At 47.4% G+C, this 69,786-nt stretch overlaps 4 protein-coding genes and 1 non-coding gene across 5 annotated transcripts; 3 read left to right on the forward strand and 2 right to left on the reverse strand.

The window, feature by feature from the left end:
- The first annotated feature begins 1,110 nt into the window (after positions 1 to 1,110).
- On the forward strand, positions 1,111 to 7,785 carry DUSP26 (dual specificity phosphatase 26). The gene is made up of 4 exons (XM_065399524.1): positions 1,111 to 1,155; positions 3,745 to 3,995; positions 5,886 to 6,100; positions 7,586 to 7,785. Exons 1-4 carry the CDS (start codon positions 1,111 to 1,113, stop codon positions 7,783 to 7,785), a joined length of 711 nt encoding a protein of 236 aa, XP_065255596.1.
- Positions 7,786 to 27,783: 19,998 nt separating this feature from the next.
- Positions 27,784 to 37,607, forward strand: RNF122 (ring finger protein 122). Its single transcript, XM_065398345.1, has 6 exons — positions 27,784 to 27,844; positions 28,168 to 28,324; positions 34,525 to 34,570; positions 35,662 to 35,703; positions 36,281 to 36,363; positions 37,493 to 37,607. The coding sequence occupies exons 1-6, from the start codon at positions 27,784 to 27,786 to the stop codon at positions 37,605 to 37,607; spliced, it is 504 nt and encodes a 167-aa protein (XP_065254417.1).
- Positions 37,608 to 42,421: 4,814 nt separating this feature from the next.
- LOC135875358 (small nucleolar RNA U13) lies at positions 42,422 to 42,520 on the reverse strand. The gene has a single exon (XR_010561231.1). It is a non-coding gene; the product is annotated as a small nucleolar RNA U13 (small nucleolar RNA).
- A 1,060-nt stretch (positions 42,521 to 43,580) lies between these two features.
- On the forward strand, positions 43,581 to 49,702 carry TTI2 (TELO2 interacting protein 2). Its single transcript, XM_065399052.1, has 7 exons — positions 43,581 to 44,257; positions 45,199 to 45,385; positions 46,577 to 46,669; positions 47,441 to 47,628; positions 47,709 to 47,852; positions 48,947 to 49,109; positions 49,622 to 49,702. Exons 1-7 carry the CDS (start codon positions 43,581 to 43,583, stop codon positions 49,700 to 49,702), a joined length of 1,533 nt encoding a protein of 510 aa, XP_065255124.1.
- A 177-nt stretch (positions 49,703 to 49,879) lies between these two features.
- MAK16 (MAK16 homolog) lies at positions 49,880 to 58,649 on the reverse strand. Its single transcript, XM_065399053.1, has 10 exons — positions 58,543 to 58,649; positions 57,014 to 57,063; positions 56,247 to 56,356; positions 54,867 to 54,931; positions 53,252 to 53,403; positions 52,830 to 52,884; positions 52,659 to 52,733; positions 51,351 to 51,467; positions 50,586 to 50,642; positions 49,880 to 50,092 (listed from the first exon to the last, which is right to left on the reverse strand). Exons 1-10 carry the CDS (start codon positions 58,555 to 58,557, stop codon positions 49,883 to 49,885), a joined length of 906 nt encoding a protein of 301 aa, XP_065255125.1. The 5' UTR covers positions 58,558 to 58,649; the 3' UTR covers positions 49,880 to 49,882.
- Positions 58,650 to 69,786: the final 11,137 nt, after the last annotated feature.

Here is a 69,786-nt window from a genome sequence, read left to right on the forward strand (position 1 = left end):
CCCCTGCTAGCTTTAATCTAGCTAATGCAGCTAAAACTAGCAGTGAAGACGCAGCAGCACAGGTGCAGTATTGCCAATTCCAGAGATCAAAATTCAGGAGTCGGGGCCACCAAAATCATGAGATTGGCCCAAAAATCATGACATTTTTAAAAAAGATGTTTTTTTAAATCAGTCTCTTGATATTTGAATTCCCCCTGTCCATCATCAGGCATGTGCATGTGACCATTAGTGTCACCCACTCTCCCCCGTATACTGGATAAGGTGATTTTGGCCCCTGCTGCAGGAACTCTTACCCCCACATCTGCTTATCTCCTGCCCAGCAATTAATCCTGTCCCCCAGTCCCCCATCAGTTCTGTCCCCACCCAACCCCACTCAATTCAGCCCCAAGCCCCCATCATCTCCACCCCATCATCTCCACCCCCCTGCCCTATCGACCCCCACTGCCTTCAGTTCACCCTCCCAGCACCACCCCATCTGCTCAGAATCCACCATCAATACAGGCCCCCTACTCCATCAGCCCACCCACCCTCCTCACTTCAGCCCCCCTGCAGCCCCCAGCCTCATCTCTGCTCCTTAGGGTTCTTCACCCTCCCTAGGCCTGGGGGGCTGCAGTGGGGTTCCCTCTCCCACTTACCAGACCAGCAGGGGAGCAGCCGCCTGGGGCTGACAGCTGGAGTCCTGGCTGCGCCTGGGGCTGCTGGCAGAATTTCTAAATAAAATTAAGCCTCACTTTTAGAACTGTCAAACGTGGGGATTTTTTCCCCCCAGTGATTCAATTACTTATTTGAGATTTGGCCCTGCCCCCCTTCTTTATGTCTCAGATGAAGTTTCTCTTCCCTGCTGGGTGTAACCGTGCTGTCTCTTCCCTCTACTTGATAGCTTGATGGCTTTGTTTATCTGATATGTAAATGAATTCTCATTGTCTTTCAAAGTACTTTGGAAGTAACTGCCCAGTGGAGAAAACACATTCCTTTGTTTAAGGTGGGGGTAACTCCTGTTGGACTGGAAACCCCATTTTAAGAATGTGGCGGGGCTGGAAAAAAAAAATTCTGACATCTGAGAGTTTTATCACCAGATCACGAGCTCATGAGGCTTCACTCTACTCAGAAATGGCGACTCTCCCAATCGATTCACGAGAGTTGGCACTTTTGCAGGTATACAAACCCACCCAGAACTCTGGATATCTACTTGCATGTGCAGCCTGCACCAGGGTCTGTGTTGACGAGTCTTCGCTGCTATTTTTAGCCGTGCTAGCTAGATTAAAGCTAGTGCAGGTATGTCTACCTGAACTCCAATTACACCTCCAATTACAGTAGGCATACCCTTAGCCAGCCATGGATCTGCTTGTAGCCTTATATTAAGGGGCACGGTATGGGCCAGGCTTGGATGGGCCCAGGCTGAAGGGCCTGCTGCAACATGAGCGGGCAGACACCCCACGGCATTGTGCTGATGATGATCCCAGCTGTGGTGTGCTGCCCACGGGCTTACCAGGTATTTATTCCTAGAGCCAGCAGGTCAAACATTCAGCAGAGTGCAGGAGACATAGGGCCAACTCTGGACCATGGTATACGCTGCTGCAGCTCCTGTTACTATCTGTGGCAGCTGCACCCAGTCATACCAGGGCTGACGGGGAACCCCTGGCTCCAGAATAGTCTATTCCATGCCCTGCACAACCATGTTCAAGGCAGCATCCAAAATACCCTGCAGGGAATAAACTGTTGGGAGACATCAGTAGGGAGGGAAGTACTTAGCAGGTCTCTCTAGATTCCTTCCGAATTCTGCAGTGCCCTCATGATGTTTGCAACCTCTGTGCACAGTCAGGTAAGTGTCTAGGGGTTTTCTTCCTTCCGCACCACCGGCTGCTGGCCCTTGCTGAGGGCAGGATGCCAGACCGACTGAACTGATGGTCTAAGCCAGCAAGGCAAATCTGAGGTCACTCCATTTCCCCTTTTAGTCTCTGAAAACAATTGGCCAGTGCAGAGCCACTGATGGGAACAGAGCTGAGATGTGACACTTTGGACGGGTTCCCAAATGTTTGGAGGCAGCTCCAGGCAACAGCTGAGGCAACACATCAACAGCAGCAGCAGCATTCAGCTCGCTGCACTGAGGAGGAAGGCAGCAAAGAAGAAAAAATGTTCCCAGGGCTGAGGCTTTGTTACTGAGGCCGGGTACATCCTCATATGGGTGGGACTGTCCCGGGAGGCTTGTTGTAGGTGTGAGAAAGGAGGCAGCATGGTCTCGTGGCTAGACCACAGGACTGGGAGTCAGGCCTTTTGGGTTCTATTGCTTAGCAATAAAAGTCTCATGCCCTACGATTAACGCCTCCCACCCCAAACCCAGAGCAGCCTCCAAGCTTTTCAAATGCAGCGGGGGGGTTGCTGTACCAAGAGAGGTTAAGACAGCCTCTCCCTCCTGTTGGTGTCACTAGGCCTGAGTGAACCAAAGTTCTTCCATGTTTAACTCTGATCGACCTCAAAAGCTAGATGCATGGAACGTGTAAACAGGCAGTTATCAGTTACAACCCCCTTCATACTGGTACCAAGCGGTAATAATGAGGCCTGTATGTTTCTGACTGGAGAGGAGATAATAAATCAAGGGGAAACAGGACCAGATAACGGTTTAGAGGAGTGTTACTAACAAGTTAGACTTATAGCTGCCAGAATGGTTTAATTGCTTGAATGTATAAACATGGCTTTTGTAGAAGAAGGGAGAGGGAATGGGGGACGGAGGGGGGGAGAGAAGGGAGGGGGGAAAGTGGGGGGGCTTAGTTGTAAAATGTATAAAGAGAGAAAAACTGTTTGTCTCAGTGTGCTTGATCTGAGACTTGTCTGTCTCCTTGCACCACTTTGAGATCTCAAATAAACTTTGTTTGCTTCTCCACCCTGGTGTGTTTATTGGCGCGAAGCACACCGGGCAACGAACCCCACTGTTGCTGTCCTCGGGCCCTCTGTGCCGGCAACACTCCCATTAGACTATTTTTATTGGTACACGACAGGACGATGCCCAGTGAGACCCCATGTAATACCATATGAAATCCTCCGCCTGCTTCTCCTCCCAGCCCCAGAGCCTGGCACCAGGCCCAGTATCTTCACTGCCTGCCAGCTCCTCCAATCCTAGGTTGGCACAGTCTGCTCTTGAGTTGGCATTGTGACTCTGGCAACCAATGCCCTCTAGCCAGTTCAGAGGGAAGGCAGCAGCTGAGCTACTCCGTCATCCCATAAATAGAAAGCCCTGGGTACTCTGGTCCTGCCAGTGTGGCACTGATCCAGCAGAGAAGAGCTGGAACGTTGCCCCTTTGCCATGAAAGGGAGTGCACAAGTGGGCTGAAGGCTTTGGTGACCCCACTTCCTCCTTTGCTGGGTTCACAGTGCTCTGGCCCCATTAAACTCTCCCCAAATGCGCCACCTTCCAGGAGGGAAGCCGATGATGTACTGCCCCCTCCTGACATTGGGAACCCCTGGGCAGAGAAGGCTGTACACCTGCAGCTAGTTGTTCACATAGTCAGGTTGCTGGGAGGATCGGCAGGGCTGCTTTGAGGTATTCTGATGCACGACCAACTCACCACAGTTCCAGTGGACCCAGCTTGCCCTGGGTCTCCCGCTCAGGAAGAAGCAGCTGGATTTGTGTGTGTGTGTGTGTGTCAGGGAGGCGGGGAGTCTTTGAGCTGATCGCTTGTCACTTGGGGAAGGGCTTGGCAATACTCCCATGCCGGGGTCACCTAATGGCATCTCCACTACTTACAGGACGGGACCGTGGGTGACGGCAGCAGCAGCGTTGTTGCCCACAGGGATGCATCGTGGGTCTCTGGAGCTCCAATGGCTTTTATGTCCAGGTTCTCCAGAAGCAGCTCCAGGTCACCCAGCCGGGGGTCTCAGGAAGACGCCAGCAACCACCCCATCCTCAGTGTCTTTGAGCTGGAGAGGCTGCTGTACACGGGGAAGACGGCCTGTAACCATGCAGATGAGGTCTGGCCAGGACTCTACTTGGGAGACCAGTAAGTACGGGCCCAGGGGATGGGAGCACAGGCCCCCAGGTCATGAGGGGAAGTGGGAATTGGTGGGGATGGGAAGGAAGAGGGAAAGGGACTCAGTAGCATAGTTGTGGAAGGGGGCACGGACTGGGGAGGAGACGACTGCAGCGCCACTTTGTGTGTGTGTGTGTGTGTGTGTGTGTGTGTGTGTGTGTGTGTGTGTGTGTGTGTGTGTGTCCTTTCCATTTGGTTAGTGGCACTCAAAAATGGCCCCTGAGGGTAAAGGTATCCATATGAAAAGACCCACCACATATAAACCAGACACAGCAAGCACCCTAGTTTACAGCAAGGGAGATTTAGGTCGTATATTAGGGAAACCTTTCTCTAAGGTAAAACACTGGGTGATTTAATTATAACCAGTTTAAATTATTAACTCATCAGGATGCTTTTACTATGTAAATAACCAATTTCCGTTGATAAAATAATAATAATACTTGGTCAGAATATCCAAGAAAAGAGATATATAGTAAATGAAACAATGAATTCACACGACTGTGGCTCTTCTGGGTAATGTTGATCGCTAATTTGGCTCCTGAATCACTGAGGTCTGAGTATCACTGCTCTAAGGACAGTTAAGCTCTGGAACAGGTTATCTAGGGAGGTGGTGGAATCCCTGTCACTGGAGGTTTTTAAGAACAGGTTAGACAAACAGCTGTCAGCGATAGTCTGGGTTTACTTGGTCCTGCCTCAGCATGGGGGGGCTGGACTAGATGCCCTGGTCTACACTTGGGGGAGATCGACCTAAAATACATAAATTCAGCTACGAGAATATGTATTTAGGTCGACTTACCACTGTGTCTTCATGGCGCTGAGTCGACTGCTGCCACTCCCCCGTCGACTCCGCCTGTGCCTCTCACGGCGGTGGAGTACCGGAGTCGATGGGAGAGCACTCGGGGATCGAAATCGACCCCTGATAAATCGATCGTTAGCCGCCAATCCGGTGGGTAGTGTAGACCTGCCCGATGATTTCTTGAGGTCCCTCCCAGCCTGACATTTCTATGATTCTGTGCTCAAGAGGTCTGGGAAACCAGGGGTACACGATTAAGGGGCACTAGCAGAGCTGTAAAGGGGTAAGGGGAACCCAGACTGGTATAGCAGGGGGGCTGTGGATCAGGATTGAGGCCCAGGATTGGCAGGAGCTGCGTGGGGAGCCCCAGGCTAGAATCACTTGGGGGTGAGAGAGCGAGACAAATGTGTTTCAGAGTGGTAGCCGTGTTAGTCTGTATCAGCAAAAACAACGAGGAGTCCTTGTGGCATCTTAGAAACTAACACATTTATTTGGGCATAAGCTTTCGTGGGCTAAAACCCACTTCATCAGATGCATGGAGTGGAAAATACAGTAGCAGGTATAAATACACAGCACATGAAAAGATGGGAGTTGCCTTGCCAAGTGGGAGGTCAGTCTAACAAGACAATTCAATTAACAGTAGGATACCAAGGGAGGAAAAATCACTTTTGTAGTGGTAATGAGAGTGGCCCATTTCAAACAGTTGACAAGAAGGTGTGAATAACAGTAGGGGGAAATTAGTATGGGGGAAATTAGGTTTAGGTTTTGTAATGACCCAACCACTCCCAGTCCAGAGAAATGTGTGTTGCTAGCTGGGGAATGACAGATTTTTTTATTTTTTTATTTTTTAGTGTACCCACCAGATGACTCCCCTTCCTCCCTACACCTTCTTCTGGCCTGTTCCCTCCAAGCCAAAAATCCATGCTGGCCTGGTCCAAGTAGCTCTCCCCTCCCTAGTACCAGTTCTAGCAGATAATACTTGCACAGTCCACTGTCAAGAAGCACCCCCCGCTCAGCTGCTGCCACATAAGCTCCCCCATTTTAACCCTTTGCTCCCTTCTCCGCAGAGATATAGCAGCCAATCGGCGTGAGCTGGCCCGCCTGCGCATCACCCACATCCTCAATGCCTCGCACAGCAAGTGGAGAGGGGGTGCTGAGTACTATGAGGGCACCGGCATCCGCTACCTTGGCATCGAGGCCCACGACTCGCCCAGCTTCGACATGAGTCCCTACTTCCACCCCTCAGCTGACTTCATCCACCAGGCGCTGAGCGAGGGAGGAGGTGAGGGGCAGAGGAGGGGTTGGAGAAGAGGGAGCAGGGGTTGGGACGAGGAGCTTGGCTGGGCAAGAGGAGAGGCCGTGTCCAACACCCTCATCTCTAGTCGCCTTCTTTCCTTATAAACACGCCACCCAGGTTTCTGTGCTGGAAGCAGTGGAGATACCATTAGCAAGACATGGGGATCCTCACTCCCACCTCCATAGCCCTCCCCCATGTGATTGGCTCAGAGAAACCTCCCAAATCCAGCCACTTCTTGAGTCTGCAAAACTGCCACCATAACACCAAGGTCACCATGTTGGACCAGCACAATGGTCCTTCTAGCTCAGTATCTGGCCTCCTGCTGCACCAGAACAGAGCTACCTCCATCTACACTGGGATCCGCTAGACTAGAGCAATGGTTCAGCTAGCCCAGTATCCCAGCAGCCACCATTCTGGAAGAGAGCCAGGCCCCAATTGTGGGCCATGGCCTGGCTCTTTCATGCCATCCTGCTGGAACAAATAGGCCAGATCTGAGGTGGATCCCTTCCTCTCACAACACTGGGAGTTCCTATGGTGCTAGAGGGTGTAAGCAACCCCTGGCATAAGGGTATGCCAGGGGTGCGGGGTGGATCTAGAGCAGGATGGGGTGGATCTGGAGTCCCCAGACGAGACCAGGATTCAGGAAGTGCATAGGGGGTACAAGCATCTTTGGCCTCCCACACTCAGGAGGCGCAGCTCAGAGTCTGGCTCATAGGGACCGTGGAGTAGGGCAGGTTGAAAATGTTGCTCTCAAAACTGTTGTTCAAAGGAAGATTGAGTTTTTGACTAAACAACATTTTTCACTAAAACTAAAGTATCTGCTTTCCATGCAACGCTTAGTTTTTTCACTGAAAAAAAAAACAAACCAAAAAGTTTTTGATTTTCAACCAAAAACGGAACTATTTAGCCATACACTGGAATACTTTGATTGGAAATGCTGCAGCAGAGCCTCGTAGGAGTTGTAGTTCAGTGGCCTCATGTTCCCATTCTCCTTGTTGAAGCTGGGCTTCATAGCCAGACATCATCTCCCATGATTCACTATGGCTGTGGACTCCCATGATGCATCACCTCCCCTCCCCGAAATGAGAGACTGTGGTGCTGTTATGCTTATAACAAGCACTACAGTGCATCCTGGCAGATGTCATCTGGCCGGTCCACCCAGCTTAGAGAGGAAAATGAAGGCACGAACCATTCAAACTACAGCTCCCACGAGGCACCACAGCAGCATTTCTTAATCAAGATAATTCAGATTTTGATTTTTCAATGAAAAGTCAACTTTTTCCAAGGGAACCCTCCTCCCCTGCCATTGTGTGACCATCTGCCCCATCTAGCCCTGTATCCTAACTCCTGCGCTGGAGTGACCATCTCACCCACACTGTTATAGGACTGTTTCCTGGATTTCCCTAACCCCGGGCAGTGGGGCCTTGGGGCTGTAGCCCCTCTGTGACGCAGCTCCCCTTCTCTCCGCAGGAAGGATCCTCGTCCACTGTGCTGTCGGGGTGAGCCGCTCGGCCACCTTGGTCCTCGCCTACCTCATGATCCGCCACCGTATGACCCTGGTGGAAGCCATAAAGACTGTCAAGGACCACCGCGGCATCATCCCCAACCGGGGCTTCCTGCACCAGCTGGTCTCCCTGGATAACTCCCTGAGGCTGAAGCGGCGAGCATGAGCGGGCAGAGGAGGGGGCGCTGTTCAGCATCCGGTGCTCAGCCCAACCCTACTGCCAACTGAGCAGCAGACACAGGGCTTTCATCATGGGGCAGGCGCTTGCCAGGTGCAGCTGGACTCCCTCGGCCCATGTCCACCCTGTCCAGTGGGGTCCTCAAGGAGTGGAAGCTATTCAGAGGGGCCTCCAACCTGCAGCCCTGTGGTCTATGGAGGCCTAACATGCAACCTCCTTCCAGGCTGCAAGACTTAGAGGTGCACCCTGGCTTTGGGAAGCCCACGTGGGTTGGTTCTGCCAGCGGGCACACCCAGGCAGCAAGCCAGCCCTGCCTGTCGTTGCTGTGAGATCCAATCTGTGTGCATTTATTGGTGGCAATGAGAATTAGGCATGGCCCATGGTGTCGTAGACTAGGGGTGCCCTCAATGTAAAACATTTACCTGTCAGAATAAAGTTACTGCAGAGGAAAAACATATGGCCCCCTTTGTGTGCTTTGGAGCATCTTTGCCCAGACCCCAAAGGAGATTGAGAGATAGGTTCTAGACCATGTGTATTCAGGGATCACATCCCACCAAAGAGCTGAAATGCTGCTGCCTCTTCACTAGTAGCTCCATATGCAATATACTGATATATTGACTGCGGGGCAGTCAAAGGTCCAATCGGCCAGTGCTTAGAGATCTGAAAAAAGTGTGTGTTTGTGTGTGTGTGTGTGTGTGTGTAAGTAAGACAGTGCTTAAAGTGCAGCCCTCAGCAACCCTGCTCAGATTAGGGTGGTTTTTTTTGGGGGGGGGGCAGGTCTACGACCCTTCTTGTGACCATTCCCGCTTTAAGCACTGCAATCAGCTCTTCATGATCCTCTCCCAGCCCCTTGGCTGAGGTCAGGTTTGTGAGAAGGAAGCATCTGCCAAAAGGCGTCTACCTGACAGGACGGGGTGGGCTGGGGGAGGGAGTGTTGTCTCCCTCCTTATCTCTGCAGTGAGGGATATAAGAATTGTGCTAAGAGGCCCCTCCAGCCCTTCTCCTCACCGGGACATGGGGACCCCCCCACAGAGCTACTGGAGGGAACGAGCCAGCAAAGGACTAAGAAACCGAGACCCTAGGGGTGGGCCTGGAACCAAATGCTTGGGAGAGGTGGGATCCTGATCCAACGGCAATAGCCAGAGTACCCAGCACCTCCCAGGGACAGGCTCCATCTTTGAAGCTTGGGTTCATTTCTAGAATAGTGTTTATACGTGGGCTTTGGAGGGAGGGGAGTTGGGTGCGATAAGCTTTGAGGAGCGTCCGCCCCATTTTTGGCGAGGGGCAGGTGGCCATATCTTAAAAAGTCCACTGACATCAGGGCAGTCACTAACTAATTTGCAGAGCAGCCGACTCTGGGCAAAGACTGAGTGGGCCACAGAGCCTGAGCTCCCCTCTGCCACAGGCAGCTCAAAACCAGCCCAGCCTCTGCCATATTCCATATATGCCAGATACTCTGCAGCGTGGGGCACAGGTCAGTTGCTGGAGGATTCTCTGCACCTTGAAGTCTTTAAAGTTTTTTAAACCATGATTTGAGGACTTCAATAGCTCAGACATAGGTTTGTTGCGGGAGTGGGTGAGTGAGATTCTGTGGACTGCCTTGTGCAGGAGGTCAGACTAGACGATCATAATGGTCCCTTCTGATCTTAAAGTCTATGAGTCTATGACTCTATATTCCCAGCTGCATTCATTGCCACCCTGCTAAAAAGTTTCCCTGCATAAATAACAAGACTCAGGGAGCCATACTACCAATGACCACAAGGGAGCAGCACAAGATCGAAGAGCCATCCTCCCTCACCAGCATTTCAGGTGGCTTCCCCATATTACTAACTTGAAGCTCCAGACCCCCATGCTGCAAAGGAACCTCTCCCCATCCCTCCCACTTTTAGGATGTCAGGGTGAGGAGTGGTCCCAAGCAAAGGTGGCTGTAAAGTCCTCTCCTGAGGAGCTCCAAATTCCCCCTCCAGATTCTATGCCCCACCCAGAGGTATTCTCCACCCTGTCCCCGTGGGCTGGGTTGGGATGGTGCCAGCAAAGCTGGTACCTTGGCCTAGGAGTACCTGCATGAGGTTACAGCACAGCACACTGGCCAGGCGCATTATCAGGGGGGTTCTCCTTTTGCAGAAGCACCAGATATCGTCTAGTTCTGGAGACTGGGCTGGAGGGGACCGGCGGCCTGATCTGCCTTGCCAAATCCTAGCTCAGTGTGAATGGATGGGCGGCCAAGTAGGGGGCTGTCCGTAAAGTATGTAATGCATTAGGGGGGCGAGTGGGCCCTAATTTGGCATGTTTGTTTCAGTGTTACAAAATGTTACAAGGATAACATTTGGGTCTCGATAATCACCCAAAAAGGGGTCATGTAATGGATGGACCGGTCCTATGGAGGCAGAAAGCAAAAGAGAAAGTCTTTCCCAACTGAAGGGAGAAGGCAGGTAACAAACCCGTGAGATAAAAGGCCTGAGGCCCACAATCTGCAGTGGAGCTGCTGGAGAGAATCAGCCCCAGGCTATAATACAATACAATGGATTAGAGTCATGAATTGTATCAACCACCAGATGGTGATGTTGCTCTCTGCCAAAAGAAGCCAGGCCACAGAAACCAGGACCTGCAAAAGTTAGCTTCCTTGATAACTATGCAGAGACAAAAGTCTCCTTTTAACCCCCAGGAGCGGGCTGTACCCCTAAACACGCTGAAGGCCCACGCGGCAGCAACAGCAGCTCTGAGAGCATCAGGAGTCCTGGAAGGTCAAGGGGAGGTGTTTCTGGGCTGCTCTCCAAAGCACCTAAATTGGGTATGCCAGGCACATCCCAGGCAAGAATGTCAGTACTGGTTCTGCAGCAGTCATCCTGTCTGGCTGCTGGTACTATGCGAGGGCAGCTCATAAATGCACTAAGGAATCTCCTGCTTGGTTTGACCTGAGCCCAGCAGCCAAGACAGACTATTACCGGTACATAAAGGTCTCACAGAGTCCTCACCCTTCATAGCTCAGGGCATGTCTACACAGCATTCTGGGGGCAAGCCTCCAGGCTGGGTTGACAGACTCAGAGGTTGGCATAGTCAGATCTTGAATTGGCAGCCTCGGGCTAGCGGGACTGGCACGAGCACTCTAAAATAGCTGTGTAGACAGAGCTTTGACGTTGTGATGGGGCTGGAGCTCATGCTTCGAAGAGCACCCGCCTCCCTAGGCTTCAGAGCCCAGGGTGCAACTTCAAAGCGCTGTCTGTACAGCGATTTCTGTCAACCCAGCCTGGGAGACTCACTCCAAAATGCCGTTTAGATGTACCCTTGGGGACTGGAAAGAGACTAAGTGAAAAGCAGTTCCTTCTTACCCCTCATCTCTGATCCCTGTAGGTCTCTAGTTCACACTTGCTGACCTCTCTGGCTCAGCCTTTGAACTATACTTATACTGAAGCCTTTAGAACTATGGGCCTCTGTCCTAGCTCCTTGGAGAGCGGCCTTCTAAGTTCATCTAAGCAACTCAGCCTGGTCCCATCTGCAGCTGTGTTCCACTTTGGTCCAACGGTCACAAGAGGGCATGCAAGAACTAATTTCCAACGAGCCAGACAGGATTCAGAGTCAAGCTGTGCACAGTTGTTCTTACCCAAGTGCACTTGATCTGGAATTGTGGAAGCGGCCACTGTTGTCAGAAGCTTTACTGGGGTGCAGGGCCTGTTCCTTCATGTCTGGGGTGAGCTCCCTTCTCCCCATGGCTGCCGAAGGGAGAGGGGGTGGTTTCAACCTATAACCAGAAATGAGGTCAAGCTGCAAGGTTTGGGTCCAGATTCCCAGCCCCATTCAAGCTCCCAAGCCAGGTAACATGTGACCATTCTAACCACTTTTTGGCAGGTTGATCAAAGCTGAAACTCAAAACAACCCCCATAGGTCAGGCAAGTCATGTGCTGGGAACCAGTCGGTTTGCATAGCTCCCAGTCAAAGCTGTCTGGGGGCTGGGATAGCCTTGCTACCTACACACATACAAGTGGGAGCTAGGGTGCTGTACAAGCTTGCAGTGTAGGAGTGGGGAAACTTGCATAAAGGGCTATGGAGCAGAGACCAGAGAGGTGCGACCCCACCTAGGGTGACCAGATGTCCCGATTTTATAGGGACAGTCCCGATTTTTGGGTCTTTTTCTTTTGGCTCCTATTATCCCCCACCCCGTCTCGATTTTTCACATTTGCTGTCTGGTCAACCTAACCCCACCTGATAACTGCAGTGGGCGTTCTGCACTTATAACAGCACCCCGGCTAGGCATTCATCCTAGGACACCTATTTCTAAAACCACATGCCTCTAGTGCCTGAGCTAAAGTGTCAGGTCTGGAGAGTAACAGCTCCAACCTATTTATGAGTCAGTCACTAACGGGACAAAAACACACTTGACCAATGTGTTACATGAGCATCGGGTCCAAGGTATTGTAAGTTGGGTGCCCAAAAATGGAGGACCCTAAAATCGGTGGAGGGTTTTGAAAACCCTCTGTGCCTCAGTTTCCCCATTATTTAAAATGGAGATGATCATATTTACCCGCCTCTAAGGTCTATGGCTGAAAAGCACTATAGCAGGGCTAATTAGCAGTGGCTATATTATGACCCACAAACACATCACAGTTCAGACCAGATTTAGCTGTATCAAACTGGCCCCATAATGTTTCCGGGGGTTGTTGTCCATCTGCTCCTAACATAGCTCCATTCTTCTTCCACTTCCTGACACACTAGCTGGCTGGCTGGGCAGCTCTGTGTATTTAGAACTTGGATCTTGTAAACATGTGTCGTTGAGGGCTCTGATAGCCCTGCAAGAGCGATTTGCTGTGTTTGGATGGTAGCCAGGTCGTCTGGGACTCCATAACACACCTGGCACAGTGTCTTGGCAGGGCTGAGGGCCCAGGCAAGCAGTGGGCTGGCAGGGTGCCCATCAGGCTCCCAGGGAAACATTGAGAAATGCTTCGCTCCCCCTTTGTCAATGAAAGAGATGTTTATGAGAGGTGGGGGAGGAGAGGAGGGCTAGGAATTGTGGCAAACCCTCCTTAAAAAGGAGTTTGGAAAGGGAGTATTGTATCCCACTTCAAAGGCTTATATTATAGATTCTAGGTTGCTCAAGGCATGGTAGGACAACACATAGGAACTGCCCAGAAAAGGCACCAAGAGTATGAACAATAGAGGTTGCTCCAGGAAGCAAACCCAGGGATTTCTGGGTAACAGAAAATGTTGTGCTGGGTCTGGGCAGGGGTTCCAGAGGCTCCTGGGTAACAGAGACTGTGCAGTTGAACAGGACTCTGGCGATGTTCTGAAAAGTCCTTGCCTGATTGTGTAACTTCACCGCAAGTGTTGTGGGCCCTGCTGGTGTGTGGCTCCCATTGTGTCCTGCTGCTAATTAAGCCTTTAACAGTGGGCACGGCCATTGTTCGATAAAGCTGGGATCAGGGAGGTGAGGGACACAAGGGGAAATTTATATGACGGCGGATCAGCAAATTAATCCAGTGGGTGAAATCACAGATGCAGCTGTGATGGTGGATGGTGCAGTGACAGGAGACAGGCCTGAGGACAAAGGGGATGCTGGGATTTTCAGCTGGTGGAAAGACAGAAAGGCCCAAATTCATGCCTGCTAAGCACGACAAAGGGCAGGGCCCATGGGGGAGCAACAGCAGCTTTACTTCATCCGTTCTGCTCTCCTGTGTTAGGGGCTTGGGGATAGTTTGGTCCCTGGTGTAAGTTAGAGCAGCCCTAATTTGCAGCAGGGGATAGCTGCCTCCCTCCCTCCCCCCGGGAATGCCCCTGGCACCTGGGGCTCCTGCGGAAGATGGCATAGATCCAGTTACACTGACAGCCAAGGACAATTCTGATATAATTGGGGGAACTCCCCAGGGGGAACCATCTAGTGGCTTCACAGCCCCCTTGACCTTAGCTCTGTGGCCCTGAGGTGGCCCTGGGTCCATGGAGGAAGCAGATCGAGAGTTATTTTGATTCTGCGCCTCCGTAGCTTCCGACAGGCCCTAGGTGTGTTGCCCAAATGCCCTCCAGAGGAATAGCTTTGAGGGGTGGTGCAGCAAGAAGTCCCCATTGCTGAGTCTTGCCTGCAAATCTCTCTACAGCCAGGGGAGCCTTTGCCACTCCAGGAGAGGAGGTGCTGGCTCTGTTGGGTGACTACTAAACTTTCTAATGTATGGAACGTATCAAGCTATGAGCAGATGTGGTTCCTCTAAACCCCTAGTGGTACCCAGAGCGACTGACCTCTTAGAATCGCTGCCTGGGGGTAGGGGTGACTGATCTGAGAGCCAAGAGTGTACAATAGAAAAGACAGGAGCCCAAACGTAATGATACAAGGAAAGTCAGAAGGGGCAGAGACAGGAAACTCGGGTCTTATCATTGTTGTAGCAACTAGAGGGATCACCGTTGTGCAGAGCACTGTACACATATACTAAACGGACAGTCCCTGCCCCCAAAGAACTTCCAGTCTAAGTCATCGTTCTCTTTTGCAGTAAAAAGCACTTGATGTCATCTTAGTTCCATGAGCCAGCATTTCTGGGGTTGCTAATTTAGAGCACAGAAACTGAGATAATACCAGGCGAGTGTGAGATGGGGAGGAAAATTTGGGTCTGAAATGGACAGTTGAGAAAGATGATTCATTGCTTTGGGTAAGCGCGCTCTCTCTCTCTCTCTCTCTCTCACACACACACACACACATGCTTGGCAGAGTGGACATGGGCTACAAAACCTTTCAAGTGTAGGACATGAGTACAAATTCAACTAAGGCTTGGTCTACACTAACCCCCCAAGTCGAACTAAGGTACGCAAATTCAGCTACGTGAATAATGTAGCTGAATTCGACATACCTTAGTTCGAACTTACCGCGGTTCAGACGCGGTCCACACGCGGCAGGCAGGCTCCCCGTCGACTCCGCGGTACTCCTCTCGCTGAGCTGGAGTACCGCAGTCGACGGCGAGCACTTCCTGGTTCGACTTATCGCGTCCAGACCAGACGCGATAAGTCGAACCCAGAACTTCGATCCCCAGCCGCGGAACTAGCGGCTGGGTGTAGACCAGCCCTGACTAGTAGCAAGCAAGTGATGTTAGTATTGCCTTTTTGGTAGCCCGTATTAAATGTATTTGGCAGGTCTCAGGGCTTGTCTACACTACAGGCAGAGTTGAACCAGTTTAACTTCTAGTATGTTGTTAAACTAGTGGAAAAGGCTATGTGACATTCATATTTCAGTTTAAATTGGACTTATTTCAGTTTAATTTAAGTCAATTACAAACAGGTTTAAGCTAAATCTAAATAAGCCCCTCTTAAACTGACATTGGAGTGTCCACACTATGGGTTTGCACTGGTTTACCTAAACTGGTTAAATTAAACTGATACAAGTTTGTGTGTAGAAAGTGGGGCCTCAGTGGAAGGATACCACTTAGGGCGGAAAGACTAATTTATATACTGACTTCTGCCTATTTTTCTGTTTGCAAATTATCCAGGATCAGTTTACAATTGCCTCAGCTTTATTAATTATTGAAATTATTTCCTGAATAATTTTTCAAATGGGCCCACCATGAGCAAACTGATGAGGTTCAGAGAGCCACAAACTGAGCTGTGCTGGTTAGTATTGATTAGACACATAGATCACGTGGCATTGTTTCTTTCCCTGATTGGATGAGTGTAACTATTAAAATCAGGTTTCTGTTGCTGAGATTCATGTCAACAAATATGTCAAATTTGGTTTGCACAGATTATTAAACATAAGAACATAAGAGCGGCCATACTGGGTCAGACCAAAGGTCCATCCAGCCCAGTATCCTGTCTGCCAACAGTGGCCAATGCCAGGTGCAACAGAGGGAGTGAACCTAACAGGTAACACTCAAGTGATCTCTCTCCTGCCATCCATCTCCACCCTCTGACAAACAGAGGTTAGGGACACCATTCCTTACCCATCCTGGCTAATAGCCATTAATGGACTTAACTTCCATGAATTTATCATGTATTCTCTGATACTCTCTTAAAACCACTTATTTCCAGGACCATTCCGGCCAATAAGCATGTTTGCTGGAATATCAGCAAAAGCAAACACTAACGGATGTGAGCACCACCACAGCCAATTCATTTATAAATGGAGATGGGCAGGTTTTTTTTGTTTTTTTTTTTAGGTATTCATCCACCACTACTGTAAAACCATACCATAAAACCATAAGGAAATAGAGAGAGAGGAACATAGGAACTTGCAGACTAGATCAGACCTGTTGTCCACTGAGCCCATTATCCTGTCTCCAATAATGTCTGGTACCAATTGATTCAGTGTGAAGGACAAGAAACCCCATAGTGGATTATTGTGGCATACGAGTCTTTTCCTATCCACCATCAGTTAGAGGTTAGATTACTCCCTGAAGCAGGACGTTCACAGTTCACGTCCTTTCAAACTTTTTCTTCCTCTGCCTGTAGCTATGGCTATGCACATTAAATGGCCTGTGGGTGTGATTGGCCTGGATTCAAATCCTGGAGGAGGCCTGGCAATGGATGTGAAACACAAATCTGTGAGCTACATAAAGATTTCTGGGGCTCAAGAGAGAGAATATATGTATTATTTATAGGAGAGCTTTCCACCACAGTGAAGTTACTTTGAGTGTGGGCCAATGGTCTCACCCCAGGGTAAGGAACCTTGGATTCCCAAATTCTAATCCAAGCTCTACCTCTGATTTCATGAGCATGGACCTGGACAAGTAACTTCCATTATACCCCAAGCCTTGATCTCCCAATCTCTACATATTAGGGGTACAGTGAGGTCTAATTAGTGTCATATTAGCACAATGTTGTGACAGTATAAAGCCCGGTGTAAATGCTAAGAAGTATTGTAATTTGTCAAGTACCAGTGGGTAGCCATGTTAGTCTGTATCCACAATAACAACAAGGAGTCCGGTGGCACCTTAAAAACTAACAGATTTATTTGGGCATAAGCTTTCATGAGTAAAAAACTTCACTTCTTCTCCATGCATCTGAAGAAGTGAGATTTTTTACCCACGAAAGCTTATGCCCAAATAAATCTGTTAGTCTTTAAGGTGCCACCGGACTCCTTGTTGTTATTGTAATTTGTAACCTTCAAAGAGAATAAGAGGAGCTATTCTACTTTTTAGGATGTATATGCCCTAAAAAGCAGACTAACTCCTTGTAGAAAAATGCATCTTTAATCATTAACTCTTAGAGGACTCTTTGATGACCCTCACAACTATGAAAGACAAACCCAGCTGTGTTTGAGTTCACTAACAGGCTTTCAAAAATAAAATTAAAGTTACATTGTATTAGCGAAGTACATATGCTGAAAAGCACACGTTGCCTGTTGTCTGAAAGCCATAGGCTGGAGAGACGCTTCAAAGCCAGCCTATCACACTCAACCTTTAAAAGGAAAGTATGTTAATGAGGCAAGCAGCTCAGGCTGTGATTGGTTATGTGTGTGGCTACCAAGCTGGGGGGGGGGGGGGGGGAGGCTGCTTCTTGTCACTCTAAGCCTTATACAAATGTATCAGAGTATAGGAGACAATCCCTGAGCAGGAGCTGCTTGTAAATTGCAACAGTAGGATCTAGCAAACTAATAGGCCCCTGTTACCCAAACCATCAACTTTCCTGCTCTGCAGTTCTATCATTATTTGCTCTGGGATTTTTCTTTTGTCACTTACAAACCCATCAAGCCTGTTTTCTGGACTGCTGGTAGTGAGAAGAGAGCTCTTTCGAGTGCTGCTAAACTCCCCATCCCCGCAAGTGAAAGGATCCTCTTCTCTATTTCTCTTTTCCTTGCAGGACTTTGGGACTCATTGATGCACCCATTTCAGTGGTGTAACGGTGAGTAGCTGGGTGTGTGTGCGTGTGCTGGTTGTGTGTGTGCGTGCGTGCACTCAAAGTCTCCTTGTGTTGAGAGAAAGTGGTTTCCCTCCCCACATGGACACCAGCTATGCCCAAGTTCATTGTATTACATTGGTGGGGTGGGAAGCTGTTCCTATTTATAAAGGCAGACTGATTCTGTAAACAAAATCCAAAGATATTTTAAAGAGATAAAAAAGGCTGTCATTTCCTTAGAGATCTGGAGTGGGAGAGATCTGCTGAAGTATGTGAGATGTAAGCTCAGGCTTTGTTCCCACTCTCCTCTTTGTGTTTGTGTGTGTGTTTAAAGCTGGCCTTGCTAGTGATCCTTGATGAAGTCAAAGCAAGGTGAACCACTATCCAAAAGGGATTAATTTTTCCAGCTTTATTAAGTTCATATGTATATATTTCCTCCTCACATTGTTACATTTAATTATTCATGTCGATCTGAGATTTTTTCCCCTTCATCCATTTGTGATTGGAGTCGATAGTAAGAATTTGAATATGGTTAATTTTAACATTGTTAAACAATTACTAGGATTTGTTTAATACTAGCTGTGTGAATGAGCCAATTCATTCACAGCTTCCATTAAAAACAACGCTGAACATGGTGTTGCTCTTGAAGCATTTAGCTTCTGTTGTGGCTAATAAAGATCAGCAAACCTTTGGAATCCAATTCCCCCCAACCGCCAAATTACATTTGCTTATACTGCTGCTTTTTATTTTCCTTTACCCAAAAAAAAAAAAAAACCTCAGTTGTCTTTAAATATCAAACTACCTTTAATACAATTCAAAATAATTTTATAGAAATCTTTTCAGTTTAGTTTTAGAAACTTTTTATTTCTTTTCTGCTGTTTTCCATAGTCTGATTCCTCTCTCACTCCCCCCCCCCTTTCTTTTTCTTTTTCTTGCAAGAGATGTTGTGGTTTTAATAGCTAGCAGATGGTAAATGCTCTTTGTATGTAATGTGGTTAATTAGAAGAAGAATCCTTTCTTGGACCTACTCAGGCTGAGCTTGGATCAATTATTTCAAGAGGCTTTTGTTCTAAACCTAGTTTGTATTGCGTTTCCCCCTCCCTTAATTGTATATAGTTTCATGAAATTTAACTAACACATGTCACATACACAGTCGATTGGCCATGTGCTTAAAGACAATGGAAGGGAAAAGGAAGGGGAGTGGGGAAGAGAATCAGTTTATTTCAAGCACAGTGAATCCTGCTTAGCTCCAGTGAATAGAAGCCAATTACTAAATTAATTTGCCATGTATTCATTTCTGATGCTGCTTATAATGAAAATCCCTCTTTCAAGGGGCCACAGAATGGGGATAAACCTGTTAAAAAAGGACTCAAGACAGGGCCTTGTATCTCCATTGTATTGTGCTAAACATACAAAAGGGACATGAAGACAAAATCAAGTATATTCGTGAGTTTTTTGTAAAAATAATAAACCATTTTTTATGACTAAGTAGTTCAAAATTGTGCTGGGGATTCTATCATTAAGCCATAGTTGAGTAACAAAGGTCAGTTTATTTAAATTTCTGAAAGAGCTGCAGGCTTTGAAGTGAAATATAATGCAACCAGTGGCTTCCTCTTCCATAATACCTCTTCATATACTGCCTGTTCTCATGCAGCTTTGGGGACAGGAAGCCAATGGTCTTGCCATATGTTAAGTGCTAACTTGTTCTGAATGCATGCATTCTCTTTAAAATAAAATACATATAAAGAAATCAGAGAAAAATGTTCAAACCTGGATGCATAAAGTTAGCCTCCTAAATCCATATGTAGGCTCCTAAATAACAGAGATTGGGTTATAGAGGTTCTGAGCACCCCCAGCTCCATTGGCTTCAAAGGCTGAGGATGCTTGGAAAGGCTGAAAACTAGACCACTCTTATTCCGGAACCTTAGCATGGATTTAGGAGACTAACCTTAGGCACCTTGCTTTGTGAATGTTGGGACTACTCACATGCTTAAAGTTAACCACGAGCATATGTGTTGGCAGGATTGGGGCCTTAGTGTGTTAAGCCTAAACCCTGATGGGCAAATTGATCTTTCAACATAAATAGGGTTTGTTGAATATTTTGTAGCTGGTAGTGCATGCTACAGTTAACTTTTGAGTTCCAACTTCCATTATTTATTTATAAGTATATAAAATATACTGCTTCTTGTTGAACTATTTACAGAATACTGAATTATATATTTATATTGTCACATAGAGAGATACCAGGGGGTAAATGAGAGTCAAAGGAGCCACCTACCTGTCGCTTTATGTGGAGGGAAGCCATGACCCCCGTTGTGGACTGCTGTTTTGGGGGAATGCATGCGTTTAGAAGTCTTCTAGCATCAGAGCAAGAACTGAAATGGATGTTGCATTCCGTTTACAGATGTGAAGCGTGTACCTTTTTTATTGGGGGGTGGGAGTGATGTTTATTTAATGACCTGCTGAGTTTCTGATTCATCTTAAACAGTAAGTGGGGTGAGGCTAGCTCAAAGGCCTGCACTTGCTCAAAGCCCTGATTCCGATCAGTGTGGCTGGACCCTGGCATCTGCACTGATCCAGAGGGGGCCGTGAATGCAGACTCTTGCACCCAGTGAAGTCAATGGAAACCCGGCCATACCTCTATAACTGCAAACGTAGACCCCCCAATCCGGCAATGGTTCTGCTGCCCATTTCTCATCTGCAGGCCTGTACATGTTTGGGGCGAAAATCATTCTCACTGGGATTGCTTGGGAGTGAATCTGGCACTTAGACTCTTTATGATCTCATGCCTAAATACGTGCTAGCAAATGCAAATCTTGTCCTTGACAAGTAACTTTGAAGGGACAGGGTCAAGTGCTGGTTTTTCTCCATTGTTTCCCTCTAAGAACCTTTTGGGGAAAAAAAGAAAATTTCCCACCTGTGCTAACAAGTTTGGTCTCCTCTACCTCAGCAAACAATTTTTTATTTTTTAAAAAGACCTTGTGTTGCTTTTAAACGTTGAAAATTAACATGGCTTGTCTCATTGCATCCTGGTTTGTGAGCCCAGGATCTGTCCACACCGCTCTGGGAAATAGATTAGATCGTTGCTGTCTGCTCATTGTTTTTGTTGTAGCCCTATACAAATGTAAGCTTTTCCTCAGCAAAATGGAGTAGTGGCTTCTACATCATGAGGGGAGCTTTCCTCATCAGAGGATGATTTGTTAAAAAATTTCAAGTGCAGATATTGTGTATATACAAACATGCACTATTTTGCTTAAACCGATGCAAACACCTACATGGATACTCTTTTATTTCGAATTAAGAAGGGTTTCGTTAATTTAATCTTAAACCTAAACCTAATCCTAATTGATTTAAAATAAACCTAAATAAATCACTCTTAAACTGAAATCAGAGTCTACACAGGGGTTTGCACCAATTCATCTAAATAGCTTTTAAATTGGATTTACGGGAACCAACGCAGTTGTCCATGTGGACAAGGTCTTTATCTAGGCTAGAATTTAAAGGCGTGTTGTTTGAATTAGGAGGAGCCTTGGTGATTATTCGACTAGTTTAGCATGTGTTAAAGCTTACGCTGCCTCGCCTAGGCTACACTTTTAGAACTTTACCTAACATGCTCCAACAACACACCTTTTAAAATCGGAGTCTAGATGAAGCCTGGGACTCTAGTTTGCTGTTGGAAAGGGACACTACCTCCAAGTCTGGCTGGCTCCCTTTCTGACATTTCTAACTGGATCTCTTGGGTTCTACATGCCTGTTTTTAATGATACTTGCAAAGTGGGTGCATCTAAAATTAGCTGTGTTGTGGCTGGAGAGCACACTGGAGAGCAAGGTCCCGTTCTTCCTTCAGAACAGGAGTGGGGGATAATCACTAAGGTTTTATTCTTTCCCCTTTCTCCTAAAATTTCCCACTGTTGCTACTGTAGGTTCGACTCCCACTGCTAATTCCAGTGAGACTCTTAGGTTAAAGGCATGTGTTCCAACTATTGTGTCACTAATCCTGCTTGGAGCAGGTCTTGATGACAAGGTGGTTAAATGCCAGCTGCCAGTGGTGCCTCTTGCAAACTAGTATTCCCACTGCTGCTGCCACCAGTGGGAAATGTTAGGAAAATAGTCAGTAGCCAGAGCATGATTCTCCTATGCTTGTTCCCAAGCATGGAGCCAGACTGGAGCCAGAGAAATGTGCTCCCAGAAGCAGAGATTCTGTGCAAGGGTGTGTGTTTATGGGCATGTCCAAACGGGGCAAAGGCAAGGTCCTATCTAGACTACACATTGGAACAATGTTAGTATCAGGTCCCCTGACTCAGTTAAAACTAGTGCAGGTGAAGGCCTGCTGGGAAGCTGACACCGTTAATGCTTAAGAGCTCTCTGAGGTCCCTCTGGGCTTCATAAATAAGAAGCCAGGTACTACTATTATATGGACTGTCCTTGCCTAGCTCACCCTGTCTTTCTATGCACATAATCAAGATTCCCTGTAGCTGGCTTTCCTTTCTCTTTTCTCTCTTGTTTTGAGTCCTGCTCTAGGCCCACTTATTTATGATGGGGATTTTCCACCCCATTATAAATGAGTGATCAATTAACTACTCAAGAGGCTTGCTCATAAATCCAGATCATCTTTCGATGACCAGTGATAATCTGCCATACAACTAGGCTACTCGCAACTGCCCCAGGTGTTTGTTTTACATTGTCCAGATGCAAAAAAAAAAAAAACGCTTTAGCGTCACCGCTTTCAGGGTTCAAGGCAAGAGAAGCCACGAGCTGGGAGTTTCATTCTCCACTCCCCAGCCAGTGGGGAGTCCAAACTCTTTGAAGTCTGTCTGGAAGCATGACAACAGGAGCTGAACACATGGCCTGATGTCACTTGCCCGAGATCACACCGTGAGTCCATGACAGATCCGAGACTTGAACCCAGATCACCTGCTTTCTAGTCTAGTGACGAAACCATATCCTTCCTCTGAGTCGCTAATAGACCTCAGACTGCCAGAGAGAGAGAGAGACTTCATATAACTGGTTAGCAAATTCTGTCTGGAAATCTTTGTGCAGAGACACAACCAGGGTTTAGTGGTTAGCACTTTGCAGTAGGTGCTAAAAATAGCTCACTGCTTCAAAGTAGATTTCTGCTGGGTTGTGTACTTTAATTTTTTTTATCCTGTTTCTTATGTATGCATGGCCCATTATTACCATCATTAGTCATCACTTTTTGGGGTGACTTCTAATGGGCCTTCCTGTATCCAGTAACAGCTGCTCCACTGCCTGCATCCCAAATGAGGACTCTTAAGTTAAATATGGCCACAATGGATACCACCATTGTGTCATTATTTTTAATGGGTGATTTAATGATGTTTTGATCATTTCTGAGTAGTTTTATTCAGAACAGTGAGAAGAGACCACTTCTCTCCAATCTCTTTTCCTGTCCCTGATGATCTGGAGAGTAGGATGCTGGCAAATGTGGAGTATTGCTCTATTCCAGTATGGCAAGAGAAGGGATACAGGACTTTGTGGGCCTATGAGCTTTTTCAGTCCAACAGGAAGTGGCATAGGAGATTAGATAGATCATGTATTTTCTTCTGATACAAAAAGAGGCAGGATATTGAGTTAGATGGGCCTCTCCCAATATGATAAATGCTGTTTCCTATTGTAGTGGACCAGATCACTAGTCTATACAGTATCCTATCCCCTCCCATACAGGAACAGACCACTGGTCCATACAGTCAAGTACCCTGCCTCCTGTCATACCAGATTTGATCACTGCTCCATCAGGTTCAATGAATACCCAGTGCTTCAAAACAGTGCAAAAAAGATGCCCTATAAAGCTCCTAGCTAGCAGTACACAGAGGTGATGGTATGTGGAGTTTCATTCCTGACCCCTGGAAGGATCAGTTTACACCCTGAAGCATGAACTTTGACAGCCCTTATCTTGATTTGTATAATTACAAATTTTAGTACCAGACATATAATTATCCATCCAGCTATAGTATTTGGCTCTGACCCTCCCTGAAGCAGCAATGTGAGTAGGGGTTGCAGAAGCTGGCCTTTGATCTTTAGGATAGGAACCTTGTGTTCATGTGTTTACAAGCATGGTGCATGCTTACTGTGCTACAGAACTAATAAATACCTCTTATTGGGGGATGTCTGGGACTTCAAATGGGAAGAGCTGAATGTTGTTGAATAACTACTATTTATTAATTAATAATACTTCCATAGCACTTTTCATCCCAGGATTGTCCAACGCTTTATAGCTGTTGATTACATAACCCCACAATCCTCCTCCACAGGTAGGGAAGCGGCATCATCCCTATTTAATGGATGGATAAAATAAGAGGTGAGGTGACATGCCCAAGTTCATACAGTGAATGCGTAGAAAAACAGGGAGTAGATTGCAAGGGTGACATCCTGGTTCCACTGAAGTCAGCGGGCATTTTGCCGTTGAATTCAAGGGGGCCAGGATTTCACTTCAGCAGCCCTGGCTCCCAGCTCACAGACCCCTCCCCATTCACTAGACGCATGCTGCTGTCTCCAGGCAGCTGTAGCTCAGATTCTCCATGCCTCCCGCTTTGCTCCTATGGGAGTCTGCTTAGGAGGGAGATGGCACTGCTTTAGGAGCATGCAAAGCATCTCTCTTGTGACTTTTGTGCTCATGCGCTACTGTCCACAACTCCACCAATTGCCCTGCCCCTCTCTGTTCCTAATGGCAGAGGGGAAATTTCACTGTTACCAGAAGCTGGGGGGAGGGTAGGGAGATTTAATTGGCTGTAATTAAAGCCTTAAGTGTTTCTCTAGGAGGATTTTAATGAGATTCAGCAGAGCAGGGACGTGGGGTGCTGGAGCGGAAAGGGGAGAGGAAGAGGCACTTGAGAACACAGATGGGGCCTCAGTTCAGAGACTGGTGTCCTTTTAAATTCCCATTTGAGCACGATCTAAAGTGAAATCAAAGCTCCCCTTTTCATTAAGTCAGCATTATTTTGACGTACAAAGACGGTGCCTTTTCATGGCAGAGTCTTGCTTTGCAACAGCTTCCCGGGGAGTTAGTCTGCACTGGCTTTGGGTTTTTTTCCACTGCATTCTTCTCTTTGTTTGAACTGCATCTCTCTCCCCACTCCTTGAGACGGTTGGGTTTATAATCCCCTGCTTTACCATTGCCCTCCTACCAGAGTCTGCTGTGCCCCGTTTAGGACTCCTGGGCTGATGCCTCTGGAATAGTAGCTGTGATTTTTGCCATTGACTCTAGTCCCAAATTAGATGCATCCTTGGTGGGTCCTGTGAGTTTCCAAAACCTAAGGAAACAATCCTATGAATGTAGAGAAGTAAAATCCCACACTACCCCCTAGCACCAAGATGACCTGCAGGAGGAGTGCATTGGTGAGTGTGTCTGGGTACACATGGGCATATTGGACCTAATGCAAAGCGCACTGAAGACAATTGAAAAAAATCTCCTTGACTTCAATTGGTTTTGGAGAAGGCCCATTGAGTGTGTCACCACTTCAGGCTTGGAAGCAGGAATCTAGTGAAGGATCTAGTCCATTTCAGTTTCTGGCTCTTGTGTGCTAGCACATGGCTGGAATGACACATGCCAACTGTCCCTGTTTTTCAAGCATATTTCTACTGTGCCCTTACATTGGACTAGGAAGGGAGTTTGTGTATTTCTATGGAGATAGAGAGTATGTGCTTGTCTTTCTTCCAAATGCCTGGCTTCCTGGCTGTGGTGCTTTTAGTCCAAGATGCTGAAGGAGGATGATCATTTTGATTAAAATCAGTTTCCCCTGGGATTGAGAAAAGCATAGATCAAAAGCAAATGGACAGTGTCCCCTTTGCTCCTCTTTTGACAGCACCTATAACAGAAGCACTCATCATGCTGCAGGACTGCATTGTAGCATCTCCACTGTTGATGCACAACTAAGGCCTTCTCTACACCAGAGGTTTGCATTGATTCTAGACATCTGTGTAGCTGCACCAGGGTGAACCTTTCGTATAGACAAGCAAAGCTGCTGTTTAGCTTGTAAACAATTTGGGACATGGACTGTCTCTTTTTCGTTCTGTTTGTACAGCACCTAGCACGGTGCAGCCCTGGTCTATGATTGGGCTCACTAGGCGTTGCTGCAATACAAATAACAATTAACAATATTTGCATGGTGCAGCTAACCTCTGCTTGGAACTAAAGTGAGCTGCATCAGTGCAAACCGGCTTTTAGCAGTTTATCCCATCTAAGCTGGGGGGTTTCACCAGCTGCTGAAATCAGGGCAAGTCTCCAGTGCAGACAAACCCAAAGATTGACTTGCAGAACTGAAATCTCTGGCCTTGGGGGTCAGGGGAAACGTGCTAAGAACAATGTCACAGCAAGAATCCTGTTGAGGTAGAACAAAGGTGGCCTTCAGCTAAGGCAATCCCCAAGGAGCCCTAACAAGTCTCAAGTCTCCCAAGGGAAGATCGGGAGATAAAGGCATTGCATTGAAGATGTGGCAATGGTCATAAAAGAGACTTTGTAAAGAGGACATAGCAAGGCTATTTCTTCTCTCTCTCACTCACTCACAGCTCCAGAGCAGGGTCCTTCACTCTACAAGCCACAATAAAGTTTCTGCAGTTGGACTGGATCCTCTCTAGTGGATGCATGGGTCAGACCAAGACTCCAGTTTGCTCTCCTGTGGCTGTGTTGGCCCCACAGGACTAATGGGAGTGAAAGCATGCTTTGAGGCAGTGAAGTCAGCAGCGTGGACTCAAGACTAACAGGGAGTAGAGCGATGTTGTGGGAGCAGAGGCCATTCATACATAGACTATGTCTGCACTTAGGCTTGGCAGAATTTGATGTTTATTTGTTTATAATTTTGACAGATAATAATCAGTGGCTGATTTTTAAGCTTTTTTTACCCATTTTAAATTTTCACAATTGGGGGAAATTATGGTGGGGGGGCGTCAGACCATTATTTAATGACTGTAGATGTTAAGATTCAAAACGTTAAAGCTTTATAAACTGTTAAAACACAGATTTTCAACGCCACATGCCAAAATATACAAAGTAAATCTCTTTAAGCCAACTCCGACCCATTTTTACTATTCATTCACTAGTCCATTGGTAAACAGCCTAATTCAAAAGTCTAGGTCGCTGGATTTTAACTCTAATAATTTCTTAGGCAAAGTAAGAAAATCCTGTTTATCTAAATTTGTATTATTATTGATGGAAATAATTTTTCTTTGGTTTGTATGTGTGCGATGAAATCAACGTTTACCAATTTTTAAACAAATCTAATCCTTCCAAACCTGTGCACACCACAAAAAAAGTGTGTTCTTAACTCGGGTTAGCTAATTCAGGTTAAAATAGCAGTGGAGACATGACAACATGGCTTTTAACTCAGATTAGCAGCTCAGGATCAACTCCAGGTTGCCCTATAGGCTTAAACTTGAACTGGTATACTAGTAAACTTGAATACTGCATACAGATATACTGGTAAACTTGAATACTGCGTACAGATGTGGTCTCATCTCAGAAAAGATATACTGGCATTAGAAAAGGTTCAGAGACGGGCAACTAAAATGATAGTGGTTTGGAACAGGTCCCATATGAGGAGAGATTAGAGGCTAGGACTTTTCAGCTTGGAAAAGAGGAGACTAAGGGGGGATATTATAGAGGTATGTAAAATCATGAGTGGTGTGGAGAAAGTGAATAAAGAAAAGTTATTTACTTGTTCCCATAATATAAGAACTAGGGGCCACCAAATGAAATTAATGGGCAGCAGGTTTAAAACAAATAAAAGGAAGTTCTTCTTCACACAGCACACAGTCAACCTGTGGAACTCCTTCCCTGAGGAGTTTGTGAAGGCTAGGACTATAACCGGGTTTAAAAGAGAACTAGATAAATTCATGGAGGTTAAGTCCATTAAGTGCTATTAGCCAGGATGGGTAAGGAAAGGTGTCCCTAGCCCCTGTTTGTCAGAGGGTGGAGATGGATGGCAGGATGGTGGAGATCACTTGATCATTACCTGTTAGGTTCACTCCCTCTGGGACACCTGGCATTGGTCACTGTCAGTAGACAGGATATTGGGCTGGATGGACCTTTGGTCTGACTCAGTATGGCCATTTTTATGGTAATCTGCTTTGCTGTGTCTTCACTGCTATTTGCTATCCCAAATTAAGAACACCCCTCCTTTTGCAGTATACCCCTCCTCTTAGTCACTTTCTTCTGCATAGCTACCCATTATGGTGCATGATGTGTCTGAGGAGAATCCAAGGGGGTATCTGTTCAGTGGCTGGAGCCCGGGTTAGCCAGGTTCCCTTCCTTCCCACTAAGGATTAAAGCCATAACTATAGTGTGATGGCCAACACCCCAGGAACTGAAAGGGGATCTCCAAAGCTAGAAGCATCAGTCTTTACATCTTGAGTTAAAGAGCCAAGCTATCTAGCTAGGGGATGTAACAAGAGAAGAACACAACAAATGCTGCAGTGGGTTACAATTGTGCTGTCTACCCCAAGCAGAGAATTTGGGGAGGGAAAGTTGCGTTTCTCTAAGAAGGGTAAATTTGATCGTCTTCCATTTTCTCTCTTCCGTTCTTCATTCTAAAGGCTGTTTCTCTCTCCCCAAAGGATGCTTCTGTGGTTTGGGGCTGATTTATACCAATAAATCGTGCACAATGCCTCCCATCACCTTCCAGGATCTACCGCTGAATATCTACATGGTCATTTTCGGCACCGGCATCTTTGTCTTTGTGCTCAGCCTCATCTTCTGCTGCTACTTCATCAGGTGAGCTAGGGACCCAATGGGCTCTGCATGCACCTGGCATGGAGGATACAGGGGAGCCTGTCTATCAGCTGACCTCAGGGCTCCAGCCTGGGAAAGTTTCACCCCCAGCTACTTTTTGGGTGGTCTAAGGACACTAGTGTCCAGGGGGCCAATTGGAATTTTTTTAGGTGAAAGCTGAGAGTCTCATAGAATCACATGACTCCAGGAGCTGGGTCTTGAAGAAAATCCTGAGACTTGTGATAAAATCCATGATAGTTGGCAACCCTGACTCAGACTAACGTACCCTTGTTTTAAGAACTCCCATGAAGAATCCTAGCAACCTCAGACTCTCACTGATCACTGAGCCTCGTGGGATCCCACTGGGGTGAATCCCAAACAAACCCACTGAACAGCCCCAGTGTAGAGTCACTTTTATATATGTATAATACAAAGATCTATATGTTCCTTTCTCTTTCTGCTTGGCTACAACAAATGCCTTAAATGTTGCCTTAGCAAATTTTTCCTCCAGCACACACACACACAGGAGTTTGTTATCGTAGGGTTGCTTATGAGTCCTGCATTGAGCATTCTGATTTGTTATCGTAGGGTTGCTTATGTGGGCTGGGCTGTTGCAACTGTTTTTTTTTTTCTTTTTTTTCTTTAAAGAGCCCTCAAACATATGGTTTGAATAAGACAAGTGAAGAGCTTCATGGGCTTTGCAGACCTTTGTGAGAGGGGAAGTACACCATTGGTTCTGCTGACCTCCAGGTCCCTTTAAGGAAGCAGAATGAACAAGCTTCCCATTGCAAATTATAACTGGAGGCTGTCATATACCTCATTCATACTGCAACCATACAGTCATTCTACCACAGTGCTTTTTAGAAATGACACCTTAAAAAATAACCATCCCTCCTCCCCCCCCCCCGTACGCCCTGTAATCTGCTGGGAACCATTTGTCAAGAGCAGTCTCTTCCCATCAAGGAGCAAACAAGCAACAGCTAGCCAGGCGCAGAGCTGATTTGTGTTTGGGGTTACAGAGCCGAGGAAGAGATCTGCTGCAAACCTGACCCGTGTTGACACGCACCAGGGGAATTCTGCAGATGGCATCATCAGAGGATCTGGGACTATTTTTAGAAGCTTTGACTAGCCTCCCAGAAGCTGCCTGTCGCCTCCATTCCTAGTCTGAGATCTATTATTTTTATTAAACCTATTAGAATAATTTCATCTCTTCTGTGTCGCTAGAGCCCATCCATCTGCCTTGAGCTTCACAGCTGGTCATGGTCACCAATCCATGAGCATTAACCCCATGTTTACCCAGGCTGGGCACTGCTGGGAAAGCTCTCCACTGGGGAGGGATAGAGTTTGGGATGAGGACAGCGTGAAAATTGGATTGAGGGGTTTTTTGCCCCAGCAAATCGAGTATCAAAAGCAGCTTCTGAACAGCAATTTCCCTTCCGCATTTGGAGGCTTCTGCTGTCACCTGACACCTGGTCCCTTCACGTGTCACCTTTTGGAACAGCAGCTGTTAATTGGCCCAGTACAGTACACTCTGTATGTACCACACATAGGGCTAGAAATTAGCAGCTTCTCCTGCTTCAAATAAAGCCCCCCGGAGTAATACGCTGGGGAGACAGCAGAAGGGAAGGGGTGTTTTCCAGTGTTAGTGACTACCAGGCAAACTCACACACAGAACAGCATGGACAAAGCCTGGGTTCGTGGTCTCAGTCCAGGCCTGGGAATCAAGACATCTGGGTTCTTTTCTGGACTTTGCCACTGTTAGACCTTGGGTAAGTCATTTAGGCCATTCCCCCCCCCGCCCCCCCAAAAGCAGTCTCTCATTTTAGGTGCCTCCATTTTTGACAGCCCACTTTGAGATCTAAGCCGCATCAGCGCTGGCAAAAATGGGACAAGGAACTCGCCCCCTTCTTTGCCCACTGTCGTACCTCCACCCAGGGTAGCAACAGCAGAAGCTGGAATGTAGAAGGGCTTGGGCATTTTCAGCACCATGTTGTCTAGCCTTGCTCTGAGCAAACTGCTTGTCGCTGCCTCTGCTGTTTATTTCCGTAGCCTGCTGGGAACCATTTGCCAAGAGCACTCGCCCCATTTCCCCAAGGAGCAAACAATCGACTCCCTGCAAGGGCTCTGAGCCAAGCCAGGATCCTGGTCTCCGCAGGGCTCCATCTAAGTAAGGGACTGGGACTGAGCAGAGCAGGAAGTGGCAGGAAGGCGGGGGGGGGGGGGCGTATTATTGAGGTGACCGAGCTAGACTGATGCATTGTTTATAGGGGAAGGGGGGAGGATGTCTTTTCATTACCTTTCCCTGTTGAAGAAGGCTATTTTTAAACTCTCGAGTTTAGCAGCAACTGGGATGTCTAGAAAAGTTCCAGTGGATTGGGAAAAATTGAATTCATTACCCCACTGCTGGGCCCCACCCAGCCCTGCTAATGCACTTCACTTCTGCCCGGCAGCAGCCCCTGCTGTTACAGTCCTGAGACCTTGTCCAGCTTTGCACCTTTCTCCTGATCTGCAGCCCTTGCATCCTGCTGTTGCCATCCTGGGCTCCCTGCTCAGCTTCCCCAGCTCTGCTAGTGCCCCTCAGTCGTGCAGTTGTAACTTGCTGCGTGGGATGGATCTAAAAGAGTCTGTCCTTTGCAAGGGAACTATCAAACCTTCAGGAAACCCAAAAAGATAAGAGAGAGGGAGTCAGTACCCTCCCAGTACCCTGTGACCTAACTCTGCAGCTTTTGGCAGTGCAATATCTGCCTTTGTGCCATACCCCATAGCTTCTGGATTCTGCAGTGGGATCTTGTTGGGGGCAGGGAGCACAGCAGCTGCCTCTCACAGGCTCAGATCTGATGCCTCACCCTGCCAGAGAGACCGCTGTGGATACAGTACCCTGGCCCGGTGCTAGCTCATGCCAAGCAGCTGTTCACTGCCCTGCTCGGGAAACAACTTCTCCCCCACCCTCCGCTGCTCCCTTGCTCCAGTGATTTAGTTAATATTATTAATTAAAAAAAATAAGCTGTTGGGTCTGGAGGAGGCACTGAGTGACCTGGGCTTTTTACAGCTTGGAATAATGAGCCTGGTTGTCTCTCTGGCTTGCGTGCGTGCGGGCACTGGGGAGGCAGGCTGCCCAGGAAATTGTTCTGGTTGATAGTAAGCCATTCCTGCAGCTGTTATGCCACTCCTGCTTACAGCACATAAAGGATGCTCTGTGTGTGTGAGGGGCCCTTCTCAGGCCTCTGCTGTCTAACATTCACTCGGAGGCTGGGAGTGAACTGAGATTCTGAGAGAGAGAGAGAGATGAATAGAGTGAGAGGCACCACAGAGATAAATATATAGCCTCATGCCAGCCCCAGCCCCCGGCTTGCCAGTCATACACACAGGAGATGGCTCAGTAAGAACCCCCCAGCATTTTGCTTTTCCACATCCATGTGTAACACGTTGGCAAAGTATGTGCTGTGTTCCATCCCTCCACCCATGTCTGGGCCACTAGAGGATAACAGCCTACAACTGCTACCCACTAAATTACTCCTTTAGCCTGTGCTGGATGGCATTGGGTCCAAGCCCTGCTGTCGACTATGGGGAGCGGTGGCTGTTGCACATGTAGGGACGTGGGGGTTTATTTTCATTTTGTCAGCAGTGATTATTCAGCACATGGAGGCCAGGACAAGCCACATAGTCCTGGCTTCTGTTTCCAGTTAGAGCAGTGGATGGGTGATCCTGTGACTGTCTTCCTGAACAGCTTGAGGAAAGTAGCTACACTGACTTCCTGGGTTCAAAGGAGGACTGCAGATGTGGGCAATGCATTATGGCCGGAGAGCAATGAGAAGGCTCTGGGTGGCCAACTGTTAGGTAACCCAGCCCAGCTGTAATACAAACAGGTGCGAAACAGGATCTTGTTGAGGACCAGGTGCTGCATCCTGTCCCATCCCCTGGGGAATAAAATCCCTCTGCATAAATCAAAGCAAGAGGAACGCATGGGAAAATAAAACAAGTTTCTGTGTAAGCTGGGAGGAGCTCTTTGTCCTTATGGGGCTGGGGCATGTGTCTTATCTGGCCCTACCACACATTCTCACCCACTCATCCTCCCTCCCTTCTCTCAGGGTGTCTATAAACCAGGCTCCTCCCCATCCGTGGCTGGGCACAGCAGGCAAACAGCTTGCAAGATGCTGGCAGTGCTCGGGGAAGAGAAGCACAGATTATAGACAAAGCTCAGTTGCTGGGGTAACAGACTTCCCAGGCTCCTGCGATGCTCAGCATAGATAGCGGAAGGGTATCCCTCAGCCAAGAGGGTTTTCCATGAGTACTTCATAGCGGTGGGACCGGGGGGTGATGTTTTCTGAGCCTGGGGTGCAGGAGAAATGAACAAAGTCATCTGTTGCCTGCACTGGCTCAGGGATCTCTTTTGTCACCACCCTGTGTAACATCCCACTGGAGTTTTGGGAAAGTGCTGCCTCCCCCTCCCCTGCTCCCTCATCAGACTGAGATTGGGGCCAGGCCGAGCTGCTGTTGACGGGTCAGCGGAACTCTGGAAATACGGTGCTTCCTGGAACACTCACTACTTCCTAAGTGAAACAATTGGGGCCGCAGGCTGCATGATCTTATCGGGCCTTGTCCTCTGATTCCTGCTGGTATTTCGGGAGACGCTGTGCTCTGTTTAGCAATGAACTTGCTGCCTTTGGACAACAGCAAACTAGTGTCCTGAATAAATACCCTCCCTGCAGCAGCGTGTGCCAGCTGCTTTCACTTGCAGAGGAGTGAAGGGAGGGATGTTGTCTGTTTCATTTGGATCATGGACAGGCCTAGCATAATGGTCCAAGCACAAATCTGGGAGCTGGGTATGCATGAGTTCTAGTCCCATCTCAGAAATGGCTTCCTGTCTGTGGCCTTAGACAAGACACTAAGACCAAAATTCTCCAAAGCAACCACTGTCTTCAGCTGCCTGTTACCGGGTGCCCAACTTGAGACACTTTGGGTTCTAACAGCTCTAGCTGAAGTCAATGGGAGATGCAGGTACTCAGCGTGTCTGAAAGGCACACGACATCTCAAACTGGGGTCCCCAACATGGGAACTCCACAAATCAGAGGAAGCTTTTGAAAATCTGTGTCCAGCTTTATCAAAAGAGCTGGGTTCCCATTATGAGTGCTCAACACTCTATGACAACCATGTGTCTCTCTGTTCCTACCTGATGCTTCTTCCCTGAAAGGGGTTATTAAGCATCAGGGTGAATGTCTGAAACACGTCAGAAATGCTACTTAATTGTTAAATATGAATGCTGAAAATCTCATCTGATTTTTTTGAACTGATTTAAAAAAATGTAGGAATTATTTTTAAAATATAGTGTCGGTGAAAAGTTCTGGACTGACTACCCTATGAAAAGGCCCATTCACTCTGATTGCAATGTATTTTGCACTATGAGTAACTCTCTGTGGGTTGGTGTCACTTAATAATAAGCTTTGTCCTATAGTTTTCATATAATTGTCCTTTATTTCCTTGGTCGCCCTTCAGGAGGAGCTGGAAGAAGGGAGCTCATTTTCCTTGGCTTCTCTGCTGAAACCAGAAGCAAGGGGGCCATTTAGTGAGAAACAGGCAGTGTTTCTTTTTGATACAGGCACCTCTCAGACTATAAACTGGACAAAGATCACCTCTTAGAGGATCCCAAAGAGCTTTCAGGAGGTGATGACTTTCAGTTGCTGATGGTCATGATTGACTCTAATCCTATCCAATTATAGACCCGCAAGCCAAGCTCCCCTCATGCCTCCTGTGCAGTTAGGTCAGATTTGCATCAACAATATAGCTCAGCAGAGAAAGCAGACTTGTCTCCGACCTTCTCATTGTGCTGCTCAGGCTTTGATGACCTTTCCTGGTCCTCTCCAACTGAAAATTCCCATATCCCACAGGATCACTGGAATCAAATGAAGGGCAGAGTAAAGGTGGTTTGAGTGTGACCTTGGGCCCAGATCCTCAAAGGTATTTAGGCAGCTGACTCCCAAAAATCAATGGGAGTCAAGCACCTAAATATCTCTGAGGATTTGGGTCTGAGGGGGGATGGATAGTGTGTGTCTGTAGGGATTTCTGTGCGAGAAGATGTATGTAGGCTTTACACTCCATTTCCTTAGTTTTATGAGCTTGAGTTTTGCATTTGAGTCCCTTATCAGCCTCAACTGGCTTTCACAAAGCATGTTTTATGACAGAATATATTATTTTTCCTTCACCAGCAAACTTCGACATCAGGCACAGAGTGAAAGATTTGGATACAAGGAGGTAAAGTGTGGCTAATTTCTAAATATTTCTGTATGGTTTCATGGCAGGCCTGTGATATTTACAAGCACATAGATTAGTGCCAGTGTGGGGAGGGAGTTGTGAGCCATTCACTTTTCTATGAGGAACTGGACTGACACCCGAAAAAGCCATCGATGGAACTAACTTGAGGTCACTGCTGACCCAGAGCTGGATTTGAACAGATAGCTCGACCTTGGTTTCTAGAGGCAGGGTCTCAATGCCGCTCTGGTCACAAAAGGGTGAAATTCACCCCTGAGCAGGAGACCAGTGCAAGGCCTGTGAGCTTACCTCCCAGGCCTTCACAGTGGAGACACAAGTGGTGCATAGGACCTGAGAACCTACAGAGAACAGTGCTGAGGCATGGCTGCGTATTGGGTCTGCAGGGGAATGCCCAGGGTGGTTTAGTGCTGGGCTGTGAGCCAAAGCAAAGCCAGTGCTGGGGAAAAGCCAGTCAGGATTACAATGGGAATCATATACAATAGGGGAATAGGCCCCGGGCAGTCAGCTGTTGCCCTCTGCAGGGGAAAGACCAACCACTGCAGAGGCTCTTTGTCCAAGGTCAAATGTCCCAAAGGATTTTATTTGTGGGGAGGAGAGGGAAGGACTGTCACTGCTGGCTGGAGTCAGGAATGGTGTGGTCACGTACAGGGCAGGCCTCTCCACAGAGCTCTGCCAATGCCCCTCAATCCTGATTTGCAGCTCCCTGACATTCCAGCTCTGGGAGCTCTAGTGCTCCTAAGTCCTTGCCTCGCTGTTCCATGCCAGGGCTCCCCACACACCGCTCTGTCGCTGCACTTCAGTCCTGACCTGCAGCTTGTCTTGCTATCCCAGTGCTGGGGTTATCCTGAGTCGAAGCTCAGACTGGCGGAATTGTGTACCAGTTATTAGTTAGCACTGCTACTGCTTGTGCGCTGCCTGCTGTCTGGATAAACAGAGGCCTTGTGTCTCCAGCACTGTCAGGCTGACAACTTTCACAAGCACAACATTTGCTTAGTTAAAAATAACCACCCCGGTCATTTTGATAACTGCTTCTGATCCTCATCTGCTTGCTTCTTTTCCCTTTTCTCCTGCAGGTGGTCTTGAAAGGTGATGCCAGGAAGTTAAATTTGCATGGGGTAAGGACAGCCTCCACTCTGATTTTTATCCTGAACTTTGAGAACAGGCCTCATGGGATTGCTGCCCCCCTCTGATCCCCTTTTCTTTCTGCTTTTGTTACCTGAAGCATAAGGGATAGGTCCAGCAGGACCTGAACCCTTATGCTACTTTCGCTGCCTGGGAGCAGATGCCTTTTAACGAAACTCGTATCTTGTAATAAGATGGGGTTTTGAGGTCAGATGAACATTCACAAGCCCAGAGAGCTCAGCTTACCTGCCTGGGACTACCACTGACTCACTGTGTGACCCTGCATAAGGCCTGTGGCACGATGAGGATGCTTTTTGAGAGTAACTTGGGTGGCTCTGGGAAACAGAGATGCTAGGTAGGCCCCTACCTGTGCAGATGCAGCCTGTATCAGTGAGCAACTCCCCTTCCGAGGGCTGTTTATTGGCTGTGTGAAATGAGCTGCCGAGGGAGCAAAAGACAAGCGGTGCTGGTGACAGAGTGAGGCTGGTTCCGTCTGGGATCTCTGGTGCCTGTGGGTGTGATGCTTTGTTCTGCAGGCTCATTCCTCCCCTCCTCTCTGTCTCTCCACAGCAGACCTGTGCCGTCTGCCTGGAAGACTTTAAAGTGAAAGATGAGCTGGGAGTGTTGCCATGCCAACATGCCTTCCACAGAAAGTGAGTAGCTGCCAAGGACAGCCCAGAGCCTGCTCCGTGCCCCCAACTTGGCACGAGGCCCAGTGTTCAGTTATGCCTCTCATGCCCTTGATTGGAGAGAGGCCCAGCCTATGCCTCATACAGCTCCTGGGTGGTAAGAGGCCCCATGTCTGGTCCTTTCCCCTCTCAGGATGGCAAAGATGCCCAGAGCAGCTCTAAGCAAGCTGGATAATAATGTGCACAAGTCACCTGGCTACACCCCTTTGCCTTCTAGCCATATGCTAAGCCAGCTGGGGAGCCAGGACAGGCTTCCTCCCATCAATAAGCCTCAGCCTGCCTTTGCTTTGGGGATTCACATCTTGGCTGGGTGTAAACTGGCCAGGAATAAATTTAGTCTGGACATGAGAAGATGGTTTCTAGCCACCAGAGGAGCCTCCCACTAGGAGCAGTGGGGATAAACAGTGGTGGGCTTATTTTAAGACGCTGGTAAATTTGGGTGGGATTACATGATGGGGTTTCCTGCGATAGCAAAGGACTGGACTTGGAAGACATGGGAGGTCCCTTACAGGCCTTAGAACTGAGTTCCTAAATCAGCACTTGCAGCTGGCCCCCTTGATTTCTGCAGCCCTCTCCACTGCATGAGTGGGAGCAGGGAATCCAGACTTCAGGAAGGGACAGATTCCCCGTTGGAACACAGAGTCACTGCTTCCCCCTCTCCATGCAAAGGCTGTGTTCAGAGAGAAGCACTGACTAGGGAAGGGTGAGGTGGGAGATCTGCTTGGGACTGTCCTGCCCCTGAGCATCAGGGAGGGACAGAGGTAAAGCTCTCTCCTACCTCTGGAGCCTTCTCATGCTCACCTGCTTTGGGATCCCTGGATGAGGGGGCAGGGCACCAGAGTAACATACAGCAGCATGTTGATAAGCAAGGGAGAGAATGGGAGGCGCGTAGACACCTGGGCATAGAGAGGAGAAATGACTCTCTTCCCATCTGGGTTGGTGCGTGCCAGGTGCGGGAGCCTGCTGGGTTGTGTGGGCCCATGACATCATACTTGGGAGGGCAGGAGTGAGGAGGGTAGTGGGCTCAGGGAGCTGGGGAAGGACACGTCTGTCCTAAATTCACCCCCTCCATCTCTCTGTTTCTTGGCTGCAGGTGTCTAGTGAAATGGTTGGAGGTTCGCTGCGTCTGTCCCATGTGCAACAAACCCATCACAGGCCCCACGGAGCCCCACCAAGGCATTGGGACACTCCTGGATGAGCTGGTGTGAGGACCTCTTTTCTCCCCCATGAAGCCAAACAGCCATCCAGACGGACCATTTCCTGGTGATCTCTGCACTTAATCCCTCCACCCATCTCCCCTGGGGATTGCTAAGCCAGCAGCCTGTGATACCGCCTGCCATGGGCATATGGCCCCCTCGTAAAACCTGGGATAGATCCACTGCCATGAGTGCAGGAGGAAAACAAGCTGCGTCCCCCGTGAAGCACACAGAGGAGGAGGGGTTGGCCCAACTCTGGGGTCATTGGGACCTGAGCGTCAAACTGCTGATGCATGAAGGGCCTGGGAGACTTAATTGTGCCCCTTCCTAGCTGATCTTGCAGGGACGTCTGATTTCTTGGCACCAGGCTTCTGAAACTGGATATTCCTCACAGAGACCACCCAGTTCAGGGTGGGAAACAAGGCAGGAGCCTCCCCCCCAACCCCCTAGGGACTGTAGTTCAAATCCGCCTACGACTACTGTTCTTAATAGGTTTACTATAACCCTCTTTCAAAACCAGAACTTACGTTTAGGGCCTTAACTCTTCCATAGGTCCCTTGTAAAGGCCAAAGCTTTAGCTCTGCTACAGCCAGCCTGGAATTGACCCCTGACTGCTGGAACCACAGCGCTGATTCTTATCTATGGGCCATTGATGGGATCTCTTTGTCTTAAAAAATAATAGTCAGTGTTTACATAGGGCCTGAACAAAAACAGAAGCTGCAGAGGGCATGTCATGACTGATTAGATCCTGTTGGCAGAACTGGACTGTTGCAAGAGTGGGAAGGGTGTTTAGGGAACCACAGCAGGGGGGGGGGGGGGAGGGTCAGGGGAATGCCCCATGTTGGACATTAATATTCCTTTCTTGTATCAGGTTAGCAAGACCTTTTAGCAGCTGGTGGAGATGGTTTGGAGATGTTTCAAATACAAAGCAAGTTTTTCTTTTGAATTATTTTTAATTTAAACTTGGAGGCTGGTTTTTTTAATTTTGTTTTTAAAGTCACCTCTCAGAAATTTCCTTCCAGCTCAGACTGCAAATTAGTAAAACCACTCTGAGATATTCTGTTTTGTACCTTGAAAATGAACTGTCACTGTTTGCATAAGGCAGAAAGTTTGGGGAGAGGGAGGAGCTGATGGGTGGAAAATCCAGTCTGGATTCCCCCACCTCCTCCCCACTATGTTGCACTGTAAATAATATTTTTGTATGTATTACTTTCCTGACTGTCTCAGGCTTCCTACACACCCCTGAGGATGGGGGATGTACAGTTTTATGTAAAACCGTAATTAAACTGAAGGCATCTCAGTCTAAATTGTGAATGTTTGTTTCTAGCAAGGGGTGTCTAGCAGTACATTCTCAAAGCACAAAGAAATGTATTTTCTTAGGACACACACACAAAGATGTGTGACTGGGGGGTTTCTCCAAAAAACATTCACATTGGAACTGGAACTAAGCCTAGGAATATTTCAGAGTTTTGAGGGAATCAAATTAAGAAGTTGGAATGGAGCAGAGTGATCAGCACAAGAAACCGGGAATCAGGGTTCATGGGTTCCGTTTCTAGCTCTGCCTCTGACTACTTGATCTTGGGCAATCCACCTTTCTGTGTCGTTTCTTCTTCTGTAAACTGGCAATGATACTTATCTCACAGGGGCACATGAAGTACAATTTGTTAATTGCATTGAGTTTACAGATGGGAAGTGCTTTAGCAAAGCCAAATATTATCCTCCTGTATTTTATTGGTTTTGGTGGTTGTAGCAACAGGGGTAAGTAACAATAAGGCAGACTGCTGTAGGGCTCTTGCTGTATTTACCACTGTGTCATACAGACCTGCTCTAAGCAGCGTTAAATGACAGTGATAAACACACCCACAGCCAGTTGTTTTCAGCAGCAGCCCCACACTAGTGAGCAACTGGTGGGGCTGCATCATGGCTGGTGGCACCGAACATGGTTAGCATAGTAGTTCGGATGTTGAAAATAAGTTAACATCTAGAGCTGGTCAGGAACTTTTTCACAACGTTTTCACAAAAAAACCCCGATTTGTCAAAACAAAAATGGTTTGCAAAACGGTTGGGTTTGACAAGGCACCTGACTCAAAAACATTGTTTTTTTTTTTTTTTTTAAATTGAGATTAACAAAGTCTAAACTGGGAGATTTAGACAAACTGAAATTTTCATTGAGTCAATACTTTCCATTTCGAAATTTTAGTAAATTTACAATTAAAAAAAGTCAAAAATTGAACTTAAATCAGTCAATTCTGAAATATTTCAATTGACCAGATCTAAAAAAGATTTGGGGTTTTGTTTGCAGAAATCTGAGATTGACTTTTTGTCCCAATTCAGCATAGGAAAATTTATCAAAATATTAGATTCTCATGGAACAGGAAAATGGTTTCCTGCCCAGCCCTATTAACATCTACGTCACAGGTGAAACTCACTGCTGCACGATATTTAATAACTTAGGATGATCTAGACATCAATTGGACATTTATATGAATAAAAGCTCATTGGATATGATAGAGGTCTATAAAATCATGACTGGTGTGGAGAAAGTAAATAAGGAGGAGATTTTATTTATTCCTTTTCATAACACAAGAACTAGGGGTCACCAAATGAAAAATTAAAAGATAGTGGGTTTAAAACAAACAAAAGGAAGTCTTTCTTCACACAACACATAGTCAACCTGTGGAACTCTTTGCCAGAGGATGTTGTGAAGGCCAAGACTATAACAGGGTTCAAAAAAAAAAAAAACTACATAAGTTCATGGAGGATAGGTCCATCAATGGCTATTAGCCAGGATGGGCAGGGATGGTGTCCCTCGCCTCTGTTTGCCAGAAGTTGGGAATGGGCAACAGGGGATGGATCACTTGATGATTACCTGTTCTGTTCATTCCCTCTGGGGCACCTGGCATTGGCCACTGTCAGAAGACAGGATACTGGGCTAGATGGACCTTTGGTCTGGCTGCTCTTATGTTCTTAAGCCGCAGTGACAGTGGGAGGGACAAAAATGCATGGGTTATTAATCCTCATTCTTCAGACCACAAGGTGAAAAACTCTGTTTTCTTCCTGATCCTTAGTGGTAAAGCACAACTACTTAGTTCCAGCCCCACCAAAGGATGTTTAAGTCTTGCAATTCATGAGCTTGCATATGTCATCTGCTCATGACACACATGCACAAATATAGCCACAGCATGAGAAGAATGGAAGTGTACAGGGACATCTCACCTGCCATCCAGAGAGACACAATATCGTATTATTTCTCAGGTAGAACTGTTTCCCTGAGCCATGCAATTGAAGCCTGACACATGCTTCTCTAGCTTTGGGCTGGTCTACACTAACCCCCCCACTTTGAGTCCCTAAGTGTTTCTTGGGCCATTTCTCTCAGGCTAGTAAAATCAGAGTTTAGTGGCTGATGGATAAATTGCAGAGACATAACATCTGTGCCTCTATCCCAGCTCTTCCAGTAGCAGCTCTGTATTCCATCTTTGTTCTCTGGGAGCCTGTGTGACAGGAGAGAACAAGGGAGTCATGGGACAGAGATCATTTAGTCCTTGATGTACAAAGCATTCCAAATACAACTCTGTAAATTTACTGTTGCGAGATATCTGGCAATTTTAAGAACATTCGCTTCATACATTCCCTACTGCCATCTGTCGGTTGCAACAGGAAAAGTCACTCAACATCAGACACATGGAAGGAAGTCCGGTCAGCTCAGCAACTACGCCAGTTCCTTGGGATTTCTCAGTTGCCTGGCACAGTCCCAAAAACCTATCCAGTAATTAGATACTATAGTATTCCTCCTTACATCATCCATCGATATCAAAGCATCTCTATTGAGGAAATTAAGTATTGTTATCGCCACTTTACATAGGGGAAACTTGGCTACAGAGAGGGAAAGTGACTTGCCCAGTCACAAGGCAAGAGCCAGCTGTGAGAGCCAGCAATAGAAGCTACCAGTCCAGAATCAGGGTAAAATTTTCAAAGTACCTAAATCCCAATTTGTTAAATTAAGTCACCTTTGAAAGTGAAATTTAGGCACTTTGAAATTTTACACTTGGTCTGGTAGAGTGCAGGCAGAATTCCTGAGTTCTATTCCCAACTCTGCAGCTGGCTTTTGAGACTTCGGCCAGGTCACGTCTCCTGTCTATAACAGTTTCCTAATTAGCAAAGAAGAGTACATAGCCACCTACATAAAGTTTTGAAGTGAATAAGCAGAGACTGTACTAATATATTATTTTCTGCTCTCATTTTAGAGGAAACAAGGGGGAATTCTGTAAATTAGATAAAAAGATGAAGAGTGTCCAGATAAAATAAGACTTCTTACCTCAAGGCATAACAAGAGTTATTGTCAGCCCTGGCCATAAAAATGACTTCTGCAAATCCAGGTCATGATTTTTTAAAAAGACTAGTCATTTTCTACCCAAATTTAGGCATCCTAAATACACTTGATTTCCCCCAAAGTGATAAGCACCCACCTTCTGAAAATCAGCCCCTTTAAAGCACGTCAAGCTAGGTACCCAAAATTAGGAATCACACTTGAAAATATTGTCCAAAGAGCACGATCTACATACAAAGAGTATTTCTAGAGCACCCAGTAGCACCCTGGCCGCATTCAGAGAAACAAAATCATATCAAAACCTTGCCTTTATGTATTTTCCAAACTCAGCTGTATTCAGGGGGATCGATTAGCAGTCTGCAATCATCCCTAAAAAGAAACAACCAAAACACAACAAACACGTGCACATAACCCCACCCCCTATAACTCACAATGTAGTTTCTTTACATCTCCTAAAACAACCCCCATTACCCCGTAATGCTCGCGTCCCCCAGGTTCCAGTCAGATGGGTACTGTGCCCCGTCGTAACAAAGAAGGACGGCACATCTCACACAGCCGTGTGCAAACCCCATTCATCACGCGTCAGAACCTGAAGGATCAACGTGCTGCAGCCGCGCTCGGAGGGGCCACGCCACGCCACTGGCTGAATGCTCAGGGCGAGCAGAGCGCGCACGGCCCCAGCCCGAGCTGCCCCTGGATTCCCCTCCGCCCCCAACGAGAGGCGCTTTGCAGCCATGCCCCGCTCCAGCTGGCCCTTATTTCCCATCCGGGCCCCTGTGGAGGGGCAGGATCGGAGCCGGAGCCGCCATCTCATTACGCATGCTAATATATGCATATCCAGACCCCGCCTCCCCTCTACTCCGGCGAGCGCGGCTCGCTCTCCGTCTTTACGGCAGCGCGGTGCCCACGTGGAAGGGAGGAGGGGGTTTGCGACAGCGCTGGGAAAGGCAGGGAGCGCGGCGTGGTTTCCGGCAGTTGGGGGAAGGGGGTTTCCTAGGGAGCGCGCCCCCCCCGGGCTGGAGGGGTCGGGGAGTCTGGGCGCTTTGCACCCCGGCGGGAGCTGGGTCTCCCACTCACACCCCTGGGGGGCTGTACTAGGAGAGGGGACCCCTTGCCCTGAAGAAGGGGGGCATCTGGTACCCCCACCCTGCTGAAGGGAGATTGCACCTCCCCCTTCTCAGGAGAAGAGTCAGTGCCCGGGGGGGGGGGGGGGTTCTAGCTCCCCCCACCCAAAGACGGGAGCCTGGACTGGTGATTATTCCCCCCCCCCCCCCCTCCGTAGCTTTTCCATACCCAGGGGCAGGGCTGGGCACGAGGGCCCAGAGGGGCATTGGGGGTGGGGGAGTCTCTCTCCCCACCCCCCGCTGTTAAATACATTTCCTGGGGGGTGCCAGGCTGACCTGGGCGAGTGGGGGTGCAGGGTTAGGGTCAGTGTAGGAGAGGGGGTGGGGTCAGGGCTTAAGGGTGGGGGTTACAGTTGGGGGGCAGTGTAAGTAGAGAGGGTGGAGCAGGGGGGTCAGTATAGGGAGAGGCAGTTGGGGTCAGGGTGTGGGGGTCAATCAGTGAGGGAGAGAGTGTGGGGGGTGGCTGTGGTCAGGATTTAGGATCAGTGTAGGAAGGGCAGTGGGCCGGGTGGGGGTGTCTCTGCAATCAGCACCATGGAGCTCAGCAGCCTGCTGAAATCCCTGCAGCTGGAGAGCCCACCAGACAGGGGAGACCCCGAATGCCCAGCTGCCACTGCCCCCCCAGCAGAGCAGGTTCTCTCCCAAATCTTGTTGCTTTTCTCAGCGGAGGGAGTCAGCAGCAGTGCCAAGGTAGGGATGGTCAGAGACCTGCGTGCGCTCTTCGAGGCTGCAGACTGCCAGTGGCTGTTTGGGGGCTGCCACCCCAATGTCACCCCCAAGTTGCTGGGGGACTTGGTGGCTGCGCTGTGCCACTATGCAGCACTGCCAAAGCAGGAGTCGGACACCGGGGGCCCACCCAGCAATGATGGCTTTTACACCACAATGGCCGATAGAACAGCAGACGTTGGCTTGGTGTTTCTTAGCCTCCTTGCTAAAGTGGAAGCTACCAAGGGATCCAAGTCCCTGGGTGCCGTGGTGGTGAGGCAGGTCCTACCACATTGCCTAGGACTGATCTACATCTTTGCTGCAACACACCACGCAGAGAAGCCGTGGACCAGCCCGAGGTCTCAGTCAGTAGCACAGAAACTGCTGACCTTGCTGGTTCAGGTTGCAGGCTGTGGGTCAGTGGCTGAATTCCTCCAGGGAGGAAGCGAAGATGAGGAAGGGAGGTTTGCTGCTGTGATGGGACTCCTGAAGCCAGAGCTGACTAAGTAAGTAAGATCACTTGCCTGGGGGGGTTTGCTTGGTGAGGCTTTGCACTAGTGGGTCAAAGGACTGGAGATACTGGTGAGCATTGCAGTGAGGTGAGGGGCACTGCTGGACTGTGGTCAAGTTCTGAATCTATTGAAACACTTGTGATTTCAGGAATATATAGTTCACTGAACAAGCTTTACTGAGAAGATAGGGCAGGTAGCTGGGATCAGTGCGGGTGCCTGGGTTGGGGAGAATCAATTAGCCAAACATTGGATCCCCCCTAAAGTTGTATGCACGTTGCTGACTGCCCCTCTGGCCTGGTCATTGTTCAGCACGTTACTGAAATAAACAATGTGCCTCTTTGGGGCCTGTTCTTGCACTTGTTCTCCTTGAAGTTAATGGGAGCTGTGCAGAAAATCAGGCCCAAGGGGTTTCAGAGGTGTACCCCCAAAACTAAGGCACCCAAAACCAGTGGCTACAGAAACAATGGGTCATGGGTAGCATAAAGATGCTAACTTTGTAATGTGGTAACACAGTTAAATAGAGAGAAGGGATGAGTATATTACTGTATAATGTTTCTCTAGTCTAAACAAAAGTCACTGTTGCAATGATTGATTATTGTTATGACTCTGATATTTACACAGCAACTTGAAAATAGCTAAAATAATAATAATAATAATAATTTGTGGTTACTTGTGAAAATGTTACTGTTAATGTTTTATTTACTTGGAATCTACTTTCTGCTGCTAGTTGCCTTGTCACCTTTTTGCTGGTTAAAGTGTCAAAGACTTTTTACAGAGCAAGAAACTATTTGATTTAAAGGGAGAAAAGGTTTGCATATAAAAAAGAACAGAAGTCTGCCCTAATCACGGGTTAGTCCTGATCTGCGACCTGAATCTTGTTGTGTGATGCTGCAATGAAACCACTAGGGTCATGTTTGCTTTGTGCATTTTTCCAGAGAAACTTGGAAGCACAACCCTGCCACAAAGCATGTGTTCTCCTGGACGCTGCGTCAAGTCACCCGGCCATGGCTTAGCCGTCACCTGGAGAGTGTCCTCCCACCGTCACTGCTCCTCTCGGATGACTACCAGGAGGAGAATAAAATCCTGGGCGTGTGCTGCCTGCATCATATCATTCTCAATGTGGTAAGGAAAGATCACTGCTGGAAGGAGGAGGGACCATGTTGCCATAGGCGAACATAAGGAGGAACTGTGGTCTAATGACAGGTTTCAGAGTAGCAGCCGTGTTAGTCTGTATCTGCAAAAATAACAGGAGTACTTGTGGCACCTTAGAGACTAACAAATTTATTAGAGCATAAGCTTTCGTGGGCTACAACCCACTTCTTCGGATGCATATAGAGTGAACCATATATTGAGGAGATATATATACACACACATACAGAGAGCATGAACAGGTGGGAGTTGTCTTACCAACTCTGAGAGGCCAATTAAGTAAGAGAAAAAAAACTTTTGAAGTGATAATCAAGATGGCTCAGTACAGACAGTTTGATAAGAAGCAAGTGTGAAAATACTTACAAGGGGAGATAGATTCAATGTTTGTAATGTGTGGTCTAATGGTTAGAGCAGAGGACTCTTGAGTCAGGATTCCTGGCTCTGCTGTTAACTCTCAAGATGACACTGGACATGGCACACCATTTCTCAGCTTCATTTTTCTACAGTGTTCAAACTGCAGGAATAGTGGCAGCTGGAAAATATCCATGTCCATCTGTGTGTGACTCATAAAAAGGTGGATGCTAATCGGGGCTATTTATAAAATGCTGGGCAAATCTTGAAGTATTTCCACATATGTTCCCAATTACTTTAAAGTTAGTTTTGTGGGGGTTTTCCTGGCAGTGCTGCTGTGTGCTGTTTTGTAGTTTAAGCAGGAGCAGGAACTCAGTTTAATAATAATAACACTTTTGCTTTTCTCTAGACCTTTCACCTAGTATCTTTTTATAGATACACATACATTTACCATCTCCCCCTCCTGCCAGGTTGGTGAATATTCACCCATTTATAAAAGATGGTAAAAAAACTTATGGCCACATGGTGAGTAATGGAAATAGAACTCAAGTGTCCTGTTTCCCAATTCCCTCTAAGCATTAAACAAACAGCACTCCTTGCTTGCTGTTTGTCATTTGGAGGAGTATTTTAATAGCCCTGGTTTGTAAAGCACAGATGTGCTATTACATTCTCCCTGTACTGTGAAGTGTAACAGAGCTAGTTTCCTGTTCTCTTTCTAACAGAGCTGAGGTGATCAGCTTTGTACAGAACTGCTGAATATGCTGTATCTTCCATTACATTGAATTACACACACTTGTTTCTATGTTGTTGCAGCCAGCTGCTGATTTGAACCAGTTTAACAGGGCACAGGTTGTCTACCATGCACTGTACCATCACCTCTACGTACGGGAGGCACAGCTCATTCAGGTAAGCCACTGTGGTTTAGTCTAAACCATGATCAATCCTACTGGGATTTTAATTAATATAATGGATAGCTCAGAGGATTGGGATATAGAACCTCCATTTTCTAGGTCACCCTTTCTAATCTAGCCTTAGGTTACTACTATCTGACCATTGGTTAGTGGCCCCCATATTAAATGAATTTGGATCTCGGTTAGGTCTTAATGGACAGGGAAAAGGACCCCACCTCCTGGCCCCCCTGTTTGCAGTCTATGTGGAGAGGCCAAAGATGTGAAAGGCCATGAAAGAATGACATACATTCTGGTGCCCTAAGACAGTGGTTCTCAACTAAGGCTATGCATACCCCTGGGGGTACACAAAGGTTTTCTTGGGGGTACATCAACTCATCTAGATATCTGCCTAGTTTTACAACAAGCCACATAAAAGAGCACTAACGGAGTCAGTGCAAACTAAAATTTCATACAATGACTTATTTATAGTGCTCTATATACACTCTGCACTGACATGTACGTACAGTATTTATATTCCAATCAATTTTATTTTATAATTATATGGTAAAAATGAGAGAGCAATTTTTCAATAAGTGTGCTGTGCCACTTTTGTATTTTTGTCTGATTTTGAAAGCAAGTAGTTTTTAAGGGAAGTGAAAGTTGGGGGTACGCAAGACAAATCAGACTCCTGAAAGGGGCACAATAGTCTGGAAAGGTTGAGAGCCACTGTCCTCAGACTACCGAAGAAGCTGTATAATGACTCCTTCCCTGCTTCTCATTGCATCAGGTGGTGCTGCTGTGCTTGCTGGATCTGCTGCAGGTTCTGGAGAGATCCCCACAGCGGCTGTCCCAGGAACCCAGAACAGCTACTCCCTGCCATGAGGTCCTGCAGCTAGTTCTGACTCACATGGAAGCAGAACACCGGCTCCCACTCCGGAGAGTGTATGCCAGGAACCTGCCTGCCTTTGTGAAGAGGTAAGAACTGTGCATTAGCCCTTTGGTGGTTACTTATTGGCCCTGGTAACTTCCCTCCATGACTTTTCTTGTCTTGGCAGACTTGGCATCCTGATAGCACAGCACCTGAAGAGGCTGGAGCGGGTGATTGTGGGATACCTGGAGGTCTGTGATGGTCCAGATGAAGCAGCCAGATTGGGAATATTAGAGACACTGAAGTGCACCATACAGCATGCCTGGCCAAGGTACCTTTAGGAGAAATAGCTACAATAGGAAGCAAAACCGGAATGCTCTCACCCTTACTGAGCTACACGTGCCTGGGGATCTGAGGAAGACACCTTGGCCTGAGTGAGAAATGGATCTCTAGTCTTGAGTTCTAGGTCAACAGGACTCACTCCTATCACAGCACTGACATCCCCGCTACAGCGATGCTAGTTGAGAAACAGTCCCACAGCTAGACCAGTCCTCATTTTGGCCTCACTTGGCAACTGGAAGAATTACCACACACAGGAATGAAGGCTGCTTTTCCTGCATGTAGATCTTAGGATGAATTAAGCAGCACTTTATAGTGACTTTAGTCCTATATATGCAATCTTTAATACTCAGTTTTCTTTGCATTCAGGGAATATAGACACCCCCTGGTGGTTACATTAAAACATGTGGGAGTCATTCAGCCTCATGGCCACAGTATTTGCCTGCATTTTAGGAGAGTTCAAATCACAAGGGTGGCTCTAGACAGCAGGTTACTGTGCAGTGAGCCAGGCTGTGAATTGACAGCTCACCGGCTTGTTGTGTGGTAACATCCCATGTGGACACTGCTGCAGCACCATCCAAGTCCCAGAGTGCAGCTTGGCACACTTGAGTAAGCCAAGCCAAACTCCAGGGCTTTCACTGCGCTGTAGCGACGTGCATAGGGGATGTTACCACACAGCAGGCTACCATGCAATAGATTCAGACCCTGGCTAGCTGAATAAAGTGACTAATTGTGGGAAACTTAATAGAAGTGGGAGGGGGAACACACTGTATAAGCCCTGTGCTGTCAGGCAGTATTTCCTAGCCTTTGGGCTTTAAGGCAAATGCTAAACTACTCTCGCTGCTTTAAAAATGAGCCTCTTGCCCCCGCCTCTGAAGTGTTTTCTAACCTAGCATGTAGTTTAGGCTGCTGTCCTGATCACGACTGAGCCCAATTGCAGTCTAGAGCAATGCACAGTTGAATGGCAGACAGGCACTCTCTAGTAAGTGGGTCCTGCAGCGGTTAGGACATGCTTTCCCCTATTCTCCACCGTCCTAGAGACAGGCTCAGGAAGAGGTTCTTCAAAGTGTCTGTTTTCTATCACAGAATGGCATGCAGGCTGGCTGTGCTCCTCAAGGCCCTGCTGAAGATGATTTGGGATGTATCTACTGATGAAGGCCTGACACCACAGCCAGTGAAAACAGCCCTGCTCCACGGGGCCACAGAGTGCCTGATCTTGCTGGATCACTGCTCTCAGGGGCAAGTGAAGGTGAGCCAGGAACTCCAAATCCCATTCTGTAAACCTGTTTCTTTAAAGGGGGGGGGAAAAAAAAGTACTGGTGACTTTTTAGGACAGAATATCACGTAGAAGGGCTCTGGGCACGTGGGGCTTTTTTTGGCTTTCCCTTAGCAAAGTCCTGGAGTCCACAGCAGCATCTGTAGTTAAGGGAGACAGCTAAACACACCAGCCTTTTGGAATTGTAAGGCTCTCTGGGCTAGCATGTAACCATAAAGGCACGTAGACAGACACAGTCAGGTGTACTCTTCTCTAAGTGATGCAGAAGGTGGCTCAGGAGGTAACTTAGATACATACACAGGGAAATTGTGGAGATATAAAAATGACCCATTGAAGTACAGGGACACTACCACCCCACAGTGCCTCAGTGTTTGCAGTACCCTTCTCCAGTTGCTGCAATGTAATTAAGGTGGGTAACAAGCAAGTAATACCATATGAGGCCAAACAGCACTGAAAGTGAGGTGTTTGTGCTTTTCCCCTTTCAGATCCTGCTTGAAGGAATCTACCACAGCTGTGATGACTGTAGCCTTCGGGCATGCATCAGGCAAGTGCAAGAGAACACCTGAGACACAGCTACTAATAGCCAGAACCTGCTTTTTTGTTTTTTATTACATTAAAATATTTAAATTTCTGATTTTGCATCTGTCAAAATGCCCCCTGCTAAAGTCACACTGTCAGGTACTCCTCCAGCTATACAGTCCCACTGTCCAGCACACAGCTCAAGTTTATATCCTCCTTCGAAGGAGTCAGGTTGTTTTCGATTTGGATGCAGGTTCTGTTTCCTGTTCATACTCTATTTCAATGTAGGCTCGTTTTATCCTGGCTGGTCCTCTCACAGGAGTTTTGCCCTTGGATTTGGAGTGACAGGTTCTCTCCGCCATCTCTCTCTCCTCTTCCTCGCTCGAGGATTTGTCATCCTGCTCCTCCTCACTGCTTGTCGCCAGCTTATCCATGTCCTGGACAGGAAGGAAGACAGGAGAGTTAATACAGATACTGACTGGAAAGCGCTGTATCTTAACTAAGCCTCTGCTCCTCTGCAAATGCATTACTCCCATCATGTAGGTCCTGGCTCCCTGTTGTCTATTCCATGCTGCCTTTGAAGGAAATAGAACAGATACACTGCAGTCTGATATAACAACATGTGAATCCAATTGCTCAGGCGCTAATCCCATGAACGCAGCTCTGACCACAGCCAGAGGGGAGGATGTTTGGGATTAAAAGGAGATAAACTGGGCAGTTGCAGGAGGACTGAAAATGGCAGGATGAGCAGGGCTGCATTCCATTGATTTAATATCCGTTCATGCTCTAAGTTTAGCTATAACCCATCAGCCGGTTTAGTGTAATCGTCGAGCAAGATCGGGGTCAGAACTCTTGGTGTCTATCACTGCACACGCATTGCACCCCTTGCCATTTGATGGGTAGCTGAATCAGGCTGGGTGTTTCACATACCTCAAAGTCACTGAGGTCGCTCTCATCTACCTCTACAAACTCCCGCTTGTCAGCATCCTGTAAGAGATCAGGTCAGAAATTGAGCATCGAGACTGGATACACCACACGAGGACTGGAGGGTGGGGGAATATCACTGGAGGAGGAATGTGCGCAACCCACTCGGATACTGGGAGTCAGGGTCCTGGACCATCTTTTACACAGGAGCCTGTAGCCCTGTCCCCCATTTGCTACATAGAAGATTCAAAACTAAGTGATGAACTAATAGCAATATGCTCTCCTCACCACACAGCATTCACTAAGAGCAAATTCCAGAAGTGAGTGATGCATTTGCCTGGTGTCTCTGCTGAGCAGGGAACTTTACTAACTGCAGCAGCGGCATACAGCAGGCTGCCTTCTGCAAGCAACAGTGGTATCTCTACGATCTGACTATTTTCTGGACTAAATCCCCCAATTATTGGCACTGATTCTTAAGTAAGGGATTTTAACACTCGTAGCAGGTTACAGACAGTCAAGTTATCTGCAAAGGGTTTTGGGGTTGGAGGAAGTGACTAGGAACAAAGCTACAAGCCAGACTCCCATTGTACTTGGCAAACAATAGGAGAGAGGAGAATGGAGATGTGAGTGAATATTAATATGCAGTTGTCTACGTATACACCCCTCTTCTGCAAAAGTCATACAACCCCATGTGCATATATATAATGGGTCCAGCACTACCGCAGTCATGGTTTAACTGCCCCACTCTAATAAAAATTTTAAAACTATTACCTCGTCTTCCTCCTCTTCATCCTTCTCCTCTGTGTCAGACTCCGCTTCGCTCTCTGCATCCTGCTGTTCCAGAGCCTTGTCAAAGGCATGTATGGGGAAGTTATAGATATCTCCGTACTGAAAGGAAAACAAGCACCTGCTTTAAATCATACCAGGAAGATAGTTCAGCTAGGAACTGACTCCTCTTGGCTATAGTTCACACCATGCTGGGGGCTAAGAACACAGGTTATACCAAACTAGATTAGACTAACGGGCCACAGAATCCATTCATCCCACATTTTATACTGGCCCTTAAGGAATCTGTCCTGACTAGCAGTGTGCACTAGGAAGGGAGGGATACAACTTACTTTCTTGACCTCTGCATTGGTCACCTAATGCCCTGAAGCATGAGAGTCAGCTCCTGCAAACTCACCCCCTTATCTTAGCCTGCACAGATCTGTTGATCATCAAGTCATTGAAAGGACTTCAGTGATACACTGCAGCCAAACCTTATGTGCTCCCTCCAGAAGTGAAGTGCAACAGGTGCCAAGTGACCCAGCTATGTGAAATCCAGAGCCTATGCACAACATACCTGCCAAACCAGAAACAGGGTGGGGGTAAATCTCAGCGCATAGGTATGGTTTGCTGGATTTGCTACACGAAGCTACCGAGCTGCCTTGCCCCTTGGGCACACAGAGAATATTTTATGATGATAAAAAAGGACAAATTTCAGTGATTCCCCCCTCTCCCCCCTCCTGTGTGTCTTTTTTTTAAATCAGCTCTCCCCATCAGCCCTCTCTAAATGCTGCACTGCTACCCTGGCCAAGAGAGCCCTTCACTCTGCTGCAGGTGGCCAGAGGCCTTGTCCAGATGGAGATGCTGAGGAAGTAAAGGGTTTGATTCTAGCAGGCAGGCGAGACTACTCAGGTTATTCACTGGTTTATTATGCATTTTATGCCAGTCACATTATACAGCACTTCAGGACTGAGGCTCAGAGCCAAATACAGCTATGAACAAGTACAGAGCCAGTGACCAATAATTCTGTCCTCATAATATTAGAGAGCTCATCTTCGCAACAGCATTCCCCAAAGTCAGAAGAGTGGCTCTGTAAGAACCACCCCCTCTTAGCCTCCCCCATCTCAGCTGAGCTAATGATCACAAGCAAGTGTGAACTCCTGTTAGCAAACATGGCACCAACACAGCAATGGGAGAGCAGGCTGGATTCTATTCTGCCTCATGCGTCGCTGTTCGAATAAGCTTGGTAAACACCCCCTACCTTAGCAGAGGGATACACTTTTGTGCTAAGAGACGGGAGGTGGTAACCCTTACCGTTTCCTGCTTTAGTCTCTCCAGTAACTCCTTCTCAATGGCATTGTCCAGCTGAGCAGCAATCAGGGCTTTTTCCTAGTACCAGGGGAAAGAGGAGTTGGCATCAATTCATTTCCAAGATGCAAAAAAACCAGGAGCAGTGGAATCAGGACTGCACAAGAGTCACGTTACCTCTCTCCTTTTCTCTCGCCTTTCAACCTTTTTGCTTAAAGGAACAATCTTCCTCCTGTGATGGGGAAGAGAGAAGGGCAGTTAGTGAAGATTTCAGTCTACTGGCCACTGATGCCCATCAAGTGAGTGAATGTTTATTCGAGTCCCTCCCCAGCCTCCGACACAGGATGCTCCCTGCTCCCCACCTGGCACAAACTGGCCTCTCAAAGGAAACTTAGGCTAAGCTTGTAAAAGTGCAGTTTTAATCAGTTTAAGTGTGTCTACATTAGGGTTGTAACAAAATCAATTTCAAACTGATTCAGTTAGATGGGCACAAGGATTTATTTATTTATTTTAAACTATAGACCAGCCCTAAGAGAGACAGACAGGCTGATGGTATGGAGCAGAAGGAAGGAAGAAGGAAGTGAACCGCTATCACTTACTGTCGCTTGAGCGTCAGCTTCCGAATGCGGATCAGATACTGTGTGATCTTGGTGAAGCGCTGCTTGCATTTGTGCCGGATGAAGCGTGGCCAGTAGATGAGGTTCTCATCTATCTCCTCCAAAGCTTTCTCATAGTTCTTGCTCAGTCGGACCTGACGGTGAGAAGGAGGATGAAAAGCTTTGGAGCAGAAGCAATTTTGGGACATTCTCACAAAGGGGAGTGGAGTTTAAAGGTGGTTGTGGTGCTACACCACTTCCGCCCGTTTTTTTTCCTAAAACCCAGCTGTCAAGAGGAAGGATGTTCTTGCAGTTAAGACACTGGACTGGGACTCAGAAGATCTGGTTTCTAATCCCAGCTCTGCCACCGACTCCCTTTGTGACCTTGGGAAGTCATTTAATCTCTCTGGCCCTTATTTCCTCTTCTATAAAATGGGAAAATTCCCTTCCTACCCTTTTGTCTGCCTTGCCTATTTAGACTGTAAGCTCTTTGAGGCAGGGACAGTCTCTTATTATGGGTGTGTTCTAACACAAAAGGAATTCAGTCTGTAGCCCATCTATCCAATCCTTGGTCTCTCTGCTGATGCTACATACAAAGGATCCAGCTGTGGTGATGGCTTTTGTGACGTGGACACTTGCGAATGGAATTATGTCCCAGCATCTCATTTTACAGATAGGCCAATGAACAGCTGTCAGTCAGATGAGAACTGAGGATCAGACCAACTCAGATCAGATTTGAAAAAAAGAGGTTCAAGTCTATGTATTAACAATCCCCAGAGCCAACCAGACCAGACACATTCAAAGAAAAAAATCCCTTGGCCATTACTTCAAAGGAACACTTGTAAAATGTTCCTGGTTTCGGATTCTATTGATCATAGGTTAGATTACAAATGAAAGCCTAGCAATTTGGTCAGTGATTCATCCATTCTGTGTTCTACCTAGTGTCTTATACAGCCTCCATCTCCATGGTATCTTCACGTCTCCCCAAGTCCTATCCCAGTTATACAGCTGAGGCACAGAGAGATTCACAGAGTGTCTGTGGCAGAACTGAGAATTGAACTCAAATCTCCCAAGACCCAGTCTTGAGCTCTAACATAGCATGCCCTGGCTTTCTAAAGAAACAGTCAGTGTAAAATGACAGAGCTAATAGTCTGTGAAAAGCAGGGACTACGCCGCCGTTGGATATTTTCTTGGTGTAAGACATTTCATTAGGAGGTTAAGTGCCATAAACTGCAGTGACACAAGGGTTCTGCAGGTCCAGTATACAAATAATATACTGCATTCATGCTCAGCAATAGAGGATATGTTCTCTCCAGAACAGCTGGTGCTTTTATTTTTATACAGATGTTGAAGAAAAATTAAAATAATGTGGACTAGAACAATCCCAAGGTGGAAGTGTCTGTATCCCATTGCCAGTCCTGAGCTGTTTCCCCACGTCAGAACCTGCTCGTTATACCACCCACACCTAGGGACAAAAACATCAGGGTTGATTTAGGTGGGTTTAAACAGGAACACTTTGGATAGGTTGTAAATAGTGGAACATTTTTTTTAAAAAACAACAGTGTCATCTGTCAACTTGCTGGATTAAGTTTCAGGTTCGGTATGGGATTTAACTCACCCGCTCCCAGAGTCGATTGGGGAAAGCCGCCCGCTCTATTGTCTTCATGTACAGATAACACTGACCTAAGGGAAAGAGGAATAACATGAACTCACCCAAACCGCCACTAGGCACCCAAGAGACAGGCTTAGCTCGTCCCAGTCACTGCAAAAAACTCCCAGCACTGGGACACTTGTCCAGATCTCCAATCTGCTGTACTAAGTCTCAGCCAGGCTACCACTGACAGACACAGAGCATCCTTCCCCACAAAGAGCATCACAGACAGCCCTACGGAGATGCAGCCACCTTCGAGGCGGAGGGCAGCAGCAATCTGCTGCACAACAGCTGTGCAGGCAAGGGGGAGCAGGAGGCCACAGACCTCAAGGCTGACTAACTCTTAGAGGAAAGTCCACAGGGACAGGCAGCTTTCACACCCACACAGGGCAGAGGTCTCATACAACTGAACTGCACAGTAGGGCAAAGGGCTGAGCCCACCCTGTGGCTCCAGAGGGTATGTCTACATTGCAGCGTAAACCCAGGGTTGAACTCAGGCTCAAACCTAACCCTCCTTCTGTCTACACACAAACCACGCTAACTTAGGGTTTCCTGGGGGTGGCGGGTCCAAGGCTGAGTCAAGCTGACATGCAGGGTTCAAGCCCTAATGCTTTGCAGTCTGGATGCAGCCCCACTGGACTTGTGCTCTGGGAGTATCACACAATCCGATGGGCTGACTTTCTTTGTCCTCTGCACAGTCCAGTTTGGTGGACAGTCAAGTTTTCCAACCCTGCACCACGAACAAAGGGCTAGAGTGGCCTCATTTTGGGAGGGCACAAGGAAGTCTGGGATATGGGCAGTTGGACTTGAGCCTGCATAATGCAGTGTAGATGCAGGAACCACAGGTTGGGACTCAGGTTTCAACAATTCGTAACCTGGGATTACAAATGAGGGTAGATGCTCAACCCCTAGGTTAACAGACCCAGGTTTTGCTAACTTGAGTTCTACTAACCCAGGGCTTACACTGCAGTGTAGACATACCCAGAGAGTCTAGGGGCTTCAAACCTGAGGCTGAGAACCCTGAGCCATTCCCTCTGGCCTACAGTTAGCTTACCGGGGAGGTGAAAAGAGAAGAAGAACACAAAGAAAATTCCTGAAAGCACAAAGCTGGGCAATTCAACCCACTGGAGAGAGAGAGAGAGAGAGATACACACACCAGCCTTAATGCAGGGCAGATGTTTGGCTGGATATTTTACCAATGTGCATTTGAGACACAAAGAAGCCTTAAAGGGACCCTGTCAGCCAGAGGAAAGAGAGCAATAGCTGCCCATGATTCCAGTGAGAGAGAGAAGGGGAAGGGCTGTGCAAGGTTGTGAGACCCTTGCTGGGGCACTGCAGAAGTCTCACCTTTCTCCTCTTTGATGGTCGCATACTGGCTGTTTGCCAGGGGACAGGATGATCGGTTGCACAGACCTGTCAGGTTATACTCATTGCGGCAAAAGTTGTGTGTCTTTGTCCTGGAAAGAAGGGACTTTAGATGAGCTGCTAACAGTGACACTGAGCATTCCACCCGAGAATCTCACACCGTACAAGTACTCATGCATTAAGCTTCACAACTGCTACTGTCAGGTAGAGAAGGATTATTATCTCCATTTTATACATGGGGGAACTGAGTCACAGAGACACTCAGGATATCTCTACATTGCAGTAAAACACCTATGGCTGGCCCATGTCAGCTGATGTGGGCTCACAGGGCTATAAATTTGCTCTGTAGATGTTTGGGGTCAGGCTGGAGCCCAAGCTTTGGGTCCCCACAAGCAGGGAGGGTCCCAGAGTCCAGGCTCCAGCGTGAACCCAAACATCTACACAGCAATTTTTAGCCCCGCAGCCTGTTAGTTGATCTGAACCAGCCACGGCCATGCTGTGGGTCTTTTATTCCAGTGTAGATATACCCTGAGTTTCCTAACCTTTTAATTCCAAATTGTTGGTTCCACCCCAAGCCTTAAGAATGTGCAGAATTCCTGAAGCAGTCAAATTAAAGCGCTAAGGGACACCCTATTTGAAACAGATAGCACATGACCCCGGCAGCCAGGAAGTCATCCTCCCAGTAGCAACCTGGGTCTCAAATCGGAATCTGAAGAGCAAGATGCAGAGCTGGATCCTGAAATACTCACTTTATTTTGTATGAGCAGAATTGTTTGTTTCCAAGACTGTCCCAGACAACCTGAATAAACAAGAGGTCAGTTAGTACATTTCACAGTGTAGCACCTGCATTTCTAGAGGATCCAGTCATCCAGGGCTCTCTCAGCACTTTACAAACATTCATTAACATCAGAGGGAAGATCTGGATTATTATTTCCATTTTACTGATGGTAACATTGAGGCACAGAGCAGTAAACTGTCTGGGTCAAAGTCAGACAAGTCAGCAGACGATCCTGGAATAGAACACAGGAGCCGAGACTCACATGGCAAGGAAACCAAGCTTGGAGCATGGTGCTTTGCACAGCGTGTGTATCCATACTTTCTCTTTGTTTTTTGTTTGTTTGTTTTGGGGGGTGGGTTCACCAGCAAGGAAGGATGCACTGTTGCTGACACAACAAGTTATTATAAGTTTTCATAATGTAAAACAAACAACTACAAAAACCCAAACAAAATATTAAAACCCACTAAAATGGACGCATGGTTCTCTAAACCAGCATATGAACTTTCTGTAATGTACTACCCCATCCCCTTTGGGTGTCTCACATGTTTTCATTTTAACCCAAAGCTCTTTAGAATAGAGACCATGTCTCCTATGCAGTCTGTAAAGCCTTGAGGCATTCCAAGCTCTATGGTTATAATTATAATAGTGTTGGGCACAGTGATAATCACACACAGTATTTAAACACACACACAACAGCAATGCAACTCGCTGCATTATATGCCAAAGCAGCAGCCAGCTGCCAGCACATGAGCATCACAGATGAAGCCACAGCTGCTTGGACAAACCTGCAAACCAGAGCACAGGCACTTCACAGGCTCTTGTTGGGCTCCTGTCCTGACCATGCTCTTTAACTCCCAAGACAGTCCTGGGGGTGACCCTATGGTTACCCACCATGCAGGAAATCCAATTTCCAAGCCTTAGAGAGGAGACCCTATTAGTAGGGGTCCTGTATATTCATTCAGGAGACCTGGTTGCACATCACCACACCTTTCTTCCACCCCAGAGGCAAGGAAGCAGGGGGTGGGAGTAAAGAGGCACCCAGGTGCTGCCCCACTCCATGTGCTGAGCTGCCACATGGGAGATCTGGGTCTGCTTTCCCCGTCTAGGGCAAGCACCCCCCTGTACCGCTGGGCAGGGTGGCACATTCCCCTGCTCCAGCATGGCCCGTGCCCCATGGGAGCCGGTGGATCCGTAGGTTACACAGAAGGGGGCCGGGACCCAGACCCTTTAGGGAGCCCCAGCTTTGGGGTGACTGAGACAACCACCCCCTAGTGCCGCCTGGCTAAGCTGCAGCCAGCCCGCGTGCCTGTGACCTCCCCTCCCGACCACCCAGCGCCCTCCCCTCGATGCTCTGCACCCCTCTGATTTCCACGTGGGTAAAGGGAAGGGAAGCGCGGCCGGACGCAACTGAACCAACTCTGCCTTGGGGGCGCTGATTGGCTAGGACGCAGCTGCCTGGAGCCGGCGGACGCAGCCGAACCAACCCCACCACTAACTCACATCGTCCGAATGCATCTCGCCTCCACCGCTCGCCTGCTCCGGGCTTCACAGACAACTCCACGCCGGCCTGGGGCTGGTCGGCTTCAGGGAGTCGCCATGACAGTGGGAGGGCATAGGGCAGAGCCAGTGCCGGGCTCTCGCGAGATCGGGGGAGGGGGAAGGAGAAGGGAGGGGGAGGAGGAGGAGAGTGGGGAGGAAGGAGGAATTGGGGAGTAGAATTTGGGGGGAGGTAATGGGGTGAAGGGGATGATGGGGAGGGAAGGGGGAATGGGAGATGGAGGGGGCAAAGGAGGAGGAGTTGGGGGTGTTGCGGAGAGGAGGGGGAGTGATGCAGAAAAGGGGGGAATTGGGGTGCTGGGGATGGGCTATGTGTGGACACCCCAATATCTACGGCTTCCAAGACCAGCTTCTTTCCTCTTCTCCTGCCTAAGAGCTTTGGGCTGGCGAGAAACACCAGGGATAGCTCTGGGTAATAAGACAAAAGGGTATCCTGAATATCAAAATGTGGGATGTAGTGCGCACCTACCGCCAGTAGATGGCAGCAAGAAACCTCTAACAGCTGTTCATTGATCCTAACTGCGTAACTAGGGTTTTGGCTTTCGTGGTTTTTTAATTTCGCTTGGGGAGGGTGGGATATTTTTAGCACTGCATGAATTCTATGTCCAAAATGGAGTTTTGGGGACTCTCTTTGATATTGTAATGAGAAGGGTGTTTTTTTCCAGATATTTCCCCAAAGTCTTGTCTAAATAGGATCTACTTTCATTTCTGTTTTGCCTATAAAACTTCCTTACATGTTAGTTTAAGCTTTGTACCCTGGTTGCCGAGTCCCTGGTTTAGCGTGTTTGTTCCCTGGTGCACTTTAATACAGGACTGTTTCCAAAAGCGCTGTGTTAAAGTGCACTAGGGAACCTTTAGTGCGCACCAGCAGGGTCTGCACGGACCAGTTAATACGCAGCATGTTAGTGTGCTTTAGAAATCACACTCCCTTAGTCCGCATGGCTGCTGTGGGTCGACCAACCCTTAGGGCTTTTCTGCACAAACATTGAGTTCGTGGTAAGCTGGGGTGTGAATCTACCCCACACTAGCCTGCCACAGTCTGTCTGTCTCCACCCTGCTGATGCACACGCTTTGATCTTGTCCTCTTTGAAACCATCTCTCAGGTCCCTGCCTTTCTGGCTGTCTCTGAATCCCTCCTACACCAGTGATTTAAAACCCTCTAAAGTTCCAGGCTGGCAGGAATAGTTCACTGCTGAGTTCAATCTGGGCATGTAATAGAGGCACGGATGTGACACTGATTCGTGCTGATGCCTTCTTTTCCTTTTCCAGAGGCTGTCACACTCTTTAATAACTACAGTCCTGACATCGGGAGAAGATGTACGTGCACCTCTCAGCTAGCCTCCCAGAGGAGCCATGTTCCAGTAGGCTCCTCCTCCAGGTCCAGCTACCTCTCTGTCATTGTTCTTTTGCTCCAACAGAGCCCACATCCCTCTCTGCTGGCTAATAATAATAACCCACCTTATCAGATGAAAGCAGCCACTCTGTGCTCGCTGCAGGGAGCTCAATGAAAAGCAGGAGGAAGTCTGGGCTTTCAGGTCTTATGTCTATAGGTTGTTGTGGGCCGGATTAAACCCAAGGTCTCAGCTGATTGTATTCAGTGGCTCTGGATGATTCATGGAGTCAATTAGAGAAGGCCAAATAAAGGGATTGTAATGTCTTATCAGCTAGGAGCTTGTTATTTAAACTGGCTGCTGTAATGGGCTGAAACGGTGCAATGGAACATTTAGCATGAATGTTAAATGGCGAAGTTTCTATGAGGCCATGAAATCATCCCCCTAAGAGAACCAGTGGGAGCCTCCTCACTTGGGACTGATAAAACCAGATGGGACAGAGCCCTGACAAATAGATTGTAAGCAACAATCCTGTACTGGGCCCAGGTGAGGTTGAACTAGACAGGGTCTAGCAGGTCTTTTACAGCCTTGAATTCTCTGAATCAGCGAAATGCCTCCTTGATTCTCAGCTCTCTTGTGTGTCACTGTCCCAGGGCTGAGGAGAATTAAGTTCTTTGGATTCATATCCAGGTCATTATGGGGTCTCCAGCAAACTTTGGGCCAAAGTTATAATTAGATCATGGATCTATTATCCCACTAACAGGGATTTCACTTTATAGAAAAGCTGCACATAGAATCTCCTCTTCTCTTCAAGGGAGTAGTAGGTAGAGACATTAATGCACCCAATGATGTGTCCAAGTTAAAGGGCTCGGACTCTGCCCCTGTTTGGTGCCCATGGGTAGTGGCAGGGACAAGTCTGTAGTGACCTTGTGCCTGTGAGCAACCATTTTACCCCAGTGCCCACTTGTTCACAGTCCGATCCTGTTTCCAAGAATGCTTTTCCACCTATAGACTTGCAGGCATTTTCCAGATTGCCAGGTGCTTAGGGAAAAGTATGTGGACATCCCCAGTCTCCAAAGGGTTAATGCAGGGTTAACCTTTTTGCAGCAGTGGAATTTCCCAGGAGCACCTTGATTCTTCAGAGTCTGTGCAGTTTATGCTTCCCCAGACACATGTCCCAGCTTGACTCCCTTAAAGGGCAATGCAATTTCCGAGAGCACTTTTCGTTCTAGTTCACTCTGCAAACTATACCAAGGGATCATCACCCCCAGCAGGAGATGCAGCTCTGAGTTGGAGCTCAGCAGCTCTTTAACAGTGCACAGCACAACGGCAATGGAAAGAAACGGTCAGAACCAGAACTGAAGTAGAATACTGAATTCCTCTGAAAGCTTTAGGGAGGCAGAATGGAAGTGCACTGAATCTAGGTCAGACACCAATAATAAGGCACTTGCATGGGGTCTCAGGATTTTAATGACCTCAGGAGGTCAGTTTTGCATTTCATCAGAACAATTGCAGCTCCGATAGCATATGCCTCTCACCACCCCTGCCTCTCCCAATGTGCCAGCATTGTGTTCAGAAGGAAGAGCACCCCCTTCTGAGCCACCAATATTGCTCTTTGCAGCACTTGGGTTTTCTAGGGAGGTGTCTCATCCAGGAACTGGCCAGATCCAGCCCATAGCTTGTGAGAGGTTGTGACCGGGGTCCCAGCGGGGGCCAGCTGAGGTCACTCAATTAGGGTGAACTGCAAAGAATGGGGCAGATAATCCCCAAAGCTGGTGGATATTCGAATACTTAGATTTACCCAGCCAGCACTGTAATGGGGCTTGGCCGAGGTTCATCCCTCAGCGGGGCTGTGGGGTATCCTACCGCCTCGCTGTAGTTCGCGGTCAGTCCTGGCCCTGCAGTAGTATGGGACAGCAAACACACGGTTAGGGGCTCAGGCCCTTTAGGCCGGGGCTGAGCCAATAGTTCTATACAGACGCCCAGGCCCTAGGTCAGGGCGGGGCAGAAACCAAACAGTCAGGGACCCAGACCATTAAGCAGGGGCTGAGTCAATAGTTATGTAGCAGCCCATGCCCTAGGTCAGGGCAGGGCAGCAACAAGTCAGGAACTCAGGCCCTTAAGCAGGGGCTGAGTCAATAAGCAAGAGGTCCCAGCCTCTCCAGGCCAGGGAAAGGGGGAGTCTGCCACGCAAGGGTTGGGTGGCAGGGGGGACGCAGGCCCTCCTACTCCACTGCGTCCCAGCCCGGGCCCTAGCAGCGGTGGAAACTCGCTGCTGTCAGTGGGGATCCTGGCCACAACACACTGACATAGGCTCTGGCAGTGCTGCAGCCAGACTGGGGTCGGCTGCCCCCGGGCTACTTCCACACTCCCCCTCGTAGGGTACCTGGGTCGCGCCAGTGTCCTCGGCGGTCTCCAGCAGCATCGGTTCCTCCGGGTAGGTGGTGAAGGGTAGGCTCGGCTGCTCCTCGGGGTAGCTGGCAAGAGGCAGGCTCAGCTCCTCGTGGTAGCTGGCCCGGGGCAGGCTCGGCTGGCCCGGCGAGTCCTCAGGCCAGCCGCTGCCGCCTGCTGCTGTCTCCCAAGTGGGAGCATGGCCACAGACGTCTGATCTCTCCGGCAGCTGGTTCTCAACGGAGCCCTGCAGGCGGGTCTTTATACTTCTGGGTCTGCGCCGTGACCTCTGAGGGGCGGGCGCAGGACCCAGTGGCTCCGCCCACGTTGGTGTTAGGGGCGGTTCGTCCCTCAGCGGGGCTTGTGGGGTATCCCACCGCCTCGCTACAAGCACAAAACAGCTTCTTTATTACCTTACTGGTTGCCCAGAAGCCAACAACATAGTCCCTTAGAGTAACCCAGCCTCAGGCCTCCATCCAGTACCCAAGTCAAATATGATGAAGATTTCTGAAAATCTTATTTCACCATATAAATGGAAAGGTTCTACCAATCCCAATAGATCAGATACATTGCCTTCCAAGTTAATGAATATTCCAGATCTTGCCCAAAAACACGCTACAGCCAATTCTTATTAACTAAACTAAAATTTATCAAAAAAGAAAAGAGAGGGAGTATGGTTAAAAGATCAATATACATACAGATGTGAGTTCAATTCTTGAAGTTCAGATACATAGCTTTGTAGTTGCAAAGAGTTCTTTTAGAATTTAGTTCATAGGTTATAGTCCAATGTCCAATATCATATCCAGGGTGTTTCCAGCTTAACTGGGATCTCAGTCTGACGACTCAAACTTCCCCTGATGAAGCTTAAGCAGATCTGAGATAAACAGGATTGGGACCCAAGGATTTTTTTTTTTACAATTTCAGGCCTTCTTTGACAAGTCGGAGTCCCTCTGGGAACAATAGTTAATCAGGGCGTCTTTGAAGTGGGTCCATCACCAGTACTTAGCTATACGAATTAACACAAGACAATTGCCTGTTCCTCCACCATTCACTGATGATTTGCTAAAACAACGAGGAGTCCTTGTGGCACCTTAGAGACTAACAAATTTATTTGGGCATAAGCTTTCGTGGGCTAGAACTCACTTCATCGGATGATTTGCTATACATTTCAAAGAGAGGTGAATACAGAGATATCTCGTGTTTACAAACCATTTAAATGCTAGGATGTTCTTTTGATCTCTGAATGATCAGAATACAGCATAGACAGGGACTGTTGATTACATTGTTGACCACTACCCCTATGTATATAAATACACAAAAACACAAACATTATCTCCCCACATGTCTTTAAGGGTTGAATTTGAGTCATTTATTTTGCAGGATGTTTAACCCTTTCTGGCCATGCGTCACAGATATAAAAGCACCACAGCAGAGGGTGTTCTGGCCACAGGGCATGTCTGTTCTTTCCATTCACACTCTCTGTTTTTGGCAAAAGGAAATTGCAGCTGCTGCAGTGACAGAGACCGACTGATACAATCAGTTCCTGACACAGACGGATTCTTTTTAATTCCACACTGAGCAGACATGCCACTGAAGCTGTGAGGGGTGTGTATATCTGCAGAGGTTCAGTCCCAGGGGGAGCTATTCCAGTCCTGTTTACCGCCAACTCCCTTGTCTCCTCAAGGACAGGTAGATATTCAACTGAATGAGTAGGACTAGAAACAGTTGTATGAAAAATAATAGAATCATAGGACTGGAAGGGACCACGAGAGGTCATCTAGTCCAGTCCCCTCTATTATCTAGATTATCCCTGACAGGTGTTTGTCTAACCTACTCTTATGTAGTATACTTACTTTCTCTGCTTAGCTTGTACACTCTCACATGCTAGCAAATTATTTTCTCTATCTGACTGGATCTCAGCAACAAACTCAATTTGTGCAAACTCAATTTGTTCAAACTCAGAAATAGCGTGTGCAAGATGGGTGTATAGCCAGCTTGATGGGCACAATCAGCTGTGTGGGTGAACAATTGGGTATGCAAGTTCTCAGGCTGGCTGCAAATTTGGTCCTATCTCCAGAGGATAAACCGCTAAGCAAGTGACTGGTTAAATTTGCAAGCAAGGAAAGGCTTCTGTTCCCTAATCTAGCCCACAAAGGGCAGCTGTCACTGGAGCATGAAAAAACAACCAATGGGAAATGTAATATAGTTTATAAAGTGAAAGGCTGCCACAGACACAGAACATAGACGCTTCTCTGCTCTGATGTGAAATGGATGTGTGAATGGCTGCGGGGCAAAGAGCTCCATCTTCATTGAGAAACAGCAAATACCATGCAGTTTCTTTCTGGCCACACCTACCCTAGAGACACAGATTCTAAGACCAGAAGGGACCACAGCAATCATCTAGTCTGACCCCGTCGCCCTTCCTGGAATTAATTCCTGTTTGAACTAGAGCATATCTTTTAGAAAAATTTCTAGTCCCGGTTTAGAATGGGACTGTATAGCTATACCAGCAAACCCTCTGGGCGGGACGCAGTTTATAGCATCAAAGAGCTATTTTCCCCCAAACTGAATACACTGCACATAGAACAACTTTTTTTTGCCAGTATAAGTGCACTCCCACTAGTGCTTTTGCTGGCATAGCTTTGTCAGGGGGTTGATTTTTTTCATGCTCCTAACCAACATTGCTAGCCCAACAAAACAGACTGGCTAACCTAGTGAGGAGGGCTTTAAACTAGGTTCGACGGGGACAGGTGAGCAAAGCCCACAGGTAAGTGGGGAACATGGAGACCTGGGAGATGGGTCGGAAACAAGAGGGAGTGTGGGCTATAATGGCAGAGAGAAAGGAGGGTCAGGGCAAAACTGGGAGGCAAGATCGAACCAGTATCTTAGATGCCTATATACAAATGCGAGAAGTATGGGTAATAAGCAGGAAGAACTGGAAGTGCTAATAAATAAATACAACTATGACATTGTTGGCATCACTGAAACTTGGTGGGATAATACACATGATTGGAATGTTGGTGTGGATGGGTACAGCTTGCTCAGGAAGGATAGACAGGGGAAAAAGGGAGGAGGTGTTGCCTTATATATTAAATATGTACACACTTGGACTGAGGTGGAGATGGACATAGGAGACGGAAGTGTTGAGAGTCTCTGGGTTAGGCTAAAAGGGGTAAAAAACAAGGGTGATGTCATGCTAGGAGTCTACTACAGGCCACCTAACCAGGTGGAAGAGGTGGATGAGGCTTTTTTTAAACAACTAACAAAATCATCCAAAGCCCAAGATTTGGTAGTGATGGGGGACTTCAACTATCCAAATATATGTTGGGAAAATAACACAGCGGGGCACAGACTATCCAACAAATTCTTGGATTGCATTGCAGACAACTTTTTATTTCAGAAGGTTGAAAAAGCTACTAGGGGGGAAGCTGTTCTAGACTTGATTTTAACAAATAGGGAGGAACTCATTGAGAATTTGAAAGTAGAAGGCAGCTTGGGTGAAAGTGATCATGAAATCATAGAGTTTGAAATTCTAAGGAAGGGTAGAAGGGAGTACAGCAAAATAGAGACAATGGATTTCAGAAAGGCGGATTTTGGTAAGCTCAGAGAGCTGATAGGTAAGGTCCCGTGGGAATCAAGACTGAGGGGAAAAACAACTGAGGAGAGTTGGCAGTTTTTCAAAGGGACACTATTAAGGGCCCAAAAGCAAGCTATTCCGCTGGTTAGGAAAGATAGAAAATGTGGCAAAAGACCACCTTGGCTTAACCACGAGATCTCGCATGATCTAAAAAATAAAAAGGAGTCATATAAAAAATGGAAACTAGGACAGATTACAAAGGATGAATATAGGCAAACAACACAGGAATGCAGGGGCAAGATTAGAAAGGCAAAGGCACAAAATGAGCTCAAACTAGCTACGGGAATAAAGGGAAACAAGAAGACTTTTTATCAATACATTAGAAGCAAGAGGAAGACCAAAGACAGGGTAGGCCCATTGATCAGTGAAGAGGGAGAAACAGTAACAGGAAACTTGGAAATGGCAGAGATGCTTAATGACTTCTTTGTTTCGGTCTTCACCGAGAAGTCTGAAGGAATGCCTAACCTAGTGAATGCTAATGGGAAGGGGGTAGGTTTAGCAGATAAAATAAAAAAAGAACAAGTTAAAAATCACTTAGAAAAGTTAGATGCCTGCAAGTCACCAGGGCCTGATGAAATGCATCCTAGAATACTCAAGGAGCTAATAGAGAAGGTATCTGAGCCTCTAGCTATTATCTTTGGAAAATCATGGGAGACGGGAGAGATTCCAGAAGACTGGAAAAGGGCAAATATAGTGCCCATCTATAAAAAGGGAAATAAAAACAACCCAGGAAACTACAGACCAGTTAGTTTAACTTCTGTGCCAGGGAAGATAATGGAGCAAGTAATTAAGGAAATCATCTGCAAACACTTGGAAGGTGGTAAGGTGATAGGGAATAGCCAGCATGGATTTGTAAAGAACAAATCATGTCGAACCAATCTGATAGCTTTCTTTGATAGGATAACGAGTCTTGTGGATAAGGGAGAAGCTGTGGATGTGGTATACCTAGACTTTAATAAGGCATTTGATACGGTCTCGCATGATATTCTTATCGATAAACTAGGCAAATACAATTTAGATGGGGCTACTATAAGGTGGGTGCATAACTGGCTGGATAACCGTACTCAGAGAGTTGTTATTAATGGTTCCCAATCCTGCTGGAAAGGCATAACGAGTGGGGTTCCGCAGGGGTCTGTTTTGGGACCGGCTCTGTTCAATATCTTCATTAACGACTTAGATATTGGCATAGAAAGTACACTTATTAAGTTTGCAGATGATACCAAACTGGGAGGGATTGCAACTGCTTTGGAGGACAGGGTCATAATTCAAAATGATCTGGACAAATTGGAGAAATGGTCTGAGGTAAACAGGATGAAGTTTAACAATGACAAATGCAAAGTGCTCCACTTAGGAAGGAACAATCAGTTTCACACATACAGAATGGGCAGAGACTGTCTAGGAAGGAGTACGGCAGAAAGGGATCTAGGGGTTATAGTTGACCACAAGCTAAATATGAGACAACAGTGTGATGCTGTTGCAAAAAAAAGCAAACATGATTCTGGGATGTATTAACAGGTGTGTTGTGAGCAAGACACGAGAAGTCATTCTTCCGCTCTACTCTGCGCTGTTTAGGCCTCAACTGGAGTATTGTGTCCAGTTCTGGGCACCGCATTTCTAGAAAGATGTGGAGAAATTGGAGAGGGTCCAGAGAAGAGCAACAAGAATGATTAAAGGTCTTGAGAACATGACCTATGAAGGAAGGCTGAAAGAATTGGGTTTGTTTAGTTTGGAAAAGAGAAGACTGAGAAGGGGACATGATAGCAGTTTTCAGGTATCTAAAAGGGTGTCGTAAGGAGGAGGGAGAAAACTTGTTCACCTTAGCCTCTAAGGATAGAACAAGAAGCAATGGGCTTAAACTGCAGCAAGGGAGGTTTAGGTTGGACATTAGGAAAAAGTTCCTAACTGTCAGGGTGGTTAAACACTGGAATAAACTGCCTAGGGAGGTTGTGGAATCTCCATCTCTGGAGATATTTAAGAGTAGGTTAGATAAATGTCTATCAGGGATGGTCTAGGCAGTATTTGGTCCTGCCATGAGGGCAGGGGACTGGACTCGATGACCTCTCGAGGTCCCTTCCAGTCCTAGAATCTATGAATCTATGAAAAAAAAAAGGTAGATGCTGCCCTGGTCTACGCTTGAAATTTAGATAGACCTAGCTACGTCCCTCAGGGGTGTGAAAAATTCACAGCCCTGAGCGCTGTAGTTAAGCTGACCTAATCACCAGTGTGCACCTGACTAAGTCGATGGAATAATTACCTACGCTGACAGAAAAAACCCTTTCTGTCGATGTAGGAAGCATTTACGCTATGGCACTACAGCTGTGCTACTGTAGGGCCTGTAGTGTAGACATGCCCTAAGCTTCTCTCTCTCCCCACTGCGTGTCACTCAAGGGCGTCAGTGCCCATCTGGAACAGGTTTCTTTTACTCTGTGCTAGGTTGTCTGTTTTACACAGTACAGTACACACATTTTGTCAACTCAGTCTTAACTATGGAACTGTGGCTGGTGTCTCCATAATGTTTGCGTGTGTGTATGTGCCCTTAAGTGGGCATTTATGTCCTATTCATGTACAACGCATGGTAGATTTATTAAAGTGACAAACTCGTTAGGGTTAGAATCTGCATCTGTTTTAAAGCTGCTGTCCCCTGGCAGGGAATAATATCATCGGGATTCTCAATTTTGCTCCGTTTGAAGTCCATGGGTCTGATTCTCCTCTCACACCAATGCAGTTCCATTGACTTCAGTGGAGCTACTACTAATTTACACCAGTGTGAGATTAGAATCATGCCCACTGCCTGGCACCTGAAAGAACCGGTAAAGACTTCAATTTTCAGAGCATAGTATTATGAGTCTGTACAGTGCCTAGCACAATGGGGCCCTGATCCTGACTTGGGCTCCTAACATTACTGCCATACAAATAAAATATATGAATAGTAACAGTTTACTTAGAAGGCCAATATGCTGGCATTGAGAAATGTAACTTCCTCTGCCCATGCGGCTCTGGGCAGGTGGAAGACCGATCGCAGCATTTATTATACAGTAATGTGTAATGCACTTGAGGTCAAAATGGCTTTCTGTGTTTTTTGTCCCCAATGCCTTTTTCTACAAACTTTCAGAAAACAGAATATTTATTAGTAATTGACAGTGTATCTATGATCCAAGCAGTTGCCCTATTTGCATGGCCAGCCGCCGAAATAAGGAAGAGGCAAGTGGCATGGTGATTATATGGTTTAAGTTCTTTTTAATGTGTGTTGATATGTATTTGAATATTTTACGATTATGGCTTGAATTTTAAGGTTGATTGTAATATGCTGTGTTTGGGGCACGTTGGCTAAATCACTATTAATAAACTTGACTTGACAGGAATGATAACATATCGCGTATGTGCACATCGTTACTTGGCTCCAAATTCTCTCCAAATTGTTGGCATAAGATACCAATCAAAAATCCCGAAAGCCACCATCCCCAGGCAGTCAAAGCATTATAAACTCAGCATGCACAGGTGGGGCGGTTTCTGGGGTGCAACCCCTCTGCTCTTGATTTATAAACACACACAGAAATGAGCAAGGAGTCTGACTCGCATTCCCCATCTGAACCTAATGGAGCATTGCCAGCTAAAGTGCCCAGTGGCTGAGTAACTGATGAGAAACCCATTGTGTAGGCACCATTGGCTGCCAGTCTCCTCTGCATCCCTTGTCAGCCACGTTAAGTGAGTTTCCATAGCATCCAGCCGCAGGGTATGCGCACATGAGGTTAAAGTTAATATTTAACTGGGAGACCCATTGTCGAGGTGTGAATAGATCTCAGCATAGGAAGGTCCCTCCCTCTGCCT

The sequence above is a fragment of the Emys orbicularis genome, chromosome 2, assembly GCF_028017835.1.
Source record: "Emys orbicularis isolate rEmyOrb1 chromosome 2, rEmyOrb1.hap1, whole genome shotgun sequence".
NCBI classification, from domain to species: Eukaryota; Metazoa; Chordata; order Testudines; family Emydidae; genus Emys; species Emys orbicularis.

Excerpts from the sequence above, each read along its gene's own strand:
- DUSP26 (XM_065399524.1), top strand. The coding sequence starts at position 1,111 with ATGGCGACTCTCCCAATCGATTCACGAGAGTTGGCACTTTTGCAG. Across the intron at positions 1,156-3,744 it reads GAGAGTTGGCACTTTTGCAG|GACGGGACCGTGGGTGACGG; the intron begins GTATACAAACCC and ends CACTACTTACAG. Across the intron at positions 3,996-5,885 it reads GGACTCTACTTGGGAGACCA|AGATATAGCAGCCAATCGGC; the intron begins GTAAGTACGGGC and ends CCTTCTCCGCAG.
- RNF122 (XM_065398345.1), top strand. The coding sequence starts at position 27,784 with ATGGTGCATGATGTGTCTGAGGAGAATCCAAGGGGGTATCTGTTCAGT. Across the intron at positions 27,845-28,167 it reads GTTCAGTGGCTGGAGCCCGG|GATGCTTCTGTGGTTTGGGG; the intron begins GTTAGCCAGGTT and ends CTCTCCCCAAAG. Across the intron at positions 35,704-36,280 it reads GGAAGTTAAATTTGCATGGG|CAGACCTGTGCCGTCTGCCT; the intron begins GTAAGGACAGCC and ends GTCTCTCCACAG.
- TTI2 (XM_065399052.1), top strand. The coding sequence starts at position 43,581 with ATGGAGCTCAGCAGCCTGCTGAAATCCCTGCAGCTGGAGAGCCCACCA. Across the intron at positions 46,670-47,440 it reads GGGAGGCACAGCTCATTCAG|GTGGTGCTGCTGTGCTTGCT; the intron begins GTAAGCCACTGT and ends TCATTGCATCAG. Across the intron at positions 47,629-47,708 it reads CTGCCTGCCTTTGTGAAGAG|ACTTGGCATCCTGATAGCAC; the intron begins GTAAGAACTGTG and ends TTGTCTTGGCAG.
- MAK16 (XM_065399053.1), bottom strand. Across the intron at positions 52,885-53,251 it reads AAGCTGACGCTCAAGCGACA|GAGGAAGATTGTTCCTTTAA; the intron begins GTAAGTGATAGC and ends TCCCCATCACAG. Across the intron at positions 50,093-50,585 it reads GCGACCTCAGTGACTTTGAG|GACATGGATAAGCTGGCGAC; the intron begins GTATGTGAAACA and ends CTTCCTGTCCAG.